Raw genomic sequence first — 70,938 nt, forward strand, 5'->3', positions numbered from 1 at the left:
ACAGATCTGAGAATCCTGATATAAAACCATCCTCATATAGCCATCTAATCTTTGGCAAAGCAGACAAAAACATACGCTGGGGAAAAGAATCCCTTTTCAATAAATGGTGCTGGGAAAACTGGATAGCCTCTTGTAGAAGGCTGAAGCAGGACCCACGCCTTTCACGTCTCACAAAAATCAACTCACGTTGGATAACAGACTTAAACCTAAGGTATGAAACTATTAGAATTCTAGAGGAAAATGTTGGAAATACTCTCCTAGATATTTGCGTAGGCAAAGAGTTTATGAAGAAGTCCCCAAAGGCAATCCCAGCAGCAACAAAAATAAATAAATGGGACATGATCAAACTTAAAAGCTTCTGCACAGCCAAAGAAACAGTCATGAAAGGAAACAAACAACCTACAGAATGGGAGAAAATTTTTGCATTCTACGCATCTGATAAGGGGCTGATAACTAGAATATACTTAGAACTCCCGAAAATCAGCAGGAAAAAATCAAATAACCCTATTAAAATGTGGGCAAAGGACTTGAACATAAACTTTTCTAAAGAAGACAGAAGAATGGCCAACAAACATATGAAAAAATGCTCCACATCTCTAATCATCAGGGAAATGCAAATCAAAACCACTATGAAATATCACTTAACTCCAGTGAGAATGGCCTTTATCAAAAAGTCCCCAAACAATAAATGCTGAAGTGGATGCGGAGAGAGAGGAACACTCCCACACTGCTAGTGGGACTGCAAACTAGTTCAACCTCTGTGGAAAGCAATATGGACATACCTTAAAGTGATACAAGTGGATCTACCATTGGATCCAGCAATCCCATTGCTGGGCATCTACCCAAAAGATCCAATGACACACTACAAAAAAGACACCTGCACCCGAATGTTTATAGCAGCACAATTCATAATCGCAAGGCTGTGGAAACAGCCCAAGTGCCCATGAATCCAAGAATGGATGAATAAAATGTGGTATATGTATACCATGCAGTACTATTCAGCTCTAAGAAACAACGGTGATATAGCACATCTTATATTTTCCTGGTTAGAGCTGGAACCCATACTACTAAGTGAAGTATCCCAAGAATGGAAAAACAAACACCACTTATACTCACCAGCAAACTGGTATTAACTGAGCAGCACCTAAATGGACACATAGGTACTACAGTAATAGGGTATTGGGCAGGTGGGAGGGGGGAGGGGGCGGGTATATACATACATAATGAGTGAGATGTGCACCATCTGGGGGATGAGTAGCTGGAAACTCAGACTTGTGGGGGAAGAGGGGGAAAGGGCATTTATTGAAACCTTAAAATCTGTACCCCCATAATATGCCGAAATTAAAAAAAAATAAATCTAAACAAACAAACAAACAAAAAAGAAATTAGTCTTACTCTGATTATCTTTGGTTGAAATGGAGATGAGTAAAGAGAGAAAAATCATGTTTCAGAAGAAAAACTATGGTACACCTGTTATTAGATTCTAGCCCTGTTAATAGTTCTTGAGTTTTATCTGTATGTAGACTGTGCTTGATTCTGAATTCTTCTAGCTTTTTTTCCAATATCTGCCTACAACTTTCCAACTCAGAACATGAACTGCTCTGTTCCTGACACCATATAAGCTGGAGCTGAACAATTCAATGTAAACTTTAAGGGGCAGGCCTCATGCCTGGTGTGTGGGCCACTCAGAGAGTTCACCAAAATGTCCAAAGCCATAAGCAGATACATTGAAAGTGCAAACGAGGACAAGAAGTTGATGACTTCAGAACCAGACCCTCTATCACAATGATAGCCTTATTCCTCTTAATTTTCGTAGCTTGTGCCTACCTCTTTCATTTGGAAGCATAACAGTGTTTAGTCGACCCCAACAACACAGGGGTTGGGTTGCCAACCCCCTGTGGTCAGAAATCCACATATAATTTTTATAACAATTCTCCCAAAACTTAACTACTAATAGTCTACTCTTGACTGGAAACCTTACCAATAAAACACGCAACCGAATAACACGTTGTGTCTGTTGTATCATATGCTGTATTCTTATCAAGTAAGCTAGAGAAAATAAAATATTAAGAAAATCATAAGGAAGAGAAAATATATTTACTATTTATTAAGTGGAAGTAGATCACCATGAAGGTCTTCCCTCCTCATTATCTGTATGTTAAATTGGCTGAGGAGGAGGAGGGAGAGGAAGGGTAGGACCTGCTGTCTCATAAGTGGAAGAAAATTTGCCTATACATGGACCTGTACACAATCCAAATCTGTGCTGTTCAAGGGTCGACTATAGTTAGCATTTTACCATCAGTAGCTTCTGCAGAATTTTGGATCTGTCATTCCAAACCCAGATCTTTACACACCCTAAGGGATCCTTTAATTCATTCAGTAGCTAACTTCAGCAACATCCCTAATGCAACTGTTTGTTCAATTTGTGCTAGTGGTCCCTTTCATAGAGTAAGACTTCTAGACCCAGTTCTCCCTGTTTTAACTCTGTCTTGGGATACTAGATAATATTATAGAATTGCTACTTAATAGCCGAACAGGGAAGAACCTGAATAGTTGCTAACACTTCTTTTTGCAAATAGATAAATAGAATAAACAGGCTGCTTGGTTAAAATGGGTAGATTCCTCGTCTGTCTCATTCTTTGATTTATTCAATTTTCGTTGGTTTGGTTCATGGGGACCCCTGATTAAGGGGCTGGTTTGAGAGCCCCCAGCTAACTTAGGGTTCCAGTACCAGAGCAGCTAGTGACCCTGCCCCAACGGGAAATTAAGGGGAGCTGGATGTGGGTGTTTACAGTGTGCCTTTCACGGGATACTTTTTTTCCCTGGGGGATGGCCGCATGCCTAGTTGTCTGACCCATGGCCAGGGGTTTCCTCACACAGGAAACTTGTTTCTACTGGCAGACACCCTTGTGGCCGTTGTTTGACCTACGTGTAGTTTATGCCTGCCTAACCATCGTTCTGGCATCAGGAACCTGAACTTGTGTTCCCTATGGTGTCCTGGGTAAAACTCAGCCTTGGGATAGCCCCTGGCTGTTCAGATGGAAGGTGCCAGTTCAATATATCACCACAACTAACTCCAAGATTTACTGGTTAGAGATACTGGGCAGGGAGGGCACAATGAGTGCTGAGGGCCGTCTTCCATTCCTGGATCAAGGGAGGCAAGAATAAAGCGTCAGGCAGGGGGAAGCAACTAGCAGGATAATACGGAGGAACAGGGTGTGGGTCACTTTAAATTCACAGGCAAATGCCTGACTGGCCAGTTTAAAGTAAAGGGTGCAAAAGGAAAAGCAGTGAGCCAAGTCTCCTAGGTGTGAGAGATCCCTTCAAGTTATTTCTGGCCCCAGGAGGCACTCAAGTGGACCTGGAGAGCTGTGCTGGGCCAGCCCTCTGGAAATAGCCTCATGTGGTGACCTGGAACTTGAGGAACTGGACCCTGACAAGCTGGGTGGTCTTTGGGTAGAGAAGGGTGTTCCTGGATGAGGGACAGCATGATCACTGTCACTGGCAGGGCAGTTCATGGCATGCTCAGAGAATAGCACCAGGGGCTCCAGGGGACCAGGGGGCCTGGCTCAGAGCAGATGCTGAGTTAAGGAGGCTAACGGGTGGCTGGCGTGGTGGATGCCTGAGACTGTAAGAGGAGTCCCGTGGCTAATGACGCTGGGAAAGGAAGGCCCTGGATGTCTTCAGGAGTTGGTGCATAAACAACTGTTGAGTTCCCAGCCACGTTCAGAAAGTACCCTCCATGGTGCGATGAACCAGCTGCAGGGACACAGGCTGAATCCCAGAGGAGAGATCAGTATGGAGGAAGCTCCTGAGAAGGCAGGGACACAGCAAGGGGGTAGGGCTAAGGTGGGGCAAAGGAGGGGCGGCAGGCACGGCCTACCCAGTGAGTCTTGCCCCGTGGCCAGCTCCAAGCCTGGGGCCCATAGCCACAAGCTTAGCGCTGCTCCCGATCACCACACAGAAGCTGCAGCGAATCGAGACTGAAATCCTTTTCCCACGGGGCCACTGGTCCTCATCCCCCAGGCAGCTGTGCTCTGCTTGCTTGACTGACTATGGTGATTCCATCCACAAGGCGGTGATGCAGAGGGGTCATGTCTGGGGGCCCTTGGAGCACTGAAGAGAAAACCAATCATTTTTCTCAAAGGGGCATGCACATGGTGGGTGCTTCACAAAGACTGCATGAGTGGCAGATGGAGGTCCCAGAGTCGAACTTCTGGGCCTGAGAGGGCTTAGCGGTGGGAAGCCGGCTTTCCCATAATGCCTTTCCTGGACTAGCCTCAAGTCAACGCTTTGAGCGTTTCCTCCTCACGGGATAAGAGAAGCTTGATGTCTTAGACTCTTAATCCCTGTGGACATCTGAGACTCTGTAAACAGAGGAGAATGATAGCTAAAGGTCCTACAGAACCCATAGGACATAAGTGTGTCATAGTCAAATCAAGTAAATAACGGGTCTTTGCTGGATGCCAGAGCTGTGGTTCTCCCAGTCATTTCCTTCACTGCCATCCCCCTCCCACTCAATGGCCAGATCCCTTTATTGAAGTGATCAGCAGAGTTCACAGCTAACAAACCCCACAATGAAAGATCATTCTCAATATTAAGAATCTGTTTAAGAAAAAAGATGTTGGTATGTAAATGAAAGATGCTGGCTGTTAACTGCCAACTCTAGGCGCCTCCTTTGGAGACATCACCAGTGGCCTCCACTTTAATTCTTAGCCTCCAACGGCACATGCCTACAGGTTAAACTGAGTCCTTGAATGGATGCTTTGTAAACCTGTTTAAAAGCTTGAGGACCATGAACCAAGCCCAAACTCAGACATGGGGACACGATTAAGGATCAGAGAGCCCTTAGACAGAAAGGCACCTTGGGAGAACCTCTTCCAAACCCTCTGCACTCGGGGCTGCCCCTTAGAGGGAGCAAAGGGAACAACTTAGTGGGGCGAGGCCTCAGGATCCTTTCAGCCTTGGGCCTTTCCACTTTACCACTCTGTCTCCCTACACAGAGTGAGTATTCAGAATATAGTTGTCTACAACGGCTAGAGAACATGTATTACCAAAAAGAATGTGTATCCTCTCCTGGGTAGCTGAAGATGAGTTTCACTTGGGTTCTCTCCCTCCTCCTGGCTCCCTACTCACCCAGACTCTCATCTATTTTCAAATACATATTGAAGGGTATTTCCGTGTTGGATTACTTTAGTCACATCTAACTAAACAAGTAGCAACTTTCCTTAGGGTAGTGTAAAGCAGGCCTCAAAAATGAGCGGGCCTTGGGCAAAGAGAGCAGTATCTATGGGGGAAGAAATAGAAACTAAAGGTAATCCCATTGTGATCTGCACAAGGATGAGATGTGGGGGCAAACAAAGTTGAGGATGTGGCCATCCAGTCACACCTGGTGCTGTGAGTAACACTACGGTCAAGGAATGAGAGGAGCACTCCCACAGCACTCAGGCACAGTCTGCTCTGGGGACATCTTGACCCAGTGGCAGTAAGAAATACTCTTTATTTGCACCTAGTGGAGCAGATCCAACCAACCACTAGGAGTAGTTGGCAGAGACCAAAGCAGGAAGGAGATGGGGAGGGAACAGGAAAATAGGGGTGTTACCAACTGAGAGTAGGCCAACCAGCCTGATAGGGAGCACCGCTTCCTGGGAGGTAGAGTCACTGGGGGCCCATCTGAGCTAGGCAGTCTTGGTGATATGCAAGCTAAGGCTAACTGGGGGCTGGTCCTTGAGCAAATCAGAAAGGCCAGCAGCCGCCCACCCTCCCACCCCTGCCCTGTCTTCAGTGGTGGGAGTGGCCACGGGACCATGGTTTCTCAACTCATCCTGGCAACATGGAACAGTGCCTGTCAGCAGGTGGGGGACACTTGTGGGAACTGGAACAATGACCTTATCACTTTAAGAAAAGAGAGAAGTTGGCAGCCCTGTCACCCGTCCTCTCCCCCACACTGGGCCAGGGCCCCCTCTCCAGATTGGCTGTGAGCCATCTTTGTGACATCACATGACAAATAAAGAGGATGGTGACTTAAGCAGCTGGTTGCTCCACGACCAAGACTCTAGAATTTTGTGGAGGGTATTTATTGGGTGTCCCTACGCTGAGCAAAGGCATTTCTGACTCGCTAGGATAGTGGTAACAGTCTTGGGTACAAAATGTTCCTGATGCTGGTGTAGTTTCATGGCTAGTCAGAGTATGGAAGAGAAATACGAACCTGAGCTGGCCCCCTCTGTTGGTGGAGAGCCAGCAAGCGGGGTTCCATCTAATTCTTCAACTGATCCGAATCTGGATTCAAGGGAGGTGTTGGACAGGCCCGGCGACCACGCTGTGAGCCCAGACCCAGGCTCCCAAGATAACCTGCCACTGGAAGACCAAAGCCAACATGTGGCCAACATGGAAGACAACACTGACCTCCGTGGGCTCTCCTTCCCAAGAAAGCTTTGGATGATAGTGGAGAATGACATCTTCAAGTCTGTGCACTGGAGTGAGGATGGAGAGACTGTGATCATCGAGGACGATCTTTTCCAGAGGGAGATTCTTCGCCGCAGAGGTGCAGAGAAGATTTTTGAAACAGACAGCTTGAAGAGTTTCATTCGACAACTTAACCTCTATGGATTCAGCAAAATACGCCCAAACAACTCTTCAGTTCACGCTCCAGGGAACAAGAGGATGATGGTAACATACAAAGTATTTCTGTTACACATTTTCTCTGTTACTCAAACATCTTCATAGGACACCAAAATGATGATATCACGCAGGAGTTTAAGTTCTGATGATAACTTATATTGATATTAAACTACAATAGTGATAACCTGAAGGTCTGAGTAAAGTCTCAGAGAGGCCCGTTAACGTTATATCACACACACACACATATATATACACACACACATATATATACACACATACACATATACACACACACACACACACATTTTTTATATATAGTGGATATATATGTTTTTATATATATTATGCATGTGTGTATAAAACCACCTTAATCTATGAATAGTTTTTCTTTAGTCAGGTCATGCTGTAGGACTAATGACACTGGCAGCCACCTAAAACATTCTTTTCTCTATTGCAAAACAAGACCATTATGTCTGAAATACCAGTGCTAAGAAAAAAAAAGAAATAAAAAAAAAAAAAAGACCATTATGATTTGGGGAAGTGGGGAAAAAATGAACATTTTATCTCAGCATGGCTGAAATGTTTCTTTTGTTTCAGATCTACTCCAACTCCAATTTTCAGAGAGACAAGCCCGAACTCCTGGAGAATATTCAGAAGAAAGGCTACCTGAGAAACACTGCTCTGAAAGCATCCTGTGCACCAACCCTAAAGAGAAAGAAACTGGTAGCTACAAGACACTCCCCACGAATCCATCACAATAATGCGAAGAAAGAAGCCAACCAGAAGCCCCAGATGGGAGCTCCCAATGCTCAGGGACCCAGTGTCACCCAGTCCTTCATGTTCTCTGGTGTCTGTCCCATGAACAGCATCTCTGGGCATCCCCAGGAAAATTATCCCACTCATGAGCCACATGGCCCAGGTGGGGAGGGCACCTCTGGGAATGCCACGTTTGCGCCTCTGGCTACTGCCCCAATGGAAGGCGCAGGGGAAGTGGCTGCTAGCCCCCAGGTTATCCCAGATTACGGTTCTGTAATGTCTTTGTACAACACCTGCTACTCCATCCTGCTGGCTGCCCTCTCAGTCATGGCTCCTAATGAGCCCCCGGAAGAGGAGCAGGAGGGCTCTGAAGATTACAAGTGTGCACTCTGTGAACACTTCAAGGACAATCCAACTCCCTAAACTCAGAGGCCACTGATGACCGATAAAAATTGCCATTTTCTAATGAGTAACCCATTTTCGGTCTTAGTAAAGAGAAATAAAACCCCACGGGAGTAAATAAACAATTTAAATGAGAATCTCGAGTCTGTGTCCTTTCCAACCTTATATACTATACACCTCTCCTGGGCACAAGCCAGGAGGCTGAAAATCCCGTCCGAGACAGGCTTTGTTCTCCACTGTCCTCTTTCACTTGGAGAAGCAGCATTTTCACACACTTAGCAAAAGGGGCTGCTCGGGAGTGTTGAGGGCAAGCTCAGGAAGATCTGGTCCCCTGGGACCTGCCTCTTGCTCAGGAAACAGGACAGCCTTGCTCTTGATCTTGGCAGTATCACCTTACATAATTCACCGGTCTTGAAAGAAGAGATTCTTTCCTCATGGGTCCCCCTACAGCCCCAAGGTGGCCAGGAAGTTTCTGATCAGCAGCTCAGCATCCCTAACCCAGCCTCCAGGGGCCCTCCAAGGAGACCCACCCGAAAGTCAGGCCCCCCCATCTGCCGGGGGATGTATGACCACCTACCTCCTTGCGCAGAAGAGAAGGGCTCAGAAGTCAATACCTGGGGGAGGGGAGCCCATCATCCTCACAGATAACCACCACTAGAAACATTGCTATGAAATCACACACACACACACACACACACACACACAAAGATTTGCAAGAAAACAACACTACTTATTACTTTTCAAAGTCAACCTCACCCTACTACACGGCGAGAGGAAACGAAAGGTCAGACAGCTTCTCTAAGGCTGATGTCCTCTTCATCCTGGACAAGTCAGTCCATTAATGGCCGGTCTCAGGCAAACATTCAGGGTCAGGTGCCAGACTTTCTGCCACGTCCTGTGGCTGCTGCTCAAACATTTCATGAGTTTTGGGCGGAACAAAAAGAGTGAAAAACATAGAAGGGAAGCCCAAACACTAAGTGGTTATCCACAACACATTTATTGGTACAATCCAGAAATCAGTAGGCCCAAAGTTAGCGGAAACGCTGAGACGTTCCATGGCAGCTTTTCCTTTTACCCAAAGGTCAAAGTACTTGAGACCATGTCAATGACCCCCAAGGGGTCTCACACAAGGAAAGCCCCATCCCCATTCCATCTGTTCCAGTGAAGGAGAGAGTGGTGCTCTCCAGTGCAGGGACAATTCAAACTTAACCTGATGTACACAGGCCTGCTCCATGATGGTGTCATGATTTAGCTGGTTTCTCAGCAATGTTCCTCTTGGGAGCCCACACTCTTCACACCTCATGCCCTAAAGGGATCAGGTGCTCTGGGATATCTACCTGGAAGATATCCTTTCCTCCTTTCCTAGGCATGGGCTCCAGTAACCACCTGGGGTTTGAAATCGCAGTCAGGTACTTTTGCTTCAGGTTGGTCAGCACAGCTTGATTTTCCAGTTCCACAACTGCATCAGGAGTTAAGTTTTCAGGGCACTGCAAAGTTTCCCCAATGTCAATGAGCCCTGTGCACAGAGAGAAAAACACAGATGTTTTTCCCTTCCATAGCCAAAGGCCTGCCTGTGTGACAACATGCTTATTCAAAGTCACAATCGCTACAGACTAAGATGGTATCCCCCCAAAAGACATGAAGCCAGCCGAGTCCTTCTTCCTGCACAGTGATGACAAGCCAAACTCTTCAGGGAGTCCTGGGCGAGGCAGGAGGGCTCCAGAAAGGAAGAGGAGAGGCCTTGCCCTCAAGGAAGCCACACAAGTAATGGGCGGCTCCAAGCAAGACTGCTGAGGGCAGTAGTTACAGATTAGAAGGGCACCAGCCACCAGCCAGGGAACCTACGGGTGATGTCAAGGTAGTTCACCAGGTGACAGGTGCTGATGTCTGACCTCAACCACCCAGGGGGCAGGGAACTTGCCCAGGATGCCATAAGCAGTGGGCCACCTGACTTTAGAGGCCACCTGACCTGATCGGTGTGCTGTGCTACCTCTCGTGGTCTCTGCCACACACACTTGTGCACACACAGCCAAACACCACATGCAGACATGGAGCTGACCCAGCCTCTCGGATCACAAACAGGATCTGAGGCCCAGAGTGGAGAAATGATCTCCTGGAGCTCCTGGAACATAGGCCTGTCGACCCCAGCCCGGGGCCCCTTGCTGCCCCTTAGAAGCTGTGTTGCTCAAGGAAACCACAGCAAACATACCAACCAGTTCAAAAGAAAACAGAAGCCACGAAACTCCCCAGCAACATCCTGGGTGGTTGCTCTTGGAGTTGTCTGCACAACGTTTGCAACGTCATCACTTACCAGCTACCACTCCCCGACCGAACTTTTCCCCTTCCTGAAGCAAGGCCTGAATCTGAGCAGGAGTCATCCCCAGCCTCTCCCCCAGCAGCTCCCGCCAGGTGTCATCTTCCCAGTCCCTGTGAGCAATGTGGATGGCAACGGTACAGTTCCGGTGGCTGCTCAGCAAGGGACGCCAGCGTGTCTCCATGGTCTTGACTCCATTTAAGACAAACCCTGCATAAGGCTGCCGGAAGGAGAGGCAGCCAAATTTCATCTTCCGTGAGCTCTCTGTGCGCCGTGTGGCCTGTGGAAACACAGAGGCACGTCCCACACCAGGCCTCTGAGCTCCCCAATGTCTCCCAGGTGCTCTAAACCTCACTGACCTCCATAGTCCGCTGCTCTTGTCACCACGCAGTCACTGATGTCCTGTGCCACGGTAGGCCCAATAGAAGGGGCTGGGATTCAGAGGACTCAGGACCATCCCAGGAAGTCTTTGGGGAGCTCACCGAGTTAGGGCAGGGACAGCTAGAGAAAGGCACACAAAGGACAGAGTGTGGTCAGTGCTGTGACAGAGGTCATTGAGCCCTGGGGCAACACAAGGAAGGAGGGCCCTCTTGGCCTACGGAGAGTCGTGCCTAGCTTTAGCTGGCTTCCTGCACAGAGGGATAGTCCTGGGCTCCGCCTCTTTCCTTCCCCTAGCCCTGCCCCTGCCACCAATATGCTCAGCTCCCTAGCCCTGTAGGTTATTGGGGGCTACACTGTGTCCCTTTAAAACCCATGTGTTGAAGTCCTAACCCCCAGCACCTCAGAATGTGGCCTTTCATAAACAGGGGCTTTACAGAGGTAGTCAAGTAAAAATGACATCATTAGGGTGGACCCACATCCCAAATGCCTGGTGTCCTTATAAAAAGGGGGCAATTAGAGACAGTGATGCACACACAGAAAGCACCACGAGAGGAGGAAGGCAGAGGTTGGGGTGTTGCTTCTACAAGCCAAGCAACACCAAAGACTGCCAGCCAACCACCACAGCTAGGAGAGAGGGACGGAACAAACCAACCGACCCTGCCGATACCTTTATTTCGGATTCCCGGCCTCCAGAACTGGGAGACAACCAGTGTCTGTTGTGTAAGCCACCCAGTCTGTGGCCCTTTGTTATGGCCATCTTGCCAAACTAACACATATGTGTAAGATGTTCCCCACACGTCTCCAAAAGGTAAGGCATGGCCTTTCCACTTAATGGCACATCAAGCGCATTCTCTCTGTACATCTGCATATACCTTATTTTTTAATGCCTGCGTGGCATCCTGCTGCTGGTTGTCCCGTAATTTACCTAACTATCCCTCTACTGGTGGAGAGTGACGAGCTGCTTCCCATTTCCTGCTACTAAAACGGTATCACCCCTAACACTCACTGTCTGAACATGTGCTGAAGAGGATGCCTGGGTCACATGACAAGCACATCTGAGATGCTGGTACTGCCAGCAAATGGCCTTCCACAAAGACCCACCCATGCACACTCCACCAACCACCCATTCTGCTGATGGGTGACAAAGGATCGCCCTATTCCTTGGATTTGGATTACTTATTAGGGAGGCTGAATGTTCCCCACATTCCTAATTCTTCTACTGGGATGTGTGACTAGAACAAAGGTTTGCCTAGTTTTCACCACTTGGTTTTTTGGCCAACCCTTTTCTCATCAACGCCATAAAATCACAACAATCAAACATGAACTGCGAGGGTGGAATCCCTGGTGAGAACTGATGTAACAGCATGAAGGGATCGAGTCCCCTCCTGCCTGGTGCTGCAGAGTACCTGCTCTGTGGCCCTAGGAGAAAACAGTCTTCCACTTGTCTCAGTGTCTTCACCTGCACAATGACAAGGGTGACAAGGAGAAAAGGTCATTAAGCACAAGTCAGCAATGCTGGCTCAGGGTACTAGGAAGGTCTTCTACTAAGCAGGGTTCAGAGACCAAGAAGAGCTGGGATGGCCAGTCTTATGAGTAACACACATAGGCACCTCACATCTGGCTTGGTTCTGCTAATGGTAGCAGTGGGACACACCTCCCTGTCTGGGTCAAGGAGCACACAATGCACCAGCCAACAAGGCAGAAAATCATTTCATTAAGTGGCTCACATTCTTACAGCCTAGCATCCACCCCCAATCCAAGAGGAGAAAAATGACACCTGCCTTCACATTGTCACAGGGCAAAGGTTTGGGGTGCCTAAATACCATTTCCCTCGATTTACTTCTGGGTAAGCCACGCTGAGCCCTGTGCCATGGGCCACAGAGCTGGGCACCACCCAGCCTCAGGTCTTAGTTCACAGCTTAAGGTAGGAGCTGGAGGTGGGAGGACAGGGCCGAACTGGGGCTGCTGCACACGGAGCAGCACACTTGCTTTCTGCATGCAGACACAAGCGGGCACGCGCACCTAGAAGGAGCAGGGATGTGAGACGTTGGTGGGAGGAGGGGACAGGAAAGGGGGTCGCCAGCCCCACAGCCTGGGCAACCCCAGCCCGGAGGTAGTGTGCGCAGAGGGCAGAGCACATAGGCCCCGGCGGGACGGTTGCTGGCTCTCTTTTGCCTCAGCCGGTCTCGCGGGAGCCTGGGGCCAACTGCAGCCTTTGGCCACTGGGCAGCACAGTCCTCCGCCTCCCCGCAGCCCGGCGAGGCCACCAGCGCAAGGATGAGGAGCTCCCACGCTCATACGAGGAGACGACGTCAGCAGAGAGCCCGTGTTGGTGCGAAGCCGCCACGGCCTCCTCGGGGAGACAGGTGGCGGGTGACAGGGACTCGCCGGAGTTAACCCTGCCGCGCTGGTCCAGCCCTAGACACCCGTTACGCACAGCGCAGACAGGCACGCACCCACGCACATACGTACACCCCCACGCACGCACGTACACCCCCTGCACGCACGTATGCAGCCAAGCAGACAGCCACGTACTTACGCATCCACGCAGCTACAAAGACACGCACTTACGTAAACACGCACGGGCCCCTGGGAGACGCCATTTGACTCAGTGGCCCCTCACACGCGCCGGCAAACGAGGTTGCGGCCAGCGGTCTGGAGACCAGCGCACTGGAGGGCAGACCAGAGGGAGGAAAGGGGACTGGAGGGAGGAAGAGGAAGGGGAGGCGGCGGGACGAGGCCAGCCCGCAGCCCTGTGAGCGGTAGGGCTGTGACGGAGGGTGCGGAGCTGAAAGTGCTGTGGGAGGAGTCATGGGCGGGACTACGGTAGGAGCAGGGCCGGGCCGCGGGAACAGCGAGGTGTGGCGGGACGGATGCCCACCAGAGAAGGAACTGGGGGAGGGGTCAACGCACAGCCTGGGGTGGAGCTGGGAGTGAGCAGTGCCCTGCTGGGGAGGGGAAGGGCGGGGTCCACAAAGCGTTGGGGGAGGAGTTGGCAGCGAGGTGTGGGAGGAGCAGGAGCCGGAGCAGGAGCCAGGCTGGAGCCCGTCTGGCTTGTGGAGGTGCTAGTGCAGGGTTGTGGGAAAGAGCTGGAAAAGGGGGAGCTGGGGTCGATCTAGGCCAGAGGGGTAGGAGGAGCAGGTCAGAGCTAGAAGAGGTGGAGATGACGGAGGAACAGGGCTGGGCTGTAGGAAAGAGCAGGAGGAGCTCATGAATACCTACTAATTGGAGGAGCTGTGCGAGGAAGAGCCTGGGATAGAGTTGTGGGAGGAGCATGGCGGAGCTGGCAGAAAAAAAGCTGGGAGTGCATTAGGAAGATCTGGGGTGGAGCTTAGGTATAGCAGTGGTACAAGGAGCAGGAGGGAGCTAGTGGAGGCAGAGCCGGGAGTGGAGATGTGGGAGGAATGGGGCTGGGCTGTGTGAAAGAGCTGGGGGAGGACCTTTGAAGTCCTGGTGGCTGGAGGAGCTGGGGCACAGCTGGAGGAGGAGGAGGAGCTGGAGGAGGAGGAGGAGCTGGGGGGTATGAAGCTGGTGGAGGATTTGGATGTGGAGGTGGGAGTGGAGCTTTGGGAGGAACTGAGTCTGAGCTGTAGGAACAGTAAGGCGGAGCCGCTGGGGAAAAAAGGTGGAATTGTGGGAGGAGCAGAATGGAGTTGTTGAAGGAGCTAGTGCAGAGGAGCTGGAGTTGGAGATGTGACAGGAGCAGTTGGGGCAGAGCTGTGAGGAAGAGCTGGGGGAGGAGCTCCTTGCAAATCTGGGCAGAGCTGTAGGAAGGAGTTTTGGTGCTGCATGCTTAGGTACCAGTGAAAATGGCAAGCCCAGGGTCTTCAAGGACCCTGTATCTACCCCAAATGGCACCCCAGAGGGCATGGAAGGGTGAAGGGTGCGAACACTTGTCTGGAGTCCAGGGAGCTCTAGGCTGAGTTGCACTGCAGGGCTGATTCCTCCCCATTTGCCAGGCCGGCTCTCCTGGAAGAGTAACACGGACTTTCACCCCTGAGGGTTCTGAGCCTGTGGCCCCCATGTCCTTCTCAGGCTGTGGAAACTGCACTTGTCCATTTACCATAGAAATATGGTAGGAGATTACTGAGACATTCAAATGGATCACTTGGGTGCCAAGCATGTCCCTCTGTGTTCCCATCATGTAAGAGCAGCCCTGCCTCCTCCCAGTGACCAGGGACAACACCCCCAACAGGGTGGCGACTCTTCTTCGTGCTTGCTGGTCTCACAGCGTGAGAAGCCCAGTGTGCCCATGACTTATAATTCAGTTTTCAGTCAGGGCTTGGAGTTCAGGGGGAGACTTACTGTGTCTCTTGGTGGAAGCATTCCCATTGGGTGAACCAGGGAGCCTGCCCCATCAGGTAGTCACTAGCCATGTGTGGCTACTGAGTCCTTGAAATGTGGCTAGTGCAATCAAGGAACTGAATTTCTGATTATATGTTATCTTAATCAAATTTAAATAGCCAAATGTGGCTAGTGGTGACTATATTGGACAGCACACATCTAGACCCACAGAACCCAAAATTGGGGGCAGAAAGCACAAATTCCCATGTGGATCACCAGGAGAGATAGTAAGTGGTGTAATTTCACCCTTTGGTCCACTGCTTCTCACCTGAAAGAGGCCTACCTGGCATTGTGCTTCTTTAGTGGTGGGAGGTGTGAGATATAACCATTTTTCCCTTACTTAGTAGGGAAAGCCCTAGCATGCCTTGGACTACTAGACCCTTGAATATTTCATTGATACAACAGGCCTTTGAACCTTTGTAGTGTTATTCTCCCACCTTCTGAAGTGTCTATCTCTTTCTAAGTCCTTTAACATCCCTGCCACATCTTGCTCATCCAGTGGTTAACATGATGCCATTGATATAGTAGACTTTGGGACCTGGGTTGGGGGCAGTGGTAGTGACCAATCACTTCACCTGTGGTGTGCAAGCTGGATCAGATGCATCTACCTTTGCTTCCATGTGCTGGGAAAGCTATTTTCAGTGTACAGACTTCATGCCAGATTTGCTCAGATCAGGGGCAGGCTTTCCAGAGCTCCTGATTGTTGGAAGTACTCTTTGAGGACAGAAATCCACTACTATATACTCCCTTCTTCAAGGGGTCCCTCATCCTGAGGAATTTATCTGGACCCTGCTAACCATGCTTGGAGACTGTCCTTCAGGAAACAAGCAGTGAAGGCAACATGTGACTTTCCTGGTGCACACCCACAGTGCCCCCCCCAAGACAAGGCCATTAGATGTTGACCTTCTACTTTTGATGTTTGGCTGCCATTCTAATTTAGGGAAAGGACCTGGAAGTGACACATGTGTTGGAACCTTTCTTGGGACCTTTCTTGTCCTCAGGGACAAACTGAGGCTGTCAGAATCAAGCTGGGCAATGGTGGCCAGAGCCACAGGATAGAGAGTGAGGGATAGGATATAAAAGCTGACAGCTATGGGCCCATCCACTGTCCATGTTAGAGTAGTCAGGTACAAAATAAGGGAGCAGAGTGGGTGGAGCAGGATCAGTTAAGGGACTCCACAGAAATAACCTATGGCTCCTAAGAGAGTTTAAAGGGGGAGATTTCCCTGGGTACTCAGATGCCAGAGGTTGGCAGGGAAGAAGGGATATCTGTCCAAGCAAAAGGTGAGAGCAGCTAACTCTGGTTCCATGGAGGGTGAGGAGTGTGAGACCAGTTGTGTGTCAGAGTGGGGAGATAGGCAGTGGTGAGAGGACAGAGTGATGATCTGGAGTGCTTGGAAACAGGCCTATCTGTGACCCAGACCTCAGTCCCTGACTTGGGAACACCAAGAGTGCCACAGAGTACAGGGAGGGCCAGAAGATCTAAGCACCTGATCTGTACAAAAGGCCCCCTGCCCTCAGGACAGTCTGGGAGAAAGCATATAGACAACACCCCCAAGCCTCCACAACAAATACATTAGCCTCAAACCTGACATTCTTAGCTGGTGGAAGCAACCAGGGAAGAAAACGAACACACAGCTGCACTTACATTTGTGGTGCCAGTGGGGCATGGGTGTAATCATTCAGGAGAAAAAGAGCTTGGACAGTGTCCTAGTTCCTATTCTTTTTAAATTGTAAAATATACATCACATAAAAGTTACCATTTTAGTCATTTTTAGGTGTACAGTCCAGTGGCATTCAGAACCTTTACATTGTTGTGCAACCACCACTCTAGCCCCTATTCTTGGGGCTAAAAGACCCATGGTAGAAGATGCTGTCTTCTAGAGGATGTAGAGCTGTACTCACGGGACAACTGTGGGAGTGTCACACACAAAGAAAATCTGGTTGTTCACTGTATATTCTCCCCCAATGTGTCGCTCTCACTTTTATGAAGTTTGTGCCTTCAGCCCCCATTGGGACAGAAAAAAAGATTCAAGGAATCTTTGATCGAGCACCAGAATTCTTAGATGTCTGCCCTGAAACCATGCATCTGCAAGACACTAGGTACACCTGGGCCTGGGGGAAGTGGAGCAGCGGTGAGGAGGCCGTGGGAGAGCAGCAACTTTATCAGGAGAGAAAAGAGGGTCTGGGGGATGAGGAGTTCTTGGGGTGAGGAGAAGAAAAGCTTGCCATAGCAAGCACAGAGGCCTTAGTGGAGGAGACTCTGAGGATGAGATTAGACCCATCCACCTGTCTTCAGCTGTGTTATGTCCTGTGAGCACTTGCTCTTTGGACACTTATAATTCCCTCTGAGAAAATGGTGGGGCTTCTGACATTACCCCCACTTGAGGATGGGAGCATGGACTGAAAAGAGTGAGTAGGGGGCTTCACCTATGAGTTGGGCAGAGGCATCCTAGTGTCATTGTTACACTTCCCCATTCTTGGTTTCCCACCTTGAAACCCACATGTCCAATTCTCAGAGTCAAGGGATTGTTTCCACATCTTTCTCCAAAGGGAAAGGCTACAGTCTGGTTGAAGAATATATTTGGCACACACTGTGTCTCATCAAACCTTCCCTCTGTCACGCAGCTTTTGTGTGTCTGCAAGGAGAATTTGGCTCCTGCTGCCAAGCCTGTCCTGGGAATTGGAGAAACATGGGCCTTCCGCCCAGTTCTGTCATAAACTGCCTGGGAGACACCCGCTCCCCATCTGTAGGAGTGCGTATGAGTGTAGGTGTGTGTGTGTGAATCTGTCTGGGGTGGAGGTGGGATGATGATCTCTGGGGCTGACCCTCTAGGCTTCTCTGAGTGTTTGTCAGGTTTTTTAACCATTTGCCTTCTGCTTTCTCTGTGAAAGGCAATGGTCACTCTGACAGATGAGATAGAAAAATTACCCTTCTAATGGAAAGAAAGCTGTGGAAGAGGGGCTCTGCTCCGATGGGGGTTCCTGCTTTCTTGCTGCCCCATCCTCCACGCCTGGCAGCATCAGTTCAAGTCCACTGTAGAATTGTTGGCATAGAAGCTTTAGAGATTTTGATAAGATATGAGGTTCCATCCATTCATTACCTATAAAGGAAAGTTGTGAGGTGTGTGTATGTGTGAAAAGCTACTCAGATGAGGATGGTTTGGCTCCTGTCTTCCACAGGTCCATGGGGGAGCAGGGCAGGACACACAGCTTTATCTTTAGTTATAAACCTGGGATGATCCCTGGTTCCATCACTTGCTGGGTGGGTGACTCTGAGCAAGTCACTTTACTTCTCTGAGCCAAAATTGCCTCATCTGGAAGGTGGTTATAGTATTAAAATCCCCCCTGCAAGGAGTAATGATATTTTTCAGTCTATCTCCTGGGGTTGAGGAGATTCATGTGGAAGTGATTTGTAAACTGTAAAGCACTCTACAGCTAATAGTGATCAAGATACATCCGTGTTTTCCCAGGAAGGTGCCAATAGATAAGAGTGTGTGGGGATGCTGGTCTGAGCCTTGAAGTGTGCAGATGGGAGATGGACAGACAGTGAAATGCCTCCAGCTTTGGAAGAAGGAAGAAGAACAGTGAGACCACAGGCCCCCAGTCCCAAAGGTACTACAGGATATGGTCTGGTTGGGGATTCAGATGCCATCCATGGATTTTGACCAAAGTTGTATAGTAGACCCTGGGGCCAATGGGGAGGCAGGTTTGAGAATTGGGAGTTGTTTTGACACTAGGAATCTGTAATGATAGGAGCCTATTCCTTGATCTGTGTGGGGGTTGATGCCAGGCTGTTGCCTGGGGTAATATAGGCCTATGATCTGTCATTCACAATTCCCCAATTCATAAAGCTCTGGCAACCAAAAGGTTTCTCGTAAGCTTGATCTAAATTATTTTGGTAGTAAAACCTAAAATGGGTGACACAAAACTATTTATAGAATGCTGAATTTTCTTTAATCATCACAGTTGCTATTAATATTCATACATCTAACTCCAGAAATGTCATTGTGTTTGCTAGATGCTGCAAGGGCATACTCACCTCATCCCCTTTCTGAATTCTGAAAATCATCTGGCTCGAAGGCTCTTCAAGGAAGGATTGTGTATGTGTGATATTAACATTAGTAAGAGCCAACATTTGTTGAGGACTTACAGAAAGCCAAGGTTCCCAGATGTGATATGTGTTCTTTCTCTAGCCTTCACCTTGTAGGGATGCCCTTCTCAGGACAGGTGAGACTGAGGCTCTGCCTCAGGTCAACCTGGATGATTGGATACCCCATCCTCCAGCCAAATTGCACCATGGAGGTGAAGTCCCATTTGGTACCATCCACAGTTTTCCTTGGGGAAAATGTGGTAAACAAATGGCTGCAAATAAAGCCTTTGGAGAGCTTGTGTGTCCACTAGTCATTTATATCACCTAAATCTGCCCATGGAGTCTTGTGTGAGGAAATCCTGCACCCTATGTGGTCTCCCAGTACAGTCATGCCAAAGCCTGTGCCTACCCACACAATTCTGGAGGGTCATTTGCCTTAACGGTCTCTGATTTGGAGATGTGGGCATGACACCTAGTTGCTACTATCATAGCATGTTCCTCACAAGTGCCAAATGGGAAGTACTACTGGAGGAGATGAGCTCAGATGGTGCCACGTAGCAGCCTGTTGTGCATTTACTCTGCTGGGAAGACCCCTCTGTCTCCAGGAAGCCTCTTGGTTAACTTTTGGTAGGATGGAAAGATGCCTGAAGGCAGCTTTTCAAGGAAGATCTTTGATTGTCTTGTTTTTGTGGTCTCCATTTTTCTCCCTGGGAGGAGTTGGAATAGAAACCATATCATGAGTAGCAACTGGCCTGAGTGAACATTAAGGAGGCAAAATGGCTAGTTGAGGCCAGTTGGCCTTAAAGCTGAAGCAGTTAGCACAGGGCCTGACACGTAGCAAGTGCTTACTTAGCCCAGGGTAGCTTCATGACACTTATTGGGATCACACATTTGATCATTGTTTTCTTGTTCACCAAATCTGTAGAGTGCAGGGACTAAGTGAGGGGGCTTTGCACTGGCTGGAACTAAGTTTGAATTTTGCCTTTGCCACTTACTAGCTGTGTGACCTCTGACAGATTACCTCCACTTTCTCATCATGTAAAATGAAGATACGATAGTAGAACCCACGCCCCTGTGTTGTTGGGTCATAAAATCCTTTGGGCAGAGATGTACAGGCCTTGCTCACTCCAGACTTGGTAGCAACAGTAATAGCATTAGAACTAATCTGGATCCTGAACTGTAAAATGCACTTTTTCCCTGAGCAAAATTAGGATTTTCTGCCAGCCCATGATCTCGAAACTCTCTCTTGCCTGTCTACCCCTGCTGTCTGCCTCGTGACCTTCCATGTGCCTTGGTTGCCTGTGAGGACATATCATGATCACCCTCACAGCATGGGGCTGAAAAGCCCAGACCAGTGCCCTAGCCTGGGTTTGTGACAATGTTGCATAGTGGTTAAGAGGCCAAGGTCTAAGTTCCAGCTCCTTTGGCCATGAGACCTTGAGCTGATGAAGACCTCCTCCAAGCTTCCATTTGTGTATCAGTATGCTGGAGATGGCAATAGTGCACAGTCCCTGGGGCGGCAGTGAAGATTCAATGAGTTGAAAAGTCTGGGATGAATTTGGTCCACAAGGATGTTATAGGAAAGAGAGGCAAGAAAGTGGTGTTGAGGTCTTTTGTCTGACTTGGGCCCCAATATGGGCTGACAGTGGTGTGAGAAGTGCTAATGCCACCCTGCCTCCAGCCTGCTATTGTATCCCTCTGGGGACTTATTCTTTAAGCAGCTTGTTGATGTAGAAAACAAACTACACTGAAAATGGAAAACCAGAATTGTCTTGATCATAGAAGCCATAGTCGCCTCAGGAAAATGTCTCATGAAGCCCTGGAGCCTGTCTGGGGCCTGTCAGGCAGCTGGGTGGGCATCACCTGAGTGCAGGCTGAAGTCCCACATGCCACAGGCTGTAGCTTCATAACTAAAAATATTTTACTGGCCCAGATGGAATCTCCCTGAAGTTCACAAGCCATGGTGTAGGGCTCTGAAGAGCCAAAAATTGCTGTAGCTTCCCTGGCTGGGCTGGAGCTGGAGCAGGCTGAGAAGGCTGAAATCTGGAACTCTATGAGTTAGAGTCTGTCCAGGCAGGCAGGCAGAACCTTTGTCCCAAAGCCCTTATTTATTGAGTGCCTACTGGAGGTTGGGAATGATTCCCTAGGCCAGCTGTTTGTGGCATTCACATTTCCCAGGGCCCAGGGAAGTTTAGCAGTGGTCCAAGGTCACATGGTAGGGCTAGGATTGAAATCAGGTCGGTCTGATCCCAGGTCTTATGCTCTCATCATGTGACAACTCAAACACCATCAATCAGAAAGGTGGGGACCAGGCAGCCAGCTGGGTCCAGGCAGCAAACTGGTGGTTTCTTCCCCAGGGTACAAGGTCAGGGCTTGGGATAGGGGCTTCAAGGCTTAGTTCCTGCCCAGGATTTAAAGGATTAGGCTTAGTTCTTGCCCAGGATTTAAGCTCCAAGAATCAATGGAGAGAAATCCCAGCTATGGGCTGGGACTTTAGAAAACTATTTTTTTTTTTTTATGTGAACACACATGCCTTTTAGCAAAAATCCCCTCTGATGAGCCTTCCTCCCCTGAGTGTTTTTACTGGTCCCTGAGAGAGCTTAGAGAAGTTCCTCATTTTGATAGACTTTTTAATGATGTTGCAAAAATATCATGTCACACCGATTGCACAAGAGGTGACATCTGCTGCTTCCCAAATGCTGCATTTCTTCAAATAAAAAGCAGAAGACAGAGTGCAGTACATAGAGAACTCACATCTTGGTAAAGACAGAATTGAAATTCTTGGCAAAGCAAGCCATCCCTTTTAATAATTAGTCTCACGTCATAGAAAAGAGGGCTGATTTTCTTCACCCAGCAAGCACAGTTGTTCTTCTTGCTGATTTTGTTTTTTTTTTGGCATGACAGTGCATTGATCTTACATGGTTATCAAGGGGCATGGTAATTTGGTGTGTCTTCAAAGACCCTTCCTCCTACACTTCTGGTTTTCTCTTTGTAGGTGTCACATTTATGGCTGTGTTTAGCTGTTCCATCCATTTATGCCTGAGATGTGTCTTGTAGCACACTGTGATAGGGGGCCTTGAAGGAATGCCACAAGACAAGCAAAGTCCTTGCCGTGTTTTCAAGTCCATCTTGTCCTCTGGCTTTTACTTTAGAAGTGACACTCCTGCTTCACTAGCTAGAGGAAGTGGGCAATGCCCTGCATTCTAGCTGTGGGCTCCACTTGGCAAGACACATCTGCTGTCAGAGCCTAAGAGTGCAGGTGTGCAATACCTGGCCTGCTGGACCATGGCATAGGGCCCAGGTTTGTGACTGGTGGGCCTGAGTGACCAGAAGCCCCACCCCTCACCCAAGCCCATGTGGGGAAGCCCTCAACTGTGAGAGCCCTCCTTTCTTCCCAAACAGCCATTGCTGTTTCCTTTCCCTGTGCTCTTTGTACAGAGATCTGGAGGAATAAGTAGAAATCCTTTCTACATTAAAGAGGAACAGAGCAAACCAGGAGAAAAGGGGCTGACCAAATGTACCCCTTCATTCAGATGACTGCAATTAAAATGGGAAAAGAGCCAGTCATACCTCATGAAGTGACAGTTCAGTACTTCCAAAGATATGATTATACATTCCTGTTTTTCTTATTTTGTTTTAAGCTTATATTTTACAAAATAAGACTTAAAAAAAAAAAAGGAAATGAATCACCTTTAAAGCAGTGCTAGCAAACACCAGAGCTTAGGCGACCCCTAGTGGAGGTTTCTAGAACTCCTCTACTTTCTGGCCGACAGCGCTGGGGTTGCCTGCTCTGAGCCCTGTCTATCTGCCCATCCAGAGCTGTGCTGACTAATGCATGGCATGATGGAAAAGTCTGGGCTTGAAAAAAACAAAAACAAAAACAAAAACAACAACAACAACAAAACGAAAGGAAAGAAGGAAGGAGAGGAGAGGAAAGAGGGAGGGTAGAGAACTGGAGGGAAGAAGAGAGAAGGGAGGAGGGACTGTTCAGAGGATGATGCCAGATGTCCAAAGGCAAATGGGCTGTGGCTGACACTACCATAATGAGATAATCATCTCGTCTTATAAAGTACTTGGCGCAGAGTATGACCCAGGATAGGAGCTCAGCAAATGTCAAGGCTGCCATGATGCCTGGCCCCTCAGCTGCCCTGTTATGCTCCATGGGGCTTCATTCTTGTTTCCTGGAAAATAAAACAGAATCAGATTATGGTTGTGAAGTGATTGCTGTGGCAGGGTATCAGGGAATGTAGCCCTATAAACACCTTGACTTTAGAACTTCTGTTTTCTAGAACTGTAAGAAGATTATTTCAAGTCACTACTATTGTTACAGCAGCAATAGGAAATTAAGATGGTACTTTGTGGCTATAGAAGAAGTTATTGAGCATCTGGAATTATCAGTGCTGTGAAGCAAAACCTGAAGTTAAAAAAAAATTACAGACCTGCAATGTACCTTCACTTGAAACTATCTTATGGCCAATATTTTTTCCAAACACAGTGTCACTTGTCTCCATCCCCAGGGAGCACGGGGCTGCTACTGCTATTCTGCAATCCTCAGGGCAGCCTAGCCCTGGTTCTGTCCATTTACACTCTCCAGACAGCTTGAGAACAAAGTTCCAACTCGCTGCCTCTCCTATCTTGAGACAACCACTACTTGGAACAGCTCCCTTGGTGCTCAGCATATTTCCTGGCAGTGGCAGCCCACATTAGGCTCCTTAGGATATGGTTTTACATGTCAAAAGAGTCCAGGGCCCTTCCTGCCATTCTGTGCAGGGTGAGAGAGCTGTCATTGGTATCGGGCTGGGACATGAGTATAGCCTGGGACACTCTCCTTTCTCATCCAGGTAATTCTGGTCAAGCTTCTCATCCCACTGAGCTCTAAAAACCCAGCAAACATTGCTAGCCTTGGGGCTATGGCAGTAAATGGAAGGGGCAGAGCCTGCCCTTAAGGAGGAGTGCCCTTTCAGGGGTCCTGGGATCTGGAATGAGATACAAGTCTTGAACTCTCTCCTGAAGCCTCGTCCTACTGCTGTGGTAGGGTATCAGAGAATATTTACCAATTCACCGCTGTGTTTTGTCCCATCTCCCTGGAGTTAGGGTCAAAGGTGAGGGGTACAGTAGAAGCCCAAGGGCCAGGGTACTTGTGTTCCCTTGCTGGATAGTACCCTGAAAAGTACACGGAGTCCAAGAGGTCCCCTCACACCAGATTAGCAGAATTTAGCTGCAGAAGTGTCTGGAGTAGCACCCTGAGCTTCCTGTGACACTTAAGTGGCATGGGAAAGCAGCTAAATTTTCCTGTACCCCTACAAGGAGAGAGGGGAGAGGCAATCTGCCAAAGGATGCCACAGTGGAAAATGGCATGAACAGTGCAGCTAGAAACCAGGTTAGAATGAGGATATATCATTGTAAGCTAGTATGAGGGGATGCCACCTCTGAGGGCTGGATGGGATTGTACATCAGAGTGGATGCTGGCATGTATGGGTAGCCAATGCAAAGAACCAGATGCTCTCTCTCTCCAGATATGGTGACAGAATTTAAGAGCCTCACAGAATGTAGGTGACAGCCTGGGGCAAATGATGAGAAAATCCTCAGTTGCTTGATAACAATAATTGGTAATTAGTCGCAAAACACTGAAGTAACTTGGAATAGGTGGAATTGACTAGATTAAGTTTTCTGTTATCTGGTGGAATTGAGGCTCAAGATAGGGCCCATCTGTGGCAGGTGCAATTCTAGATGGCCCCGAGATTTCCTGTCCCATAGTGTATATGTCCTTGAATTGTCCCCTGCCTTGAGGATGGGTAGCTTGTACTACAGTTGGCCCTCTATACCTGCGGGTTCTGCACCTGTGAATTCAATCAAACTTGGATAAAAAATATTTGAAAAAAATGGATGGTTGCCTCTGTATTGAACATGTTCAGACTTTTCCTTGTCATTATTCCCTAAACAATATAACTACTATTTACATAGCATTTACACTATATTAGTGTTATAAGTAATCTAGGGATGATTTAAAGTATATGGGAGGATGTGTGTACATTCTATGCAAAATACTACACCATTTTATATCAGGGACTTGAACACCCATGGATTTTGGCATCCCCAGGGGGTTCTGAAATCAATCCCCCACAGACACCAAGGGATGGCTGTACTTGCTTATAGACAATAGAATAGAATATGGCAAATGTGAAGGTATGTAGATTCATCACTTCAATCCTCTGTCTTCACATGGACATCCAGTTAGAGCATATCTTCTAGCATCAGCCTAGATCCAAGCAGATCATGCCTCATCACCTTCTGACTATAACATCTACCCCAACCCCCAGCTCAGGGAGACAGATTTGAGTCTGACTCCTGTCTCCTTGTTTTGGCTGCCAGACAATAAACCTTTCTTGCTGCAAAAACCCAGTGCTAGGCCAGGTGAGGTGGCTCATGCCTATAATCCTAGCACTCTTGGAGGCCGAGGCAGGAGGATCGCTTGAGCTCAGGAGTTTGAGACTAGCCTGAGCAAGAGCGAGACCCTGTCTCTATAAAAAATAGAAAAATGACCCCGGTGTGATGGCATGCGCCTGTAGTCCCAGCTACTTGGGAGGCTGAAGCAGGAGGATCGCTTGAGCCCAGGAGTTTGAGATTGCAGTGAGCTATGATGTCACTACTGCACTCTAGCCAGGGTGACAGAGCAAGACTCTGTCTCAATAAAACAAAAAACCGAAAAGCCCAGTGCTTCTGTGTTTGGCTCACTGTTGCACACGGGCAAACAAACCCAGTTCAGTTCAGGTACAGTGATAAAAGTCTTAAGAAAGGCTTCAGCCAACCACAGGGAGCTCTGAAGCTGGGATGGCCTTTCAGAGATGTCCAAAGTTGGGGTAAGAGGCTAGACCTTTATACCGTGAAATTGAATCATTGCATGTGGGCTTCCTGAGAACAGGTGTGACTGTGGTCGAGGTGACTGTCCTTATCTAAGACAATTTCTGAGGAGGGCTAACAACAGCTAACAGCTCTTTTATTTATTTATTTTTTTATTTTAGCGTATTATGGGGGTACAAGTGTTAAGGTTACTTATATTGCCCATGCCCCCCTCCCCCCTCGAGTAAGAGCTTCAAGCATGTCCATCCCCCAAACGTGGCACATCTTACTCGTTGTGGTTGTGTACACCCATCCCCTCCTTCCCCCTCCTACCCTCCCGACACCCGATAAATGTTACTCCTATATGTTCACTTAGGTGTTGATCCGTTAATACCAATTTTCTGGTGAGTACATGTGGTGCTGGTTTTTCCATTCTTGAGATACTTCACTTAGTAGAATGGGTTCCAGCTGTATCCAGGAGTATACAAGAGGTGCTATATTACCTTTTTTTTTAAAGCTGAGTAGTACTCCATGGTATACATATACCACATTTTATTAATCCACTCATTAATTGATGGGCACTTGGGTTGTTTCCATAGCTTTGCAATTGTGAATTATGCTGCTATAAACATTCGAGTGCAGGTATCTTTTTCATAAAGTGACTTTTGATCTTTTGGGTAGATGCCCAGTAGTGGAATTGCTGGATCAAATGGTAGATCTACTTGTATCGCTTTGAGGTATCTCCATATTGCTTTCCACAGAGGTTGCACTATTTTGCAGTCCCACCAGCAGTGTAGGAGTGTTCCTCTCTCTCCGCATCCACGCCAGCATTTGTTGTTTGGGGACTTTTTGATAAAGGCCATTCTCACTAGAGTTAAGTGATATCTCATTGTGGTTTTGATTTGCATTTCCCCGATGATTAGAGATGTTGAGCATTTTTTCATATGTTTGTTGGCCATTATTCTGTCTTCTTTTGAGAAGTTTCTGTTCATGTCCTTTGCCCATTTTTTTGATAGGGTTGTTTGATTTTTTCTTGCTGATTTTCCTGAGTTCTAAATAGATTCTAGTTATCAGCCCTTTATCAGATGTTTAGCTTGCAAAAATTTTCTCCCATTCTGTGGGTTGTCTGTTTGCTCTCTTGACAGTTTCTTTGGCTGTGCACAGCTAACAGCTCTTAAGCCAGCTAGGGAAATAAAATTTTTGGTCCTGAAGGGAGATCTGGGCAGTGCATCATAGATGCATTAGTACTTTCCCATTGTCCATTGTTCTTTAACCATAATTAAGTTGCCTGGGTTTTGTTACCGATTGATTCTCAAAGTTGAAAATCAAGGTGTGTCGGCAGTATTGTGACCCTGGTAATAGTATTCATTATAGTACAGTGTAGGGCTATGATTCTATTTCCGCTATTGCTGCTTCCTCTGCTTGGAGCACTCTTCTTGCATACATCAATGTGGCTTGCTCCCTCACCTCCTTCAAGTTTTTGTTAAAATGTGACATTACTAGTAAGGCTTTGCCTGGCCACCCCCTGGAAAACAGCAAGCATCCCCCGTCCTTGCTTGATTTTTCTCCAGACCGCGTATGTCATCTGTTTATTACTTATAGTTTTATGAAACTCCACCAGGGCAGGGACTTAGAGCCCCAGCACCACCAACAGTGCCTAGTATACATATTTGCAATGCTTAATAAGTATTTGTTGAACAAATTAATAGGAAAAGGGGTCCTTTTAGACAGGAGAAGGAGGGTTCTCAAAGGGCCTCGTTGAAAGGAAATGGCATTGGGCTGGAGAGCAAAGACAAATGTGACATTCATAGAGAAATTATGGAAGGACAGGGCTTCCAGGTGAAAGGCACAGCACAAACAAAGGCAAAGAAGCTGGAAACTGCTATTTAAAGACAGTGGATGAGTAGCAAAACCCGGCAGCAGCTCTCCACCGGGGCTAGCAGGTCCGTGAAGCTTGATGCAGCAGGGAGGGCGGGGCGCTGCGCTCTTCCCTCGGCCCCTCCCGCTGTGCCCGGATCACGCGCGCTGACCTTGCGCACCACTAAGCCCCGCCCCTGGGGGGGCGGGGTGGGGGAAAGAAGCACGCAGGCGCGCTCTCCCTCGGGTTGGCGCCCAGGCGTCTGGGCCCCAGGCTGCCCTCTTGTTCTGTCCTCAAAGGTTCCCAACGTGGAGGCCTCCGCGGCGGTGGCTGCTGCCGGGCTCTCCAGTTGCAGCCTGTCACTGCTGTTCCAGAGTGGCCGCGTCAAAGCAGAAATGCCGCCGCTACCGCCCGGCCGGGGCGTGCTCTGGCTCGGCCTGGTCCTGGGCTCTGTCTGGGTCGCCCGTGAGAACGCGGCACTAGCCAACCCGCCTGCAGGTGCCGCTGGCGCCCAGATTGCGGAGGCGCCTTTCCCCCTCACCCTATTCCCCCATTCTTCCCTCCTTTCCTGCTTACATCCATTCTTTTCCCACGCCCACTATTCTTTTTTTTTCATCCATCCGTCTTTCCCTCCCTCCCTCAATTTTTCTCTCCTTTCTACCCTTCCTCCGTCTGTCCATTCACCCTGTTTCTTTCTCTCCTTCCATCTGTTCATCCCCCACCCTCTCTCCTAGCCATCCACGCTTCTCTTTCTCCTTCCCTCCATCCTTCTTTCCATCCATCTGTCTATCCTCGGCATCTTTCCATCTCTCCTTCCATCAGTCCATCCTTCCCTTTTCCCTTTCACCCATCCATCTTTCTCTCTCCCACCATCCTTTCCTCCTTCCTTCCATCCCTTCATCTATTCTTTCCTTCCCTCTTTTCCTCCATCCAACAATCCTTCCTTCTATCCATCCTTCCCTATACTCTTAAATTCTTCATTCTTTTCCTCCATCCTTCTCTTTCTATCACCCTCCCTCATCCATGAGGCTTGAGGCCCTGGCCAAAGCCTAACCCTGCCACCTAGGACTCAGGCTTCCTCTTCACACCCCATCTCCGCCCTTGCTGAGGCCCAGTCCTGCTTGCTCCTTGCTGGCAGGACTGTCAAGGTGCAGTCCTTGACAGTGGGAGAGAAGGTTCAGTGCCAGTGCAGTTGACCTCACCAAAGCCCTTCCCTCTTGTGTAGATGCTCTGAATATCCTTCTTATCATCGTGGATGACCTGCGCCCCTCCCTGGGCTGTTACGGAGATAAGCTAGTGAGGTCCCCAAACATCGACCAACTGGCATCCCGCAGCCTCCTCTTCCAGAATGCCTTTGCCCAGGTATGTCTGGGGGCCTCTAGGCATGGGCATGTGCCTCCTCGTGCACTGAGGGTCGGTGGGGGGGGCCCTTTAACTATTGTTACATGGCACTGATTGTGCCAGACATCTCTTTGTTAGAGGGAAGCATAGTCTCCGAAAGGGTGCTCAATAAATCCAGTTGTCCACTCACAAGGTAGTGTGTATTTTCAGGGGTGCCCCTCCTCTGTGGGTGGAGGGTGTGCCCTGGCCCTAACATACTCAGGATGGCCCTGGCCAGCTTTCTCCCAGGAGAGGGGAATGCTTGGTGCTCAGAAGGAAGGGGGGCTACAGAATGCCACCCACAGGTCTGCCGACTGGGCCTCGGGTGAAAGTCAGCCAGCTGGTCATGGCAGCTCTGCTCTCTGAGCCCCTTGAGAGGCTGACCCTAGAAATGTCATCCACCCCTTGTGCCTAGGGACGCCATCACATAGGAGCATACAAGCATCTGCTGGTTTGAGGGCCCAATTCCTACCCCTTCTTTCACCAGGAAGACTCATGTCTTATGCCTGGGCGAGGCCCAGATCCTGCCTGGTGGCTTTGAGATCTGCATGAGTCAGCTATCAAGCTGTTTCCTGGGGCCCTTGGGAGGGAGGTTGCTTGGTTGCCTTGGAGATCACAGACACATTTTGCTGTGAAGATATTGACTTCTGCTCCTGCTCCTAACAGCAAGCAGTGTGCGCCCCGAGCCGCGTGTCCTTCCTCACCGGGAGGAGACCTGATACCACCCGCCTGTATGACTTCAACTCCTACTGGAGGGTGCACACTGGAAACTTCTCCACCATCCCCCAGTACTTCAAGGAGAATGGCTACGTGACCATGTCGGTTGGAAAAGTCTTTCACCCTGGTACTGCTCCATGTCGCCTGTCTGGGTTCTCTTGTTTCAACCCGAACACAAGGATCACCTCCTGAGCTTGGGGCTGTCTTGGCAGAGGCATCTCCTGGCTGGGCAGATAATTCCCTATTCACTGCTGCCTTTCTTAAAAACACAACAAAACAAAACAAAACTACTACTCAACTTGGCTTCATGTTCTCACCCAAAGTGAGAAAGGGTAGGAGTTTTGGTTCCTTTCAGAAACCATTGGTGGTGCTATTTGGTTCCTTTGGCTTCTGGATGGTAGGAAGAGTGCTGGGTGGGGAGGTGGCAGTGTTGGGTGTGAGTGCAGCTCTGAGCCTAACTCTCTGCCCTTCAGAGTCCCTGTGGGTAAAATTGGAGTGGGGTGAGAATGTCTGAGGACCTTACGTGTGGCAGCAGTGCTGCTACTGACTTGTTGTCCAGTGAGGGGGCTGCTGTTTGGTTGAGGCTGCTGCCCACTCTGTAAATTAGATCAGGAGACTGAGTGTAAGGTGGGACCTAGAGCCTGTAGGGTGCCAGGGACTGCCAATCTTGACTTAAATGCTACTTGATAAACTCGCTCTCTTTAATACCAAAATGGCAATGTGGGAAGTACAAACTTTAAAACTTTTTTTAAAAAAATTATTTTGAATTATTATGAGTACATAATAGTTGCGTATTTCTAGAAGTGATGAATGATTATTTGACCAATAAAAATGGAAAAAAGGAAAGTATAGACTAAAGCATATAAATCACTTATAATCCTGCCACTCTGAGGCTAGCTGCATTTTGATGTTCCCCCTGTTCTGAGCATGTTATTTTTCTGATTTGAGATTATCTTATATATACAATTTTTTTTTTTTTTTTTTTTTGAGACAGAGTCTCACTTTTGCTGCCCAGGCTAGAGTGAGTGCCGTGGCGTCAGCCTAGCTCACAGTAACCTCAAACTCCTGGGCTCAAGCGATCCTCCTGCCTCAGCCTCCCGAGTAGCTGGGACTACAGGCACGCGCCACCATGCCCGGCTCATTTTTTGTATATATACTTCCAGTTGGTCAATTAATTTCTTTCTATTTTTAGTAGAGACGGGGTCTCGCTCAGGCTGGTTTCGAACTCCCGACCTCGAGCAATCCGCCCGCCTCGGCCTCCCAGAGTGCTAGGATTACAGGCGTGAGCCACCTCGCCCGGCCTTATACAATTTTATATCCTGAATTTTTTAAAAAACTTTCCCCCATAATGTTATTCATCATAAAAAGTCATTTTAATAATAGCATAGTAGTCTAACATACAGGTAGGTATATCATGCTGTAGTCCAAATGGTTTCAGGTCTTCACTGTCATAGCTGGCATGAGTATCTTTGGAAGCACAATGAACTGATGATGGACAGTAGCACCAGGAATCTGGGCACTTGATCCCAGTTATATCACTTCTTAGCTGTGCCGTTGACCTTGGGCAAATTGTTCATTCTCTTGGAACCTTAGATTCCTTACCTGGGAAGCTAGAGTCATAGATGTCTTAACTACCTCCCAGTGTCCCTATCTGGGTAGTTCATGAGTGTGAAAGTACATTGGAAAGCAGGAGCTCAGTAAGTACAGTAGTGCTTGTCATTAGGGTAACAACTTGAACGTTCTCTCTCCCTTTGCTCACTGGTTTCACTGATAGGCTTAGCAGCTTTTTCTAGGAACCTAGCTGGCCAGGCCAGGTTGAGGGAAGCATTGAACTGTGCTAAGTCAGGCCCAGTTTTGAAGGTGAATCTCTCAGGGGTCATATTGCACAGCCGAAAGCCCAACATCAGTAGAACTTTCGACAAGTTTGGTACTCATATCATCTCAGCCCTTGCCTGCAGGCAGCTAGAGAGAAGTGACGATTTGGAGAGAGGAGGAAATATAGCAGAGGGAGGAGATTGTGCTTTGGGAAGGGAGGCCAGACCAGGGCTGAGTGATGTTGCTTGGCCTCCTTCCTCCTAACGATTGGATTTGAGGATCAGGCCCTAAGCACCTAAGTGTCCTAGCCAGAGAACAAAAGCTTTTCCTGTAGTCCTTGTGGAAACACACTTTACAATGAATCTTTGTTCACAAGATCCTTTTCTGTTAGTGTTGGGCCTGCTCAAGGGTGATAGTAGCCACCTTGAGTGCCAGTTATGTACGTGCCATTTATTATGGTGACCACTCCTTTAATCTTCTCAACAGCAAGCAAGCTGGGTTTGTAGCATTGTCATCATTTCCTGAGGAAGAAATTGAGGTGCATGGAAGTCAAGTAGCTTGCCCGAGGTTGCCCAGATGCTAAGAGGCAGTGTCAGGATTTGAACTCAGGTCCATAGGCTTCCTGTGTGCTCTTGCCACCACCATGCTGTGCTAATAGGCCCTCCACCTGGTACCCTCTTCCTCTCCAGTCATGCCTCCTCTGGTGCTTCAGAGCTGTGTGGCCATGATAACTGATGCTCTTTTTCCTATGGTTCCACCTGCAATCCCCTCTCTACTTCTCCTGGTTAACTTCTATAGGCAGCACTACCCTTCTCATCCCTCGCAAGCCTTGCTGACTCCTAGAAGTCTTCCCTGCAAACTCTCACCTGACCCACATCACCTCTGTGCCTGGGGGCTCTCCCACGTGGTAGAGAGCCAACTCTTTTGACAGTTGGCAGTGCTTCCTTGGTTTCATGTGCTGTTATTGTGTCTTCCCAAATAGACTGTAAAGTACAAGCCTAGGTGTGGGTTTCTGTTTTACAAATGAGTACTTGAACTTGGAGTCCTAAGGCACGAGTTTGAGTCCTGGCTCACTCTTATAATATCTGATTGGCATTGGGCAAGGCACAGAGCTTCTCTGAGCCTTCCTTTTCCCACCTGCCCCATGGTGGGGCCAATGCCTCTGCTCCCTTCTTCACAGGGTTGATAAGAGGCTCCAGTGTGGGCTCTAGGGAACTGTGCTGTTGTAATGGGATGGCTCATCTTGCCCTTGTGGATTCCTTTCACAGAGCCTATTACAAATCACCAGGGCTTGGAGACCAGGAATTCAGATGCTCAGGACTCAAATAGAAACCTAGAGAATTGGCTTTGGAGGGGACTTTTCATCATCTGGCCTAAATTTCTGATTTCATAGATGAGGAAACTAAGGCCCAAAGAGGGGAGGTTTCACTTGTCCAGTTGTTTATACAAGTTTTAATTTGGGAGGATGGGGCGTCAAAAGACTCTTCATGTTTTATTTAACAACTTTCCCCCCCCTCAAGGTATATCTTCCAATCATAGTGATGATTCTCCATATAGCTGGTCATTTCCTCCTTATCATCCCTCCTCCGAGAAGTATGAAAACACTAAGGTAAGGCTGTGAAATGTACACTGTTCTGAGGAGAAACCACTTTTCTTTGTCTAGCAAACAAACTATTGTGTATACTACACTTTCTGTCAAGCTGGTTATACTGTGAGGTTAAACATTTGTGATAGTGTTTTGACAGAGACAAGTGTTGGGATGTTTAGCATCAGGCCTGATGGGAACAGTGGCTTTACTTTAGAAGCTGGTGGGTACTCCTTGTTCTAGAACCTTAAGCCCTAATGCATCAGACTCATTTAATGGCTCCTTGCTACTCATTCTGGATGAGGCTCTAAACTGAGGGTTGTGGAAGATGCTGAGACTTGGAAGGGAGAAGAGAGTTGAGCATTAGGACTCAGTCCAGAATGAGAGAAAGGCATGCTATATGTCTGTCTGCTGTCTCAGATCTAATGTATATGATCAGATACTGAGAACTCTAACAGGGGTTTTAAAATTTCAGAGCATTATAGAAAATAAATAAGAATCTACAAAGAAAAATCTTGGTTTAGGGGAATCCCCAGTATACAAATGAAACTAAAGCCCACATTTAAAAAATTCAGAAAACCATCTGGAGAACTGAGAAATGACATGCACCTCTGAGGTTTTTGGAGACTTCATGTGGGGAAGAAGGATGAGGATTTGGAGGTGGGATGGAGGATATTGTTATAAATTCTTAACATCTTTCCATTTCAGAATACAGTGAACACCCAGGGCTTTGGCCTTTGGCTTGTGGCTTAAGTAGGAACAGAATGAGATTGGAAGACCCCATCTTAATTTTTCAATTCCCTGAAGCCATCTTGCTACTTTTTAGTGGCCTCACTTACAAATGCCAGGCCCCTGTTTCTTCAGTGCCCTCTCATTTCTTATCACACTGGCAGATCTGACAGTACCAAATCCCCCTTGAGTGCTGCATATAAGGCAGTTGCTGGGCTGTCCTGCCCGAGCAGGGTGGGCAAGACAGGGTTGTGAAAGGACACCACTCTTCCAGATGGAGCAGCAGCTGGCACAGTGCCTGGATCTTTGTGATGTACAAGTCATGGCCAAAATTAACTTTGGCCTTATGGCCAGCATGGCCACTTTGGGAAATGAAGCAGAAGGATTCATTCTGTACATGGTGTAGCTAAGGATCTGTAAATTCCATGGACTATCAGCTTTTTCCAGTTGACTGGGACTTTGTTACTTGCAAGTCTTAGTCTGTCTTTGAAATTTAAAACAGGATTTTTTTTTCTTTTTAATTTTCTTATTGAGATATAATTCACATACTATAAAAACTCTCCTTTTTAAAGTGTACAATTCAGTGGTTTTTAGTAAATTCAGAGTTGTGCAACCATCACCAAAAATCAATTTTTTACCATTTTTATCACTCCCAAAAGAAACTCTGTACCCATTACCAATAATTCCCCATTTTCTGTCAACCCACAGTGTATGATAACCACTTATCTAATTTCTATCTCTATAGTTTTGCCTATTCTGGACATTTCATATAAATAGAATTATATAATATGTAGTTATTTATATCTGGCTTCTTTTGTTTTGGAGACATTTTGGAGAAATGTCTATATAAGTCCTTTGCCCATTTTTAATTGGCTTATTTATCTTCTTATTGGTGAGTTGGAGATACATTTTTTTGATAATTAGTTTACTTGGATTTCCTTTAATTAGATATGATCTAGAGACAGAGAATTAGCAGCAAAAAACTAAGTGCTGGTAGATTTGTGGCCCCTGCCTAGGGGAAAAAAAAACCACTTCTCTGTTTTAGTTTTACTTCTGATGTCCCTGTTCAGTCTGAATGACTAAGACCTAATGGGCTGTGGTGATGTGAATGTATAATCCATGTGTGTGCTACCTTCATGACTTTTATTTCTTGCATTTAAAAAGCTGATGTTACATATTTTGTTTTGAAAGACATGTCGAGGACCAGATGGAGAACTCCATGCCAACCTGCTTTGCCCTGTGGATGTGGTGGATGTGCCTGAGGGCACCTTGCCTGACAAACAGAGCACTGAGCAAGCCATACAATTGTTGGAAAGGATGAAAATGTCATCCAGTCCTTTCTTCCTGGCCGTTGGATATCATAAGCCACACATCCCCTTCAGATACCCCAAGGTGAAGAGCTGGCTGAGGGCTGATATAGCACAGCCACAACAGCTGTGTTTGTTGAGGGAATAATTTGTGTAGGAAAGGTGGCCACATCCTCTGTCCCCAGTCACCAGGGATGCCTTTTGGGCACTAGTGTGCTCAGTGGAGTGGAGATGGGATTCAGAAGTCAAGGCTAAGAACATGTAGGAATCTTGTATGAAGTACTTGACTTTCTACTTCCCTCCACTGGAGAGTTTGATTCCTTTCCTTGAACTCATAGAGTAAATGTTGGGTTGGATGGTGAGGTCATCACAGAAAAGTGAGTTAAAGCAGGCTGCCAAAGTCTGCAATAAGGGATGGTCCTTGGGAACCAATTCCAGGGAACATGAAGCCCTCTTCAACAACTGCCTTTTCCCTCTGAGCCTGTCAGGTCAGACCCCTTAAATCTAGGGGACTGCATTGCTTGTTGGAACATCAAATCCTATACTTGTTTGTATGTCATTTAGAGCATGTAGTCTTTTCCTTTTTATAATCTTTTTCAGTTTTCCCCTCTCATCTTTTCCCTGGGCCTGAGCATCCTTTTGACTTTTTAAAGAATGCCCCTCACGTGTAATGAGAGTAGAGACCAGAAGGTATGCCTTTGATGCTGCAGGTATCTTGCTTTGATTGGCCCAGGGGATCATGCCTTCCTAGCAGGACCTGTCAGCCCCCTTGATAGAAGCCTGTGAGACTCACCTCTCTTGCCTCTTTGCAGAAAAGAGTTTAAAAAGCCAGCCAGATGGTGATCCTTTGAAAGGCCTGCGTACAAGGTTGGCCCTTGGCTGGCATCTGGGAACTTTGATTTTGGGAGTATTCTGACCATTCCCAGAATTGATGAGTGGCTTGCTATGCCTAAACTGTTTAGACAAACATTACAGTTTATGCTGAAACCCTGTTTTCCTTCTGGGAGCCTGGAAGTTTGGCATGCTCCAGGCATGGTATCTATATGACCAACACCAAATAAAAACTGGGCACTGAGGTTTTACTGAGTGTCCCTGGTTGGCGGCATTTCACATGTGTCGTAACACAACTTGTTGCTGGGAGAAGTAAGTGTATCCTGTGTGACTTCTGTGGGAGAGGACTCAAAGCTTGTGTCTAGTTTCCTCTAGACTTTGTCTCATGTGCCTTTAAACTTTGCTGGTTGTGTTTGATATCCTTTCACCATAATAAATCATAGCTGTGAGCACAGCTATACAGTGAATCCATGAGTTCTCCTAGTGAATTACTGAACCTGAGGGTAGTTTTGGGAACCTACAACACCTCACCATAACTTTTCTAGTTGGGAGTGTGGTAGGGGCAGGGACAGGAGGGTATCTGTTTGTATGAGGCAAGATCTGTCACTACTCAGTTTATAGGAAATAGAAGTTGCATGATTTCATTGCTGTTGGCATCTCATAAGGGTGACCTAAGGCTTGCCTTCCAGGTGTGGGTAAGTACTTGGAGGATGCTAGTAAACTGCCATATAAGTGTATCACAGGCTCCTAGGAAAGGCAATACAAATACCAATAGAGCCACAGACTTGTGACTTTGCCAAAAGAGTGACAACCTTGTAGCTTTGTATGCTTTTCCCCAAGGAATTCCAGAAGTTGTATCCCTTGGAGAACATCACCCTGGCTGCTGACCCCCAGGTCCCTGATGGCCTACCCCCTGTGGCCTATAACCCCTGGATGGACATCAGGCAGCGGGAGGACGTCCAAGCCTTAAACATAAGTGTGCCCTATGGCCCAATTCCTGTGGATTTTCAGGTACCAAGGACATCCTTTGGGGATATTAGGCACTGATGGCATGATATTATAGGTGAAGCCACTTTTCTCAGTAGGCACTACTCCATCCGTAATATCTTATTAAGAACCTTCTCTGTGCAAGGCATTGTGTGAAGTGGTGGGGCAGGGGTGTTCTGTAGGTGCTTAGGACACAGGCAGTGCTGGGTGGATCAAGAATCTCTCCACCAGTGTTTCAGCTTCCAAAGAAAACAAAGAAGAGGGCTTCCAGATATTTGGTGACTTGCTACATGTGGGCATAGGAATGGGGAAGTGCCCTGGGTGATCATCTCTAACTGATGGGGGATGCTGTTTAATTTGAGTTGACAGTTCATCAGTTGTAGGGTGGTGGTAACTCCTGAACAACCCAGAATGCTCAGTTTGCTGGCACTTGTAGATTTCCTCTGTGAAAAAACCTACACTGGCAGCTGTCACTCTCAGAGAATGGCTTGGTGAGTAGGGCCTTGGTGCAGAGGGAATTGGGACGCCATCATGGCCAGTGCCATCCAGCTGTGATGGCTGGTGTCTTTTTGCCATGATACAGAGGTAGAATAGTCACAGAGTTAGAAGCCTCATGTTGACTCATCAACCCCCTTTCTCCTGGTGAGAACAGAGTACATGCTGACTAATAATACTCTTTCTGGAATATTCCACACAAAGCCCTGCCCTTCTCTTACCACGTGAATACTGCAACAGGCAGGCAATAGGAGATAGGAGAAGGCAATATTTTCAAAGTGTGCTTCCTGGACTACCTGCTGGGAGGGCTTGTCAGATATGTAGAGTCCTTGCCCATCCAGACTTAGAAAATTTCCCAAAAGGCACACCAGGAGATTCAGATGCACTCGGAGGGTTGAGAACCATTGTCATATAGTATATTGTTTAAAACCAAACCAAACCAATACATACAGTTATCTCTTGATATCCAAACCTATTTGGCTCTTGAGTTTGCACAGCAAGAGTTTGGGTGGTGAGGAGTGTGCATTCCTCAAATCTATTTGATTCCTCAGTTTCCGATGGCAAGTGGTGAGAATTTGGAAAGCAAGAAATTCATCATTTTGTTTCCTAATTTCGTGTTTCTGGGCTTCCAATAGCAAGGTGGCTCCAGTTGCAGCTCCGAGGCTCACCTGAATGCCTTGTTAGTGATGGTCACTTAAAGTGATCCTTTACAATGGACTGTGTGTCAGGAAGGGTGCTGATTTATGTGTGCTATCTCCTTTGGTCCCAATGGGAACTTCATGAGGTACTTGCTCTCTCTGTTGTCCAGCTGAGGCAGCTAAAGGCAGAGGGGTGTACTCACTTGCCTGACCACACAAAGGCAGTGCCAGGTAGAGCCCATTGTCTTCCAGGATGTGTAACTCCAAAGCCCCATGGTTGGATTTCTTGGTTCCCAGCACAGCATGGATTTCAATTCACATTCTACTCCATACCAGCTGCTTGACCTCTGTCAAGTGACTTTAATCTCTCTGAGCCTCAGTTTCCTTTTCTGTAAAATGGAAACAAGATGGATTACGGTTTTCTGTGATAACATCTACTTTGTAGGTTTTCAGTGAGAACTAAAGAGCATGTAGAAGCTTCTAGGACAGTGTCAACTGCATGGGGAGGTTTCCTTTAAGTTATCTTAGTTCCCTCCTCACACACAGTGGCCAGTGTGACCCAGAGGGCCTCCCTGGTGCACATGTGCTGCTCCCTGCCCCACATTCCCGTTGGACTCAAGCCCTGCTTACCTTCCTTTTGCAACCTTGGGGGTCCACATCCAGGTACTCTCTAGGGGCACTCTCGAGCCCCTCAGTTCTGGGCTCTCTTCAGCCCCAGACCTGTAGCTCAGCTCTACATGAGCCAGTGACCACAGGAGCTACACTGGGAGTTTGTGGCTTGCTCCTTCTTGGTCACCACCCTGACCACAACCTCTTCCTTGCAGCTTCCTCATTTTATGCCCTTGTTGCCCACATGTCTCATGGGGATCACTCGTGTGTTATGTAGAGTCCTACTCTCCCCCATGTGTCTAGGTGGCCTCTTGCCTTTGCTCCTTCCCTGAATAGCTAAGGCCATGTGGCAGGTCAATTTATCTTGCCAGGCCCTCAGCAAACTTGCCCTTTTATCCTTGCCCCACCTGCAATACCCTGATCATGGAACAGTCCAGCCACACCCTCTACTCTCCATCCTAAGTCCTGAGGGCTACTAGAGAGAATTCACACAGCCACAAGGCAGGGAGGCACTCAGCTGCCAGTCCCAGCAGCCCTGGGCCAGCTCCCTGCTTGAATCCTCTTGCGTGTTCTCTTCACCACTCCTCTCCAGCCCCTGCCACCCCTCTGCCCTGTTTCTCAGCAGATGGCCACCTTTCCTGCTTTAGAAATGGAGGCTAGTGCACAGCTAGTGGGAGGGGAATGTGCAGTGCAGGATGGATGTGGGTACAGATCCTGGCTGTGCTCCTTGTCAACTGTTGACTCTGTGCAAGTTCATTTACCATTCTGAGCCTTGGAGTCCTTACAGTTAGGGTGGTTCAGAGGACTGGATGGCATCCAGCAGGTACTTGGTGAATGGATGCTAATAGTAATCTCCGTCACTGATAGCTGGACTCTCCTTCATGTGTGTTGGGCTTGAGGCCTTCTCTCCAGTCTCTGATGAAGAGCAGCAGGGACTTGACTCCCTGCTGCTGCTCTTCCTTTCCCTTTCTTTGAGTGTCTGCGAGTGGAGCAAGTAAGGTCTTCCTTCCCGCCCACCTTCCCTGTAGCCTCTGTATGTGCTCTGTCCCTCTCAGCTTCAAAAGTCCTGCCTCCCTAGCTCCTGGCTGTTTCTTCTCCCTTCCTACTCTTGCCTGCCCTTCAAGGGAGAGTGAAAATGGGCTGTTCTGGCTGTGTCTGTGGTCTCATTGCCCATTCATTCTTCAGCCTCCACTCTGGCTTCCACCTCCCTGGCCCACCAAGAGTTCTCTCACCTGGGTCAGCACTGACCTTTTTGGCCAGTGAAATTCATCATGTGGGTCCTGATCTTCCCTGAACTCTGTGCCATGTTCTCACTGGTGACCAGTGCCACCCCTTCTGGAAGTGTTTGCCTCCTGGGCCCCCTGTTCCAGGCTCCATGGCAGACTCCTCTTTCTGTCCAACACTTTAGCTGCTGCTCCCCAGGCTCAGTCCCAAGGCCCCCACAGTATCCTTTTGGCCCCTTCTCCCCAGTTGGGCTCATCTGAGGCCTACTGGCAGATGACTCCCAGGATAACGCCTCCAGCCCGGGCCTCACCCATGCTTTTCAAACGTGGGTGTCCACCTGTCTGCAAGAGCCATTCTCAGGCACATGACAACCATGGGTTGACCATGGCAACCTCAGCTCCATAGGCTTCTGCGTGGCCAGACCATCACCCCTGCCTGCCTCTTCTCCTTCCTCTTGTACCCCCTGCCCACACATGCCTGTTTATTGTGCCACTAACTGAATGTGACACCCAGGATCACCCTTGGGTTCCTCATCTCCTCCCTCTCCTCTGCGTTACTCCCTTCCCTGTGCCCACTTGATCTCCCTAAATTCCTCTCAAATCTATACCATCATCTGGATCCTTCAGCTCATCTTTCTGGACCACTGAAGTGGGTTTTTCTTTGTTTTGTTCATTCAGCAAGTATGTTTAATGCCTCTTATGTATCCAGCAGTGGTCTAGTGCCATCTTGTCTAAAGCCCCTGGCATCAGTATCGGCGCTGCTGCCACAGGACTCTTAATAATCTTCATCCCAGATTGCATCAACTCCTCACCTTGAAAGACCTCAGTGACCCCTTTGGCTTACAGCCTGGGACCTCTGCCCACTGATGGGCCCACCAGGTCCATATTATCTGGCCCTGACCTAGGTTTTCAGTGTCCCCTCTTACCCTCTGCCCTTACATTTGATTTTCCAGCCACATTGGCCCTCTTTTCGGCCCCAGACACAACCACTCTGTTCCCTGCACTACAGCCCCTACACAGAGCATCCAGCCTCACTTGTCAGGCTGTAGGCACCTCTTCTCAAATGCTAAGTCCTCCCTGAGGCATTCCCTGACCTTCCCAGGGCTCATTTTCCTGTCTCATTCCTGGGCCCCACCAATAATATATGTATTTTCTTGTCTCTGTGATTGTGTCCTCACTGGATAGGTGGCTCACTAAGGGTGAGGAGCATGTCTGCTTGTTGTCTTATGTTGAGGAACCAGCATAGGAAGAAGGGAGTACCCTTGTATAGGACACAGCCATCCTGACAGGTGTCTTGGTCCCCAGGAGGATCAAAGTTCCCCAAATTATAGACTGAAGACTTTAAGTAGACCAGGCTTCTCCATAATTATTCTAGAAGGTTATATGTATATGTGTTCTCTTCACCACAAGGGCACAACGAGTGAGTGTCCTGATTATCCTCAGTCTGGCAGTAACGAGAAGCAGCTGGTGGGTCCAGCTCATAGTGCAAGGGCTGGCCTGATAAGTCCATGGCTCTCTTGTATCTCACCTCCAGTTGTGGTGGAGAATTAATCTTTTTCCTTACCTTTGTAAACAAGGCTGCAGTGGGTCACCCCAGGAGGAACCAATGCATCCTTTACTTCAGGGCACAGCCTGGCTATTCCCAAAGTCCTCCTGGGGTTCAGGGACTGGGGCAGGTATGCTGCTCTCTCATCCATCCCTTGTATTTCTCCCTACTGCTAAGAGTTCTGTAGAAATGAGCTCCATGTGACAGCCCTGGTCTGTGAAGACAAGCGATTGCTATCTTTTGCTGAGTTAAAGAGTGGTCAGAGCAAAGGCTCACTCAGCGCTGTTGTGATGGGTTAAATTGTGCCCTCTCGCCAATAAAAAAGATACATTGAAGTCCTAGCCCTCAGTACTTCAGAATTTGACCGTTTTTGGAAATAGGGTCATTGCAGATGTATTTAGCTGAGGTCATAGTGGAGTAAGGTGGGCCCTAATCTGATATGATGGTGTCCTTATACAAAGAGGGCAGAGAGACACACACAGGAGGAACTCCATGTTAAGATGTGGACAGAGATTAGAATGATGCAGTTGCAAGCCAAGGATTGCAGCCACCAGTAGAAGCTAGGGAGAGCAAGATCCTCCCCTAGAGCCTTCAGGGAGATGGTGGCCCTTCCAGTGCCTTGATTTCAGACTTCTAGCCTGCAGAGCTGGGAGATGATACATTTCAGTTGTTTTAAGTCTCTCAGTTTCTTATACTTTGTTGTGGCAGCCACAGGAAATTAATACAGCTGGATTGTATCTTTGGCATGGCCAGCATCAGAGCATGCATGGCCTCTCTTTGGAGGAGCTGAGGGATCGGTGTCTGTATACATGCTCATCTCCTGGGATGCATCAGATTATGTGGAGGAGACAGAAAGGGGCAATAAGTGACCTATCCATCCACTGTGATCCCTGCCCCAAAGTGAAAGCTAATTCGCTTAGAAATGAATCTTTTAGACCTGCAAATTTTGCTGTGACTATGGGTGAGGGGATGCAGATGGTAGGAAAAGGAGTTTTATGTTTTGGCTGGGAAAATCATCAAGGGCATCTACTAAGGGATTGGGATTGAGAGAGATGCTCAGATAGGCATTATCTTTGTGTATGCCATGGCCGTTTAAATTGCAGTCACTCATTTTTTTTTTCTTTATTTGCAGCGGAAAATCCGCCAGAGCTACTTTGCCTCTGTTTCATATTTGGACACACAGGTGGGCCACCTTTTGAGTACTTTGGATGATCTTCAGTTAACCAATAGCACGATCATTGCATTTACGTCGGATCATGGTAAGCATTTTGAAACACCCTGGTGAGTCAGAGCATCTGAACTTTCCTGTGAAACGTGCTTTTTAAAATTTCCATAAACGTAGGTGTGTTCTCTTTTGTGAATCATTGGTGCCCCTAGTCTGGGGTCTTGGGGGTACTTTTATGATAAACTTATTAGTCCTGAGACCTCTATCTTGGATGCTTGGGGGATGGAGGTGGGTAGGGTTGTAGCAACTGTTTTTTTTCTTGGTAAATGTAGCAGGAACCCTCCATTTGTGTGGGGGAGCTATTTTAACCCCTGTTTCTAACCTAGAGGGTTGGAAGACTTTTAGTTTTTAGAAGGAAGATCCATAATAATCCTGGCGGAACCCAGCAACATGCCTCCCAAGCTGGTGCTCTAGGAGCCCGTACATAACCCAGCTGTTCACCAGTCCTCATTGGTCAAGGATGCCTTGTCCTCCTGGACAGAGTGGAGATGTAGTGGGTGGGGCTGCCCCTCAGCCCATGGGACTGGTCAGCTGTGGAAACTACCTCTCTCGCTGAGCTCCACCTGGCTCTCTGTAGGTGCCACTAACTCCCCAGCACTGATAGCCAGACATGTTGAGCATCTGTGATGGGCATGAAGTCTGCTTTGATTACTGATTGGTGAGAGGTTCCTTTCCACTTGGAATCTTCTTAGGAGAGCACTGTTGATTCAGAACAGGTCCTGGCCCTGATCTTGTAGGCTGGGCAGGCTGGGACTCCACTGGCAACCCCAGCATCACCTGTAGACTGAGTCAGCAAGGTTTTGCACTGTACTTCGCACGTTCCTCTTTCAGATGCCAGCAGATGTGGCTGTGATGAATCAAATGCAGGTGCATTTCCATGCCTTCTCCAGTCCAACCATGGCAGTTTTTGGTTATTGTCTTTGGTTATTTCTATAACACTAAATACTCAATGTACAATTTCTGTCATGTACGTTTTTTTGTACCAAAAGGTTGCTGAAACTTAAAAAGATTGAGAACTTTCAACTTGGAGCATTCAAACTGTCTTTTGCAAGGGAAGTTTTAAATCAGTATTAATAGTTATTTTTAATCAGGGTTTAAGGATCTGGAATCTGAAGTTTTGTTTTATTCCATGTATGGTATGTCTTAAAAATTAAACAAGATATCCTTGTCTTTTTTGAATTTGAATGATTATTCCACAGTTCCACAGCTCAGATTTTGGTGGCACACAACCAAAACTGATAATCTGACCTTGTGGAACATGGGTAAAGAGCTAGGTAGGCACAGAACAGGACAATGACACTGTGGCTTTCAGGGTCCCTGCCCAGTCAAGAATGAGCCTGTCTTATCAGGGGAGGCATGTGTGTGTGTGAACCTGTGGTCCCACAGAGCCCAGTGTAGGTATATATCACTAGCTGTTTGTTAAAAGAAGATATTTGAGTTTGGGAATTTAGTATTATTTTTCCTTTTAAAAGGTTTCCTCATTGAGGACAAATATCTGACTTTGAATACAATAGCATTCAGGTGAAATCACCCTTTTTGTTGTAATTCTAGAAGAATTTCTTTCTTCTAGGTGATTTTTCACTTCCTCTGGTTTTTACAACAGGAAATGAAATGGTTTCTAAAATAAACAAGCTGTGATATGATTATTGATTGTCATTCTGTGTTCTTTATCAATCAGGGTGGGCTCTAGGTGAACATGGAGAATGGGCCAAGTACAGCAATTTTGATGTCACTACCCGTGTGCCTCTGATGTTCTATGTTCCTGGAAGGACAACTTTGTTTCCGGAGGCAGGAGAGAAGCTTTTTCCTTATCTTGACCCTTTTGATTCTGTCTCAGAGTTGATGGAGCCAGGTATAAAATATGCTAACGTGATATTGCCTGACAGTAAGAGCACCTTTAGTTTACATGTGACCCAACTTATTGCATCATAGGCTGGGGCCTTGCTTACAAAGGCCCCCTTCTTGTCCCGTGTTGGAATTCCTTCCTGACATTGTGTTGTCAGCACACATTTCCTGAGCACCTCCCATGCTCTGGGTGGAGGAGTAGCAGAACCAGACCTGACAAGTATGGCCCCTGTCCATAAGGAACTTTGAAATGGGGAGGGACAAAGGACTGGGTGACATCCCCAGGATGGGGAGGGCTGTTGTAGAGGTAACAATAGCCTGCTTCAGAGCTTAGAGGAAAGGGCTGTCCCCCTAACAGATGATTAGAATTCTTTACCTGCATGCACCCTTTTGGCAGAGACTCGGCCCTTTTTGGGGCAGACATTTTCCATTTTGGCAGCCCATCGTTCTAATGAATCACTAGATCTGTAAAATCTACCAGGTGATTCTAGTTTACTTTGACTGCTCTGTGCCAGTCCTTCAAAGCTTTGAAAACAACATTGATGTCCCTGTCTCATTCCACCAATACCTTCTCTTCTCTAGGCTGAAATCCTCAGTCCTTCAGCTATTCCCACAAGGTAGTGTTCATACCTGTGGATATCCTGGTCTTTGCCTTCCAAAGAGCTCCAGTTTGAGAAATCATTTCCAGAATATCCCCTGGACCACATTACCCCTTCTGCCCACATGGGGCAACCTGTGTAGGTTCTTGTGATTTGTATCCTAACTTGATCTGCCCAGTGCATTCAAAGACAAGTCATATACTTCAGATGACATTTGCCTTTTTGGAAGTGCTTTTTCCATGAACTTTGTGAAACCAAATTGCCCCTTTCTGTACTTAAGCATTTAATCTATCAGTAACATCCAAATCCTGTACTTTATATTGATTCTTGTTTAAGTTTATTTTGGTTTTGGACCATCATTCTGGTCTTTCTGGATCTTTCTGAGTTGGCTTTATATACCAAATTATGTTTTCTGCACATTGATTTTTGTGCATTGCATACTCTATCTTCTTTCATGTTATTGAAACAAAGGTTAAGCAGTTTCAAGCCATGATTTTAGCCCTTTGTTTGCTGGGAGAAATCATCTGACAGATTTAGAATGTTTTTTGAAACTTTTCTTGGGAGGTATTCAGCAAGTTATAAATTCATGTAACTGCACTGTCATCCAGTTTGTTTTGAAATTTTATCTCTAGTCTGTATCTTTTCCTTGCACTTCAGGCTGGTATTTCCCACAGCCTGTCCAATTTGGCCTAACATGCCCAAAGTTGAACTTGTGCTCTTTCACCTTCAGTGTTTCCTTCAACTTAATTCTCATCCTCAGAAAATAGCAACAGTTGCTCATGCCAGAAAATCACACAATTATCTTAACCTCTGTCTTTCTTTCATGCTCCATTTGTGATAAGTAGTCCATCAGCAAGCCTGTTGTACTCCATTCAGAGTCTGTCCCTACCACTTCCCACCACTTCCACTGCCACCACCTTGGATCAGATTGCCACCATCTCATGCTGAATTACTGCAACATCTTGCTAAATGGTCTCTTGCTTATGCCCTGGGTCCCCTGCAGTTTTTCCTTTTTAGAGCAGCCAAAATGTGCCTATTAAAACCCAAGTCATGTCATGTTACAGCCCTGCTCAGGAGCCTATGCTCTCAGCTCACTCTGAGTAAAAGTCCTCACAGTGGTTGACAAGGCATGATCTGGCCCATGTTATCTTCCTGACCTCATCTTTTTTTTTCTTTATTTCAATATATTTAGGGGGTACAAGTTCAGTTTTGTTATACAGATATATTGTTTAGGGAGATTGGGGATTTTAGAACACCCCACACCCAAATAGTGCCCATTGTACCCAATAGGGAATTTTTTATCTCACACCCCCTTGTACCCTCCTACCTTTGGAGTCTTCACTGTGTACTGTTCCACTCTGTATGTTCATGTGTACCCATAGCTTAGCTCCCACTTCTAAGTGAGAACATGTAGTATATGATGTTCCATTCCTGAGTTATTTCACATAGGATAATGGCCTCCAGTTCCATCCATATTGCTGCAAAATACATGATCTCATTCTTTTTATGACTGAGTAGTATTCCATGGTATTTGTACATATATAATATATATCATATTTTTTTATCCACTCATCATTTGGTGAACACTTAGGTTGATTCCATGTCTTTGTGATTGTAAATTGTGCCGCAATAAACATATGAGTGCAGGGTTTTTTTTTATATATATATCTTGATTTATTTTCCTTTGGGTAGATAACCAGTAGTGGGATTGCTGGATCAAATGGTAGATCTACTTTTAGTTCTTTGAGGAATCTCCATACTGTTTTCCACAGGGGTTGTACTAATTTTACATTGCCACCAAAAGTGTATGAGTGTTCCCTTTTCACTGCATCCATGCCAATAACTATTGTTTTTTGACTTTTTAATAATGGCCATTATGACTAGAAATTAGTGATGTTGAACATTTTTTCATATGCTTCTTGGCTCTTTTGAAAAATGTGTTTTCATGTCAGTTGCCCACTTTTTAGTGGGGTTCTTTCTTTTTTTTTTTTTTTTTTTTTTGCTGAGTTGAGTTCCTCGTAGATTCTGGTTATTAGTCCTTTGTCAGATGCATAGTTTGTAAATATTTTCTCCCATTCTGTAGATTTTCTATTTACTGTATTGATTATTTCTTTTGTTATATAGAAGCTTTTTAGTTTAAGTCTCATTTATTTGTTTTTGTTTTTGTTGCATTTGCTTTTGGGGTCTTAGTCATAATTTTTTTGCCTGGGCCAATATCCCAAAGAGTTTTTCGTAGCTTGCCTTTTACAATTTTTATGGTTTCCAGTCTTACATTTAAGTGTTTAATCCATCTCGAGTTAATTTTTATGTATGGTGAGAGGCAGGGATCCAATTTCATTCTTTTTCATGTGGCTATCTGATTTTCCCAGCACCATTTATTGAATAGGGTGTCTTTTCCCCAGTGTTTTCGTCTGCTTTGTTGAAGATCAGTTGGTTATAGGTAAATGGTTTTATTTCTGGGAACTCTATTCTGTTCCACTGATGTATATGTCTATTTTTATACCATTCTGTTTGGGTTACTATAGCCATTTGAAGTCAGGTGATGTGATGCCTCCAGTTTTGTTCTTTTTGCTTAGGCTTGCTTTGTCTATTTAGGCTCTTTTATGGTTCCATATGAATTTTAGGATTTTTTTTAAACAAGCATCCAGGCCAGTTGTCTTATGTAGTGTCCTACAGTTTGGATTTGTCTGATTGTTTCTTCATGACTACATTCAGTTTAAACATTTTTGGAAAGTGTACTACATGAGATGTATCCTCCATTGTATCACATTGAGAGCAATTCATGGCCTTTATTAGCAACGCTAAGTTTGTTCTCTTGGTTGATGGGATAGTATCAGCCAGATCTCACCATTGTAAAAATACCTTTTTAAAAAACCTTTTACAATTTTTCTTCTTTTTATTTTTTTACAAATAAGTGTCTAGAAAATAAAATTGGACACTATAAAACAATCTCTTAAAGATCCAAAAAGGCAAGAATGACAGTACAAGATCCTTTAACAGGAATGAATATAAAGTACAGGATTTATACTTCAAAGATGGATGAAACACAGTGAGATACCACTTCATACCCATTAGGGTGGATATTAATACAAAAAAACAAAACAACAGGTATTGGTGAGGATATGGATAAATTGGAACACTGGTGCATTGCTGCATTGCTGCACAAATGTAAAATTGTGCAGCCTCTGCAGAAAATGGTTTGGTGGTTCCTCAAAAAGTTAAATGTAGAATTACCATATGACCTAGCAATTCCACTTCTATTTATATATCCCACAGGATTGAAAAAAGATATTGAAATAAAAACTTGTACATGAATGTTCCTAGCAGCACTATTTATGAAAGCCAGAGGTGGAAGCAACCCAAGTGTCCATCAGTAGGTGAATGGATAAGCACACTGTGGTCTACCCATATAGTGTTATATAATACAGCCTTTAAAAAGGAGAGAAATCTGTTACGTGCTACATACAGCATGGATGAACCTTGAGGACATTATGCTAAGTGAAACAAGCCAATCACAAAAGATAAATATTGTATGGTTCTACTTATCTGAGGTATCTAGAGTAGTCCATTTCATAGCAATAAAAAGTAGAACAGTGTTGCCAGTTGCTGGGGAGAAGGGAAGAAGGGGAATTGTTATTTAATGGGTACAGATTTTCAGCTGTGTAAATTGAAAAGCATCCTGGAGATGGATGATGGTGATTGTGGCACAATAACATGAATATACTTAATGCCACTGAGCTGTGCACTGAAAAATGGTTAAGAAATAAGTTTTATGTTATATGTATTTAACCATAATAAAAAGAAAAGACAGATCAAATGTGGACACCCAGGCAGGAGTAATCTTTGGGGTGATCTGTGAGACTTGGAATATCCTGTTCCTCAACAGACTTTTACCCAGTGCTTTTAGCCTTAATTGATGGTCTTTGCCTGAATCAGTTATTACACTGGTGGTTCTAAAATATAAGTAGTTTTTAAAAGTGCCGCTAGGCTGGGGCACCTTAATTTTTCATCTTGCTATTTGATTGGGTAGAGGGTGAGGTGCTGAGGTGGTGGTATCCCTAAACTTCTCTTGCTAAAATTAAATATTGTAAATGAAGAAAACATGTGGAGCCCAGACAGGTTCTTTTTCTCATCCTGCCTGGCAGGGCAGGCTGCAGTAAGAACTGATTCTTCTGTGTCACTTCCTGTTTCAGGCAGGCAATCCATGCATCTCGTGGAACTTGTGTCCCTGTTCCCCACACTGGCTGGACTGGCAGGACTCCAAGTTCCGCCTCGCTGCCCTATTCCTTCATTTCAAGTTATGCTGTGCAGAGAAGGCCGGAGCCTTCTGAAGCATTTTCTATTCCATGACTTGGAAGAGGATCCATACCTCCACAGTAATCCCCGTGAGTTGATTGCCTATAGCCAGTACCCGCGGCCGGCAGACTCCCCTCAGTGGAATTCTGACAAGCCAACTTTAAAAGACATAAAGATCATGGGCTATTCCATACGCACCATAGACTATAGGTATACTGTGTGGGTTGGCTTCAATCCTAATGAATTTCTGGCTAATTTTTCTGACATCCATGCAGGGGAACTGTATTTTGTGGATTCTGACCCATTGCAGGATCACAATGTGTATAATGATTCCCGAGGCAGAGAACTTTCTCCATCATTGATGCCTTGAGTTTTGCCAACAACTAAGAGCAAATGTATTGTGCTCCTTTCCAGTTGGTGAGAGGAGGAGTTAGAACTTGTTATTTTGTGATTACCCATAATATTGGAAGCAACCTGAGGGGTAGGTAATCCAGATATGCATTAACAATTTGGTCTAAAAGTATGTAATAGCCAAACCTTTTCATTTAGTCTCTATTAACTTATAATTGGTAATTAGACTGAGGCTGGGCTGAACCTTCCCCCCCCCCCCTTTTTCAAAAAGTCATATCTTATGTATTGAGTGAATAAGTATAAATTGAACAAATTAAAATTTTGTCACACCTTTGTATATCAAGACCTTAGTAAATAACCATAACATTATACTAAAGAAATACTTTAATTATTTGTGGAAATTCAGTGTATTTTGAAAAGTAACCATATGTCAAATTGAATTTCAAACTAAGTTCATGATTATTTTGTTTATAATTTAATTATATATCTTATGTAGCCCAGTATATTCAAAATATTATGTCAACATATAATCCACATTTCTTTTTTAAATAGAGTTAAAAAATAACGCTAGAAGCCAATGCTATACAGTTTATCTTCTATTATTGTTTCTAAGACAACAGGATTTCAAAATCCAAAGATAAAATATGCATGAAGTGATCAATGTGGAATTTTTAAATCAAATAATAAATAATGTTCATTAAACTAGAGACATGAGATGTATGGGAAATTAGGTTAAATTTTTCCAAATACTTTCTCATCTAAATAATTTGTTAGCAAGTAATACGACCCTTTAACTCAACACCATCGATTAAAAGACTTATTCACAGTGAAAAATGTTTAAAAGTATAATTGTATCCATGGATTGAGACATTCAAAATCATATTAGTGTTCTTCTTTAGCAATGGTTGGTTGCAGACATCTGTTTATCCAGGAGGCAGAAAACAGTCTACTTTTAATTGCTTATTAAAGAAAACATTGACTTTACTGTAAATTATTTTGAGGATTATGAAAACTTTTTATTAGCATAATATTAGATAATTGTCATTCCCCCAGAATGCAGTTCTGTATTTCCTAAATATAAAAGTATTCGGAAAGGCAAGCAGTAGTAATGAGCTTAGTATATATCATCTTAAAGGAGATGGAATATTTACAACTCATATTTATAACCTGTTGAAACTGATCAATTTATCAGTAGTCATCATAAGAGTCAATAGCTTTCTAATAAATATCTAATGTAGTCTTGTACTGAAATGAGTATTTTTTAGTAATTTTCTTTTTACAGATGCTTCAGTATTTTAAGGTAAATGTTTAACAAACTACAGCAAATTAGTTTAAGTTACTGAAGTATATTAAATTATAACCAAAAATGACAAGATATTATACTAAAATCAGTAAAATTTCAAAGAGGTTTTTTTTTTTTTTCTGATTTGTTTATGATAGAGGTATATGTGGTAACACAGTGATCTAAGCAGTTAAGTGGATAACTGTTCTGGCAACAATTTCTACTTGAGTGAAGGGCCCTAATCATCTCTGCTCCCGAAGCCTGTCTCTCTTCTGGGAAACTTGGCTTTTGTAGATGGTTTCCCTCAGCTTTTTCTTTCTCAGTCTTCATCCTCTTTATTGCCCCCATCACAACCACTGTGATTTTTATAGGACAGTCTGTAAATTCCTCATGACATATTTCAGTGTATTTGGCCTTATCCCCTACTCCACAGTTATAAGTTCTAACCCAGGATTTTATTTCATGCCCATCTGTTTTTCCTGGTTAGCTACAATATGTGTGATTCATTATTTTTTTCTCGCTTTGTTTCTTGAAGCATAGTTTTAGTATTGAAAATGTCCAAATTCTGTTCTTGATAAAGTTGTAAGCTGAACTGTGTCATAAGAGTGACAGGCATCTATTATGTGCAGCTGTCATTTTGGCAGTAAATCTGTGGTGCTTTCCTCTGGCTGCATTTTCTTACTTGCCTGTGTGACTGAATCTGCATCCAGGTGTGGGTCCACATGGGCTGCTTTTATGTGTTGCTCTGTCTCCACTGGAAGTGTTTCTCTCTCATCCTTTCTATGTGAGGGCACAGCCCCAGAACGCTTGAGCTCTCCTTGGGTTTTAGTTTTTCTTGATCTTCTTTTATAAATCTCTCCTTTTAGAAAGAAAGGCTGTATTTCATGCAGTGGCAGGTTCTTCTAAATCATCATATAAATTATGGTTGTTTTTTGTGTTTTTGACACTGAACCCAATTTAGAGCCACTTTTTGTTTCCTTTTGCACATCTCCAACGTACCTTGGGATGAACAGCCACTTTCTGGTTTTCAGATATCAAAGCTAACCAAATTCCTTACCTTGACTCAGCTTAGAGAAACCACATCTTTGTTGCTTCATATAGCCTTTCCCCAATTCTACTGAGCTGGACATACCTTATTAATGGTTCTCCAGTCACTTTATCTATAGAAGTCCCCACTTCACTTCAGCAGAGGTTCTTTTATATGGTTTAGTGGAAGGCAGAAGTAGTGATCCCAGACATTTTGAATGGCCCTAGTTCCGTGGCACACAGGCACGAGGTAGCATCAGAACAACCTACAGGGCTTCTTAAAACCCAACGGGCTGTGCCTGCCCTAGAGATCCAGATTCAGTGGGTCTGGGAGGGGTCTGAAACTGGTATTACTTACAAGCTCCAGGGTGATGCTTCTGGTTCAAAGACCATACTTTGAGAACCACTGGCTCTGTGTCTGTGCTGTCTACTCAGTAGCCACTAGGCACATATATCTATTTAAATTTATTAAAATGAAATAAAAATTTAAGAAGAAGATTCTCAGTCACACTCACCATGTTTCAAGTGCTCAGTAGCCACAGTCTAGAACATTTCTGTCACAGCAGAAAGCTCGACTGGACAGAGCTTCCCTAGATTATCTCTGGATTTGACCTGAATCTGCTGGCTGTTGTCAGGTTCCTTCATCGAGCTGATTCTCTTCCCTACATTTGCCCACAGAGACTTGTCCAGAGGTGAGCGAAGTATGTTTGGTAGGGAGGTCACTACAGCAATTAGCCCCTTCCTCTCCATTCCCTCATCATCGCCTCAGACCTTCTCCTTTCCTTCCCAAGTGGTTTACCCACCCCTCCTCTTTCCTCCCTTGCCCCTAAAGGAATCCATGTGTCTTCCTAAAGTCCCTCTTTGATCCTTCCCTTTTAGAACACCATCAGTGCCTACTACTGGGTCTAGATAGACCTCTACTGAGCAGTCAGAGTCTTCCCTGACTCCACAACACCCCTTTCCTCGGCTGACCAGTTTGCCTACTGGTCCCTGGCTCTCCCTTAACAATCCCTGCCTCCCCAACCCCTCCTAGGTTGTCCCTTTCCTCTCTTCATCCACCCATTCATAACCATTCTTCATGACCCAGCTTTCATGCCCACCCCCCTCCCAGAGGCTGAAGTTTTTGTGACTTTCTAGACTCTATCATGGGATGAAATGAACGTTGCTAAAGAATCTTGTGTTCATCTTACTTAAAAACAGTATTTTTTCTGATAAATCGATGTGTTAATTATATGTGATAATTATATGTGATAAAATCGATGTGTTAATTATAGAAAAATTGGAAAACGCAAATATAATACAAATACATGAATATTTTATCCTGAAATAGTCACTTAATATCTTGTCTTTTTGGGGGTGTGAATTTTTTACACTGTTGTGATTATACTGTGTTCTTTATCATGCAATTCATGTTCTTACCTTTTTCACTATGAATTATGTGTGGCTATTACAGATTTTTCTGTACTATTTGCACAGATATTTTATATTTGTAGTAATATATTTTATTGTGTAGTTTTACCAAAATTTACTTAATCTTTCAATTGTTGAAAATTGAGGTTATTTCCAGATTTTCAATATTGTAAATAATGCTGTAATGATCAACTTTGTGAATGAAATGTGCCAAGTTGTCAAAAATATCTCTATTTTGCTCCTCTTCTCACTCTCTTGCCACCTTAGAGTACTAAAGCTAAAAAATAAACAAGTATACAAATAAAAACCATAAAACCAAAAAAAAAAATCCCTATAATAATAGGTGAAAGTGACATTCTGTTTTAATTTCTAATTATTTGCTTATCAGTGACCTTGGTCATTGTTCTCTCTGTATGCTTATTGGGCATTTATTTTCAGTTGTGTGAATTTGCCTTTCAATTTAAATTTTAGTTATGGGTTTCACTTTTTAAAGTAATCAAAAAATTGATCTTTTCCTGTGTGATTTTTTTCCTGTCTTTTCCTGTTAAACATGAAGACCCCCCCCTCCCCAATATGGAGTTTGAATAAATATTCATTTTTCTTTGCATTTTTTGTGGTTTGATTTTATACTTACATTCTCTTTCCCTACCCTATTATCAGAGTAATATATGCTCATTATGTAAAATTTGGAAAATGTGAAAAGTGGTAAAAATAAAAAGAAGCCCATCCTTAGGAACATAGCCACTGTTGACATTTGTGTATCTCCTTCCAGTCTTTTTTCTGCCCACATATATATACACAGATATGGAGATTTTTGTCTTTATATAACAAATCTACCACATGTAATCTATGCCTTGCTTTTTTGATCTAACATAATGTCAACATGATTTTTCATGTCATTGGCAGCTCTTGGTTGACAGTTGTAATGACTGCACTGCCCTTCTTTCATTAATCTTTTTTTCCTACTGAAATGTATGTATGTATGTATCACATTTTGTTTATCCATTCATTCATCAGTGGACACTTAGGTTGTTTCCACCTTTTTGCTATTGTGATAATGCTGCTGTTGACATGGGTATACAGATTTCTGTCCAAGTCCCTGCTCTTCATTGTTTCAGATATATACCCAGTCTATGATAATCTTTAAGCATTATTAAAGATTATGTGTGATTATTACAGATTTTAATTGGTGGTAATGTATTGTGTAGTTTTATCACATACCTTGCTGTGAGGTGAGCAAGTTGACTCTGGAGCAGCCTTACTGTGGCTACAGAGGGAAAGATTTCTTTGAACAATGGCCAGGGGCTGACTCTTCCCCCTCACTGCCCAACCTTACCACTGCCTGTCAGATTCCCAAGCCATTAATACCTCACTCTGTGAAGGGCTTGGGGTAAAAATTCCCAGACAGGCTCAGCCCCTTATCCCTTTCCCAAATCCATCCTGCAGGTTATAGCTCTTCAGAGGAGTCTCTTGAATTTTGGCCTGGGATCTGGGATTAGACTAGAATCCAAGTTCTCCTTTGGCCTCTGCCCTTTGTACCTTTGGACCTTAGGGATAGCCTGTCGTGGTTGAACCTGGTGTTAACCTAGTGCCTCATGCCCCACTGCACTTGGTGTCCTCTTGGTTCTCCCAAGTACAGAGGGCTGTCATTAATTGGTGCCCTCATATCACCCATTGTGTTGACATGGGCAAGGGCCTCACTGCTCTTGGGTCTTGCCTTTCCACATGCTACTGAAAGCTCCTGCTGGTGTCCCTGTCCATGTACTCACATAATGGGGCAGATGCCACTCTCCTCTCCGGTGTCTGATAAAACACAGGCAGTCTGATGTGGGGAGCCCACCCTCAAGAGTTTTCTTTGGGATAAGAGTTTCCTGTCTAGGCCGGGCACGGTGGCTCATGCCTGTAATCCTAGCACTCTGGGAGGCCGAGGCGGGAGGATAGCTCAAGGTCAGGAGTTCGAAACCAGCCTGAGCAAGAGTGAGACCCTGTCTCTACTAAAAATAGAAATAAATTATTTGGCCAATTAAAAATATATAGAAAAAATTATCTGAGCATGGTGGCACATACCTGTAGTCCCAGCTACTTGGGAGGCTAAGGCAGTAGGATTGCTTGAGCCCAGGAGTTTGAGGTTGCTGTGAGCTAGGCTGAAGTCACGGCACTCTAGCCTGGGCAACAGAGCGAGACTCTGTCTCAAAATAAATAAATAAATAAATAAAAGTTTCCTGGCTGTTAATTACATATCCTGGCTGCGATCACTGTCATCCATGGTCCTAACCACTAAAGGATGCCTTCGTTTGATCCTGGATTCTAGGTGATGTTCCTATTTCTCTGATGGGCGAAGAGTCTAGGTGACAGAAAATAGACATGACTTAGGTTGGCTTCAGACAAGGTGGCTACCTTCAGGTGACCGGCACAGGGCCATGTGGCAGGGCCCCACTGCCAACGAGGAAGAGAGGCCAGAGGTCTAGTAGTGTATTCGGCACGTGTTAGGAAACAACAGTTAGGATGTGGACAAAGAGAGGAGCAAAGGCCCGGGGTAACTGCTTTTGTGTTTTTCCTTTGTAAAAGTCAGGGACCATGATCTATGTGGGTTAAGAACATTTGGAGCAGGACTGAAGCTGGCATTTATAAAACACTTGAACCTTTGCCCTAATTGGGTGTGTTTCTGAAAGAAACTTTTGCAGGTGATTTATATTCAATACTTATTATTAACAGTTTTTATGAATTCATCTCTTCTACACTATTGAAAAATATACCCTTGTATTTGTGTTAAGTGCAGCAGGAATTATTGTATGAATAAATCAGATTAAATTTGCCGTTATCATTGCTACTGTTTCAGGACCACTTGATGCTGCCTTAAAGTAATGAAGCCATTTAACAGACCCTGATACCAAGGTATAAGTTTTCCCCTTTAAAGTATCCAACCTGTTCCTCTGCATGTGAGGCCAGGGCAGTTGTGGCATGGGTTTTACAAAGGAGCTGAACTCTTGAGGGTAGATGGTAAGTTGCACTTGAATGTAGAAGCATCCTTTTAGGCAGACCTTTTAGGTCTCTCACTTTGTCCTGCAGTTACAATACAGAGACTCCCCAGAAAAAAGAAGGAAGTGGCTTACCAATTAGGTACGCTTCTGTTTAGGGAAACCAGATACTCAATAGCAACCAGGTAAAGCAAGGAAATTGGTGGGTTCCTGAGGCCCCAACTGGAAATGTGGCCACTGAGTGCCTTGACGAGCCTTGGCTCATCTTTTTCCACCCGTCCTTATTAATGACTTTAGCTGAAGATTTGGAAGGCAGTGTTTCTTACGTTAGTAGAGGCAAGTCAGGAAGGACATATGTTGGAAGACACATTTCCAGATGGATAAGGACACACTGGAAGAATTCTCAGCAGGTAAAGAGTAAGTTCAATGTATTTATTTGCTAGCTTGTTTATTGTGACTAGGTAATGTATATGCGTGTGGTGCAAAGTTTAAAAGACACAAACATGTATATAATGAAGAGTCATTTTCCCTTCCATCCCATCTCCTGCCACGCTATTGTCCTCAGAGGCAAGCGTGCAACCAGTTCCTTGTAAACTGGCAAAGTTTGAAAAGGATAAATGTAGACTTAACAGGCATACCCCAGAACCAAGGTGCTAGGGAGAGTTGACCCAAGGGAGCAGTGTCACATATGCAACCTTTCCGCATTGTGGTCGGCAACTTAGTATGGGAACATAGTGTGATGTAGCTGCCAGGAAGTGAAAGGGATCTTGGGCTACATAAATGGGTATCTGGGAGGAGGGTGGTGGTGAGCTACTCTACCTACACTCCATGGTCAGCCGACACCTGGACAATTGTCTTAAATGGAGAACATGGAGCTGTCATGGAAATGTGGACAAATAGGAATGTGTTCAGAGGACAACCCTAAGATGGATGGGACCCAACATGTCATGTTAGGAACAGTTGAAGGAGGTGTGTTCTACTTGGGAGAGAAGAGACTTGGGGGTAAGTAGAGGGGGGCAGAACATGGCACTATCTTGAAATCTCTGAATACTGTCATAGGCAAGAGAGATTACACATGCTCTCTGTGACCCCAAGGGAAGACCCAGCACCAGACGCACAGGGAGATGAATGGCTGCTCAATGCTTGACTTTCTAACGTAGCAGCTAATGGTTGGAAGAGTCTGCTCCTAGGTGTAGTGAGCTCTCTGTCACCGGAGGTATGTAAGCATCACCTAGGCTGGTAGTTCTTAACTGGGAGTGATTCTACTCCCAGGGAACATTTGTCAATGTCTGGAGTCAGTTTTGGTTGTCACAACTGGGGAGAGGCTGCTACAGGCATCTGGTGAGTACAGGCCAGTACGAAGCATGCACAGGACAGCCCCACAACAAAGAACTATCTGGCCCCAAATGGCAATAGTGCCAAGGCCAAGAAACCCTGACATAAGCAATAATTTGCCAGAAAAGGATTAACTACTAAACCCCTCCTCCATCTCTGAGACTTTTATGATTGGGGAATACACACTCAATTATTAAAATAATGTGCTGACTGTTTTAGCCAGGTAAGCGGCCCTTTGTGTATAGTCTTGCAAATGCTTTTAAAGAGGGCAAGGAGCTTTCAAAGAAAGATGAAGATTTTAAAATAAAAATTTTTCTATAGTAGTGGTTGATTGGATTTCTCTTTCTTTCTGTCCAGAGAGACTCTCTCGTCTCACTTTCTCTCTTATAGGAGTTATACTAGATGATTTCTCTTAGAAATATACTTTATTTCTCCTTCATTGAGAAAGTATTACATATTCATCACAGAAAAATTAGAAAAAATATACAAAAGCAAAGAAAATAACCACCATTTACTTGGCATAGCCCTTCCTGTGTATATTTTAAAGATTGAATCATACTCTACATTCTATTTGTTTTTCTACATCCTATTTCACAGCATGCCTTTCATGCTACTTGATTTCTAAGGGCTTCCCCACCTCCAAATTGCTATGACATACAAATTGGAAGCATTTTCATGTAAGCATGTGAGGCCGTTTCCTAGAGGACAAAATTAGAAACCTCTGAGTTTCCTTCCTCTCGCGTGACATCTAATAAATGTGAATATTCCTACAAAGGTTAAGACCAAGGCTTCTGCTTTTCCCAGCCTTGAGCTTTACAATTCTATTTGCTTGCAATAGCCCAGAAACTCTATGGGGCATAGACATTCACCATCAGAATTTTTCCATGTGAGTTTTCCCTCTTTGAGTACAGTATCTCCATCCAGGTCTCCATCCCCACCTAGTACCATTCTGCATCACCATCTTCTATCCCTTGGATGTGCAACTACTTCCCAACTGGCCTCCCACTTTTGTTGCACTACAAACCAGGGCATACTGGCACCGCCCACCACTTGCACTTCTCTACCCCCTCCAAAATATTTCAATGGTTTCCCATTACTATGAAGACAAGCGGAAAACTCTTGAACTTGGCCTTTGTGTAGACCCTTCATGGTTTGGTCCCTACTGACCTGCTACACCTCATTGTCCTAATCCCTGCTCTGTCTTCAGGGCTAGCTTAACCCTCCCTTCCCAAGGGCTTCCTTCCCTGTTGCCTTTGACTAGGCCATTTTGCAGCTTGCATCATACACATACCATTTCTTAGTCCTCAGCTCAGTTGTATTAATACTTTTACATTCATTTGTATAATTACTTTATTTCTATGTATTTCACTGGTAAGCTCCACTGGGGGCACAGAATGTCTGGTTTTGTACCATTGTTTCCCAGCCCCCAGCACATAGTGACACCCACAACAAATGTTTGTGAAATGAATGAGTACATTCTTTATAATGGCTGCATTTTTTCTATAAGTTCCATAAGCTCCTATTGCTGACTCTTTAGGTTGTTTTCAGTGTTGTTTATATTATAAACTACAAAGCAAAGAACATCAATGTGCATCCATCTTTGCACACTTGTATAAGTATTAATGCATCTCTAAAGGATAAAATTGTAGAAATGGAATTCTCGGATCAAAATCATGTGTAGGGGACATTCATCATGATGTTGGCCACCAGCACCATAAATGTCTTCCTCTACTTGGGAAATCCCCCACTCTATTATTTTGGGTGGGTGGCAGAGACCACTTGCCACTGTAGAGGCACGAAATGCCAGATGTTCACTTTCCCTGTAACTCCTTTGTGACTAGACAGCAGGCATGACTTTGACCCAATCCCACAGACACCCTCCTCCCTAAGTTGTTAAATCAGGAACCTTGGTGACTTCATATTCCCCCAAAGGAAGGGATGGGGGCCAACAGTATCCAGCAGTGGCAACAGCAGTATTGTTGTCAGACTTTTTGTTATGTGACTTCATCTGTGGTCTTGGCAGCTGCCTGGTCACCTTTGTCCTTACCTGTTTTCGAGGTCTGAGACTATGGCCTTCCCTGGCATTCTGTGAGTTGTTCAACGATAGCCTTTCAAAAACAAAAAAAACACAAAATAAAAACCTCAAAACCCTTTTCTACTTAAATTAACTAGTCAGTCAAGCAACTAGGGCTCCTGACTATGACAGTGTATGCATTTAAAAATCTGGAAGTTAGTAAATTGCTTCCAAAAAGGAAGCACAGATTCACACTCCCATCTGCAGGGCACACAGCACCCGAGTTCTTATGTTGCTTTGCAACGATCTATGTCTAAGGAATAGGGCATTTCTTATTTATTTTTCTATATTAAGCCTCTAACCCAGCACCTGGCCCATTTTAGGCATTTATATGCTTGCTAAATGAATGAATGAAAGAATTGTCTTTAAAGAGTTCGAGGAAGACCAAAGGCACCAAAGTTAGAATCAGAGACTGAGAGGACACCCAGTCAGCCTCTTTTTCTGTGAAGAGGGAGCTGAAGCCCGGAGGAGGCAAGCGACTGGGCCAAGGAGTCACACCTAGCCACGTGGAAGCCCGCCTCAGACCCAAGTCCACCACATCTATTTTAAGCCCACCTCCAAGTTCAGTCCTCTTTGGGGGAGGCTGCAGAAGCTGCTGCACAGGCAGTGTTCTTCTCCTTGGGTCTCCCGACCCAGGGGATAAATTTCAGCTGAAATGATGTGCACCTCAAAGCTACAAAGCTTCCAGAAAATCGCCTTGTGAAAAGAGGAGGGCTGGCGACTGCCTGTTTGAAAAATTGCCTTTGTAGTAATTGGAGGGCATGTACATGTGTTTAAGGATCAAGCACCAGCCTTGCTATGGCCATAGTTTTCATTTCCCTTTATTCTTTGTGTTGCTTTCAAATCAAAGGGAAGCTGTGGCAGAGCACCTCTTGCCCTGAGCTACATATATAAAAATGAACAAGGTTATGTGAGTCGCATGTTTTCAATAATGGATCTGTGGTGCCGCCCCTTCTAGAAACTGAAGCGAGACCGTTGTTAGGTTGGCAGTAAGAGGCGCTGGGTAGGGGTGGGGGAGTCCTAATTCCACTGGTTTTACCTTTCCCACATCTCCCAACTGAATAAGAATCAATTCTAAGCCAAACAGGCTCTCATTCTATTTAAAGGGGCCTATTTTTTTTTTTTTTTACATTTCTATCACCACAGCTTGATAGAGAAAAATAGAGTCCGTTTTGAAGAGAACATCTGTAAAATTGGGTCAGCAGATACACTGCACGTTGGTGTGGAAGATGAAATATAACCTTGTCTGGTCTGAGCTTCACAGCAACAGGGAAGAGCTTTGTTTCTACAGTCCGCACTTGGATTTGGGCCTTTTGGCTTGGATCCTGACACACAGCCAAGGCCTCTGGGCAGCCCAGGGGCGCCTTCCTCTCCCGCCTTGGCTTTAGGGACCGACTCAAACCTGCGGGTGGCGACAGCGTGTGATTCCTCTAGGAACCACTGGAGGCCGCTGTGGCACCAAGAACATGCGAAGGGCGCCCAGCCTGAGTGGGGTGGGGGGCGTCTCCAAGGAGTAATGACTGTCACACACACTGACTGTTCTCAAATTCTAGTCCAGGATTTCAATGACACTGTTATGAATTAACGAGAATAAAATACTGGGCAGATAAATCTCAGGTCTCAGATCCCCTGGGGTTGTTTTCTAACTGACCGGCTCTCATTTGCAACCCAAGAGGCAAAGGCTTTATCTATGGTGAAAACGTCCTCCAAAAATGACACAAATGTTACTGTTGCAGCCTGTAGTATTCATTCCCAAATACTTTTGCAAAACAGGGTATTATGCTATATTCTCCATCAACCAGTATTGGCGGCATATGCCAACCACCTTGGGGTTGCAGGAATAGGGTTGCCGGATAAAATGCAGGACATCCAGTTAAATAGGAACTTCAGATGAACAATCAATAATTGCTTAATGTAAAAATGTCCCAAATATTACATGGATCATACTTATACTACACAATTATTGGTTGTTTGTCTCATTCAAATTTAACTGGTTGTCCTGTATTTTTTTTATTGGCGAAATCTGGCCTTTCTGCACAGCAAAGGTGACTCAGGTAAGGAAGCAGGGAGTTGCCCTTAGGGAATTCAGAGTCTGGGGGTGGTCACAACTGAAGTCAGGCACAGAGAGTTTTACTCCAAGGGGGGTGGTAATATGTGCCACATGTTCTCACAGAGAACAAATAGGCTGTTAGACTTGCCTAGTGGGAAGGGGTCTCAGAGGAAGAGATTTGCTCACTTAGAAGCAGTAACTGGAGGGAATGTTTCATTTTTCTCTTTTTGGTTGTTGCCCTCACCTTAATATTTACCTGCACAGGCACAGCAGCTTTGGGTGACATTATTGCAAGTCCCACTGAAAGGCAAAGTTCAGCTCCATTGAGTTCAACCAACAGCCATCCTGCCCTGGCTCTGAGAGGTCATGCACACACGTCAGGGTGGACATGACATGGGAACCGTGTTCATTGTGAGTGAACCCCACTGCAGGTAGGACCAGGAGCAGAGTTCACTACGGGAAGCTGCAGAAGGAGATGGAAGGCAGCAAAGGGGCGTTTGCATTGTGTTATATGTGGCACATCAAGCATTTTTAACCTGGGCTTCTTTTAAGTCCCTGAGGTCCCAACATATAAATGTTCACCTCCCCTGACTCCTCACGAAGCCTCTCCCATCTGGTTGGAGATCTCCATGAGTCAGGGGAGACATGTATCCCCCGTATTTCTATTTTATGGTTGGGTGTATAAACCAGAGCAACAGAAGAGCTCCCAATCCTCGGCCCTGTCTTTTGTGTCTGCTTGGTGACTCAGGAAGCCCAGGGGAAGTGTGGTGGATCTCAAGAGTGACAGAGAGGGAAACGCCCATGAGGACCTGGCTTGATTCTATCCTGCCACATGAGAGCAGAACAACTTTATGTGAACCACTTCCCCTCTCTGAGCCTGTTTGCTGAGTAATACAGGGAGAGTAACAGCTCCTCTTAAGTGGGCTTGCGAGCCCTCAGTGCACTGGTGCTGAGAGCGTCCCATGCCCTAGCAATGTGCAGCATCTGTTTCACAAGCACATCTTTTCTTCTTCCCTTCATGACTCAGAGAGAATGGGATTCACCTGAAAATGCTTCATCTGCATGGCCCAGCCTGCCACTGCTGATGAGTGAAAAAATTTAAGAGGAAGCAGGTCTCCAGTTAGGGGATACCTCTGAAAAAAAAAACCAAAAAACCAAAAAACCCCAAACAGTTAATATAATGGCCATTTCACAAGTACCAAAAACTGTGACAATTATTTGTACATTTATTCCTTGTTTTACTAGGCTGCGAGTGTCTGGAGGGGAGGGACTGTGCTCCATTTCTGCTCTCTCAGTAAGGAGATTCAAGCCCTGACCCATGGACTGACCTGGGATAAATCTCCTTGCTGGGCCTGGGTTTCCCCATCTAGGAGCTTCCTAGTTGTCATACTCTATAGTCCTGCAAAAGGCCAGCTCTTTTGCCCATGGAAACTATGTTCATTGTGAATGGCAAAACACACCCCATGCATTTATTTCTCTTTTTATGAACTAGGCTTTGAAGAGCCCCGCCCCCCACCGTCAACCTCACACACATTTCCTCACACACATTTCCTGACTTCACAGGGTCCCAGACTCACATGGTACCAGGCCATTCTCTAGCCTGAGAGCCACTTCCAGGGTAGGAGGGGCAGGCCTAGAGAAGGTTTCCTGGAAGAAGGAGTAGAGACATGGGCTATTCTGTAGGTTCACACCTTCAGAGGCCAGAAACTGGTCTGGACAGGGACCTTGCCCTTGCACTCACACATGCACAGCCTAGAGGAGCAGTATTTCCTCAAAAGGCCCTGAGCCATAGAAAGCATCATCTGCCTCATTTCCCTGCCCACCCAATTTTTAGACCTCCCACACTTCTCCCATATTACCTTGCTTCATTTTCTTCATAGCACTTGCCATTTTCTGAACTTGAGGTCTGCTCTTGTTAATGGGTCATTATACATTCCCCCCACTAGAATGTTGGGTCTAGAGAGCAGGGACTTCATGGCATCTTATTTACAACTGCATTCTCAACTCTTAGAATAGGGCCTGAAAAATATTTTTTTGCATTTTTTTTAGAGATAGGGTCTCCTTCTCTCACCCAGGCTGGAGTGCAATGGCACAATCATAGTTCACTGCAGCCTTATACTCCTGGGCTCAAGCTATCCTCCCACCTCAGCCTCCCAAGTAGCTGGGCCTACAGGCACGCACCACCACATCTGGCTATCCTAATTTTGTTTTTTCATAGAGATGGGGGCTCACTATGTTGCCCAGGCTGGTATCAAACCTCTGGCCTCAAGCAATTCTCCCACCTCAGCTTCCCAAAGTGCTGGTATTATAGGCGTGAGCTACCACACCTGGCCTGCATCACTTCTTGATCACTGTTTGAGAGCTTATAAGAGAAACCATAGTGGATGAGAACATATCCTGAATTTGGAATGTGAATTCTGACTCCCTCCCTGGCTAGCTGTGTAGCTTTAGGTAAGTGCATTAATTTTGTTGAGTCTTAATAAGTTTCATGTGTGAAAAGAGCTGATCGTCCTGCCTATCTCACTGGGTTGTTAGTATATAGTCAGACCATGCGAATAGTTCAGACTGTCCAAACCCAAAGTGTCAGAATGCAATATTGCTCTGCATTTGGACAGCCCTTGGCTTTGGGTGTGCTCCCTGGGGGTCATTGTTGATGCTGACACTAGGACCCTGGTACTTTCATCCCTGGTCCAGATGACTTTTGGTTTACTGTTCATGGCCTCATCAAAGTAGCCTTGGCAAACTGTATTCACATGGGAGAAAGGATGGACTCTGATTTTCTAGTTCCCAGCATCCTTGCTTCCCCAGCTAGCCAGGTCACTCTTCTGTCAGAATGATGGGTTAGAGATAGGGGTGGGGGAGCAGAGGCTGGGCCTTGCTTGCTAAGATGTTTCCTCTGTTGAAGACTCCTCTGTCTCTGTCATCGTTTCCCACTGAACCTGTAGCCCAGGCCCCTTTGATTTTCCTCCTTCTCTTGATGTGCTGGAGCTGTGTGCACTGCAGACCGGCAGCACACATGGGGATTGGGGCCACTTTTGCCAAGGCTGAACTCAGACCTTGTCCATGGACAGGTCCCTCTTCTAGGAGCTGTCCAGACCAGTGTAGGCAGCTTTTTCCTAGGAGATAGTCCAAAATGACCTGGCTGGGGCAGGGATCCCTGCACCAGCTCATTTTGCTGCTATTAATCTGCTAGGGTTTGCCATCTCTGCCTAGTTTATCTTATAAATCTGCTTTCCCAAATCAATGCCCTTAGATTCTGTGACAAGAGAAGGTGCAGCATCTGTTAGCACTTTGGAAAATATTTGAATGAGCTCTGAGCTTGTGTGGGGACTCAGGAATAACAGGACCAGCTTTGTGACTCTTTTTTTGTTCTTTTCTTGGCCAACTCCCCTAAAGGCCACTAGAATAAGAAACTTGAAAATAACTCACTTTGCCTAGAGGTGTTCATTCACTCATTTGTTCATTTTCCCAATCCATCAACATAGAGTACTGCCTACTCTTGGCCAGGCCAATGCTAGATTCAGAGGCCTCAAAGGAGCCTGGGGCAAGATGGCTCAGCTGTGGATGGACTATCGGATATGGGCTCCGGGACTGATACTTAATTTCAAACTCCAGTCCCTTGTGTGTGTGTGTGTGTTTAGTGGGGTGGGGGAGGTGTGTCTTTGCTGCCTCTGTCAGGAAATGGAATAGGCTTGAATCAGCCTGTCAGTGTGTGGGAGGTGGGGTAGGGTGGAGCAGGCTTGGAAGGCACAATTGAATTCACTCTGGACTGAAATACAGTCCAGCACAGGGACAGAAAATAGGTTCCTTCTTGCATGCCAAGCCCTGTTTATTGCAAAAGGCTGCTGAGAAAGTTCCTGAGGATGCAACTAGGCTTAGAAGGAAAGGCCAACTCACAAAGGCTGTCATGGACATAGAAAGGGGAGTGAGAGGCAAGTGTTGACCTAATCTTCATAGATGGACACAGTGCTGGCCAAGAGATGAGGTTTCCTGTCTGAGTTCTACATCTAAGTACTTTTGTGACTTCAGTAAGTCACCTAACTTCTTGCTGTGGAATATTTATCTGTAAGACAGTGTCTTAGTTGGGATCTCCTAGAAGCAGACCTTGAAACAAGGATTTGAATACAAGTAGTTTATTTGGGAGGCTGTATTAGTCAGGATTCTCCAGAGAAACAGAACCAATAACATGACTATATATACATATACACACACACAGACACACACACACACACACACACACACACACATATATAGTATACATATATATGTGTGTGTGTGTGGGTGTGTGTATAGTTGACCCTTGAACAATGCAGGAGTTAGGTGTGCCAACCCCTGTGCAGTCAAAAATCTGTGTATAACTTTTCACTTCCTCAAACTTAACTACTAATAGCCTACTGTTGACCAGAAGGCTTACCAATAACATAAATAGTTGATTAAAACATATTTTGTATGTTATAGGTATTATATGCTGTATTCTTATAGCAAAATAAGCTAGAGAAAAGAAAATGTTATTAAGAAAATCATAAGGGAAATTTTCTCCCATTCTGTGGGTTGTCTGCTCTCTTGACAGTTTCTTTGGCTGTGCAGAAGCTTTTTAATTTGATCAGGTCTCATTTATTTATGTTTGTTGCTGCTGTGATTGCCTTTGGGGTCTTCTTCATAAATTCTTTGCCTAGGCTCATGTCTAGAAGAGTATTTCCAATGTTTTCCTCTAGGAAGAAAAATATGTTTACTACTCATTAAGTGGAAGTGGATCATCATAAAGGCCTTTATCTTCTTTGTCTTCACATTGAGCAGGCTGAGGAGGAGGAGAAAGAGGAGGGGTTGGTCTTACTGTCTCAGGGATGGCAGAGGCAGAAGAGGTGGGGGAAGTGGAAGAGGAGACAGGAGAGGTGGGCACTCTCATTGGAACTTTTATAAAACAAAAATCATGTATTCTCAGGCTGGGGTTGCTTTAAAAAATCATGTATAAGTGGATCCATGTAGTTCAAACCCATGTTTAGCGTTACTCAAGGGTTTTATAATATACATGTATATATATCTATATATCTATCTATATATATACACACACACACATACATAGAAATATACATGCATACATATATATATATATATATATATATATATATATATATATAGAGAGAGAGAGAGAGAGAGAGAGAGAGAGAGAGAGAGAGGGAGGGAGAGATTTATTTTAAGGATTGACTCATGAAGTTGTGGGGGCTGGCAAGTGAGAAATCTACAGGGAAGGCTAGCAAGCTGGAAACACAGACCAGAGAAGAGCTGATGTTGCAGCTTGAGTCTAAAGGCAGCCTAGAAACAGAATTGCTTCTTCCATGGAGGACCTCTGTTGACTTTTTTCTTTTAAGGCCATCAACTGATTGGCTGAGGCCTACACACATTATAGAGGTGAATCTGCTTTACTGAAAGTCTACTGGTTTAAATGTTAATGCCATCCAAAATATACCATCATAGTCACATCTAGACTGGTGTTTGACCAAATAATGGAGTACCATGGCCTAGCTAAGTTGACACATAAAATCAACTGTCACAGAGGAGACCTCAGGAAATACTTGTAGAAGAATGAAGAAGTGATAGAGGGAAGGGAAAGTAGCCAATAAAGGATGTGTTGTCAAGTAAGTTACCACCACAGACAAGTGGAACTGAATCCTTCTGGAGACCTTTGACTACCAGAGCAGAACACGTGCCTCAGAGTTATTCTGCCCATGGTCATTCATACACTACCTGCTGCCAGTCGTCAATCAGTTCAGAGCTGCTTTTGGTGTAGGGGTTATTTCCTCATCCCCAGGGCTTCAATGTGGGTGAGTGCAGCAGACACTAGTGGTCATAGACAGCAACTACGCAATTAGGGTCCAAGACTGGCTTTTGGAAGTTGGTCCAGTGTGTATGGAAATGGTAAGGGCTAAGGGACATGGGTGGGGCACAGAAAGTATCTACAACACAGAGAAAAGAATACATGCTCAATCTTCCTTATTGAGAATTAATAACAATAAAATGAGAAAGTAGATATGAAAATATTAGAATTTAAGTATTTGTAAATAAGATATTAACTATTTAACTAAAAAATTGACTACTTAAAAAGTTAGAATTTTAAATTAACATAAATATAATATTTCTTGAATATTCAATTTAATCAAGATTTTGCTGGCAGATGCTATACAAGGCTAATTTCTATTCATCTCTCCAATGTCAATGAGGGATGTCATGTTTTCCAGGAAGCTTTCTCTGTCCTCTGGCCATGTCAGGTCCCATGTTATACTATACACTTCCAAAGTAGCATGTTCTTTTCCTTCAGAACATTTTCCAGCTCCTTGAAGGAAGGAACCATATATTTCTTATTTATTACTGATTCCCCAACACCTAGCAGAGTACCTTGAACATAGTAGGTGCTCAGTAAATATTTGATAAAATAAGTAAGGAGATAGGACAGAAAACCTTTCTTGGAATCCATAACAAGTTAGTGAATACTGTAAAATAAATACCAGGATCAGAAAATATCTTGAAGAACTTGCCTTAATGAAGAGAAAATAGTGACTTTTTCTCAATGGCAATTGTTCATAAGTAAATGGATGCCCTTAAAGTACTTGAAGAAAACTACTTTCTTAAGTAGATTTGCCCCTGAAATTATATATATACTACTAATTTCCATGGAAAACTCTTTCATCAAAGATAGTCTGTACCAGTCAGAATGGGTTAGGTTATGCTGTGGTAACAAACAACCCCGCATGTTAGTGGTGTACCGTGACTAAATTCTACTTCTTCACATGGCTTCTCCAATGCATATCAGCAAAGGATTTTGCCCTTCATAGTCGCTCAGAAACACAGGATAGTTAGTGGAGGTGTCCTTGTCAGCATTTGCTTTCACAATCACCATGAGGGTGGGCAAAGAACACATAGTGTTATGCAGTGCTTTTTTAAACTTCCACCAGAAAGTCAGATGGTCACATGGTTACCCATATCTAGATTCTGGAGGTCAAGTTCCCAGAAGGAGTACCAGAAATATTTAGTAAATGGCCTTAATGACATAGACTCTAAAGGTAAATTCCAAGCTAGGTTGTATCTTATTTGTCACAATTTCCAAAATTATAGAATATACACAAGTGAAGTTTGGCTGATTTCATAAGTATATCAGAGTCCCCCACAGTCAGGGATAAGATCTCTTTTGGTAAGTAAAGCTCCTAAGAATCAATGCACATTGAAGGGGCTGAGCTATCTGCGTAAGTGTCCTACCCTCTAAGACGATCTATAAATGTTCTGCTAAAGGTTTCAGAAAGCTCTGGGTGTCACCAGGGTGACAAAAGAGTTTTTCCTCAATGACTCATTATATTAAAAAATAAATAAATATACTATTTTATAAATGTAATGAGTGAAGCAACTTTGGCATTCCAAGTGTGATAGTGTTATTTATTATTATATTATTCTCTCTTCTCAATTGCCTATAAGAGAATGAAATATCCTCACTGATTGCCATGTGAGCTGCAGAGCACTCCTCCCCTTATGGAAGGATCATACACCCCTGCCCCATGGAGGTTCAGCCTGGCCATGTGCATTCCTTTGGCTAAATGAGTGTGAGTGGACATAACCCATTAAACCCCAGTAGAAGCTTTCAGAGGCATTGTGAGTTACTGCCTGACTTCTTTCTCTTTTCCTTTGCCGTAATAAGAACATCATCTCCCAAAGGGAGATTGTGTCCTCAGCCTGGGTCCTGGAATGAGAAGACACATGAAGCAGAGTTGACCTACAACCAGTGACCCACAATGTACATGAGAAATAAATGTTTGATTTTGTAAGTCAGTGAGATTTTGGAGTTGCTTGTTACTGCAGATAATCTGACCAACACACTGGGGAATAATGGTATTTCAACTAAAAATAAAAGGATTTTCAGTCTAAGAAAGCTTTTTAAAAGCCTCTGTAGTATGCATAGAGAGGCCCCAGAACCACATCTGTAATGAGAGAAGTTGAGATAAAGAAGAACTCAATCACTACATGTAATAAAGGAACTAAAGGACTTGGGAAGAATTGTCAGTGTTCTACTAGAGAATGAGTTGGTCAATTATGAACCAAGGGCCATTTTGGCCCACCACTTGCTTTTGTAAACAAAGTTTTATTGGAACACAGCCATGTGAATTCATTTATATCTTTGGCTGCTTGAATTGAGCAGTGATGACAGACCATATGGTTTGCAAAAGATAAAATATTTACTCTTTTGTCATTTACAGAAAAAAATTGCTGACTCCTGTCCTAGAGGGTGGATGAAATGAGAATTCTGGGATTTGTAGAAGAGGGAAGACAGGAAAATGATTGCTGCACAGACACCAGCAACAAGAGAGGGGATTGGGGTTTAAGAAGAAAGGCATCTGAAGACGAATATCATGGCAGGGGAACCAAGGGACTTTCAGATGTCTAATCTTCAATTCTGAATTGTTCCCTCTTTTATGCAGTAACTCCCCTCCACTATCCCTAAGCCTTAAGTATAATAAAAGTCTGGTACATACAATAGCCTGGTGCAGGGGTGTTTGAGGAATGAAGGAGAGAGACTGTTATGGACATTGCAAATCAGAAGAAAATAGGATCAGTAATAGCTATAGATACAGGAAGATAAGAGGATGAGTGGAAAATCAGTGGGAGCAAGAAATTTGGAAAGGGAGGTATTAGGAGGTTACAAGCCCCTCTTGGAAACCTTGAAAATACTGAAGAAAGAATCCACTTCTCTGACTGTATGGACTATGGGCATGAGTGATTATATTTAGATTTCAAATGAAAGAATTAATCCAGAAGCTTGAAGGATTTGGGGACATTTACATTATAGTGGAATGCATTGGAGTTTTATGGATCAGTTGATAATACTTTTCTCTGCCCTGGTTCCAATCCAAAGGGGAAACAGACAGAGGAATCAGGCAGATAAATTTCCAGTATCATCATTATTCCTGAGAGAGTTGTTGGAGAATATGGCTTAGGTGTGAGGGCCACATGGG

The 70,938-nt window shown here is 45.3% G+C and overlaps 3 protein-coding genes across 6 annotated transcripts; 2 read left to right on the forward strand and 1 right to left on the reverse strand.

The window, feature by feature from the left end:
• Window positions 1-6,174: 6,174 nt before the first annotated feature.
• HSFX4 (heat shock transcription factor family, X-linked member 4) lies at window positions 6,175-7,800 on the forward strand. Its single transcript, XM_020285108.2, has 2 exons — window positions 6,175-6,669; window positions 7,219-7,800. Exons 1-2 carry the CDS (start codon window positions 6,175-6,177, stop codon window positions 7,798-7,800), a joined length of 1,077 nt encoding a protein of 358 aa, XP_020140697.1.
• A 957-nt stretch (window positions 7,801-8,757) lies between these two features.
• EOLA1 (endothelium and lymphocyte associated ASCH domain 1) lies at window positions 8,758-13,269 on the reverse strand. Of its 3 annotated transcripts, none has more exons than XM_075999507.1 (5): window positions 13,046-13,269; window positions 11,881-11,933; window positions 10,453-10,594; window positions 10,091-10,373; window positions 8,758-9,295 (listed from the first exon to the last, which is right to left on the reverse strand). In XM_075999507.1, exons 3-5 carry the CDS (start codon window positions 10,456-10,458, stop codon window positions 9,072-9,074), a joined length of 513 nt encoding a protein of 170 aa, XP_075855622.1. In that variant the 5' UTR covers window positions 10,459-10,594; window positions 11,881-11,933; window positions 13,046-13,269; the 3' UTR covers window positions 8,758-9,071. The 3 variants fall into 3 exon arrangements, with proteins under 3 accessions (XP_075855622.1, XP_075855624.1, XP_075855625.1); XM_075999509.1 differs by lacking the exon at window positions 13,046-13,269 and adding an exon at window positions 12,497-12,948; XM_075999510.1 differs by lacking the exons at window positions 11,881-11,933; window positions 13,046-13,269 and adding an exon at window positions 12,497-12,948.
• Window positions 13,270-18,171: 4,902 nt separating this feature from the next.
• IDS (iduronate 2-sulfatase) lies at window positions 18,172-54,112 on the forward strand. 2 transcript variants are annotated; one of them, XM_075999506.1, is made up of 9 exons: window positions 18,172-18,433; window positions 28,835-28,971; window positions 29,656-29,833; window positions 33,042-33,130; window positions 35,027-35,227; window positions 36,814-36,984; window positions 42,604-42,730; window positions 44,375-44,548; window positions 49,334-54,112. In XM_075999506.1, the coding sequence occupies exons 1-9, from the start codon at window positions 18,373-18,375 to the stop codon at window positions 49,804-49,806; spliced, it is 1,611 nt and encodes a 536-aa protein (XP_075855621.1). In that variant the 5' UTR covers window positions 18,172-18,372; the 3' UTR covers window positions 49,807-54,112. The 2 variants fall into 2 exon arrangements, with proteins under 2 accessions (XP_075855621.1, XP_012595408.1); XM_012739954.2 differs by lacking the exon at window positions 18,172-18,433 and adding an exon at window positions 27,837-28,107.
• Window positions 54,113-70,938: the final 16,826 nt, after the last annotated feature.

Source organism: Microcebus murinus, chromosome X (genome assembly GCF_040939455.1).
Source record: "Microcebus murinus isolate Inina chromosome X, M.murinus_Inina_mat1.0, whole genome shotgun sequence".
Lineage (NCBI taxonomy): Eukaryota > Metazoa > Chordata > Mammalia > Primates > Cheirogaleidae > Microcebus > Microcebus murinus.

Coding starts and splice junctions, on each gene's coding strand:
- HSFX4 (XM_020285108.2), top strand. CDS start 6,175: ATGGCTAGTCAGAGTATGGAAGAGAAATACGAACCTGAGCTGGCCCCC. Junction 6,670..7,218: donor CAGGGAACAAGAGGATGATG/GTAACATACAAA, acceptor CTTTTGTTTCAG/ATCTACTCCAACTCCAATTT.
- EOLA1 (XM_075999507.1), bottom strand. Junction 9,296..10,090: donor CGGTCGGGGAGTGGTAGCTG/GTAAGTGATGAC, acceptor CTCTGTGCACAG/GGCTCATTGACATTGGGGAA.
- IDS (XM_012739954.2), top strand. CDS start 28,005: ATGCCGCCGCTACCGCCCGGCCGGGGCGTGCTCTGGCTCGGCCTGGTC. Junction 28,108..28,834: donor ACTAGCCAACCCGCCTGCAG/GTGCCGCTGGCG, acceptor CCTCTTGTGTAG/ATGCTCTGAATATCCTTCTT. Junction 44,549..49,333: donor CTCAGAGTTGATGGAGCCAG/GTATAAAATATG, acceptor TTCCTGTTTCAG/GCAGGCAATCCATGCATCTC.